Genomic DNA, 72,089 nt, shown 5'->3' with positions numbered 1-72,089 from the left:
ACAGAACAAACACTGTATCATTTACCTTCCGCAGTACATCATTGCCCTGGCGGTGACATGACTTTTAGTTGGGGTCTGGAAAAGGACAAAGTTGTCCCTATGAAAGATACCTTGAACCCCCCATGATATGTACTGTTCATGACCCACCAACCCTGTCCCCCTGGGTGAAATGTTAAACCTGCATGTTAAATCCCTGTGCCTCCCAGTCTTATTCTTGCTGCTAAGCCATTCGCGAAAAATGTTTAAAACCTGCATTGCCAATTGCCATGTCAAAGTGGTATGACTCTTGCTCACTCCAAGACATCTCCGTGCAAAGATGTGAAAAGTATGTGCACATGAATCTACCCTTTACTGACCCATGTTCATGCTGTTCAGTAAACAGGGACCCGCAAAAAGTTACAAAGCCATCTCCACCTCCTTCCGGAGAGCTGCACACCCAACTCCCCTCCTCCCCCCAAGACTCCACAGGGCTTGAATGTCCCTAGTTTTCTGTTGCTGAAAGCGTTACAGCTGCACCTCCCTGCATTCCTCCTGGGCACGCACCAAGTATTTACCTCACCCCCATATCCCCGACACCAGATGCCATCATAAAATCACGGTGTAACGCCATGACCAAGCCCAGAAGAATTATGAGCCAACCGGCCCTGAATCCCGCCACCTTTGAGGTGCCAGCTATGTGCCCCCACTGACCCAATAGTATTTCAGTTCACCTTAAGCCTAACGGGCCATGGAGACAGTTATTCATCCCTGTGCTAACATACCGTAAAACTATAACTCACTACATCTGACAGAATAGAATAATAAAGTCAGCCTAATCCGTGCCCCCTGATAAGACACTTGGACTCATGAGACGGCAAATTTTATGCTGATGTATTACGAAAGCCTCGTATTATATACTGTTTTCCTGTGTTCCCCCCTGGTATTAGATTGACATGTTGTAGGATTTGTATGGTAATCTGACATAGCAGTTTGTGATGAATACGTACGAATGGCCGCAAGGGCAAATTGTTATTATTGTAGAAATGTATCTGCATGGACAGCTCGGACCCTGAATCTCCACCCTGATGAGCCCAGCTGACCTAAGCACTCTGTGATGCCACCACATGGCTCTCCACCAATCACGCATGGAGCACCGCACCTACACCATGCATAGTAGCTAGTCATCGCCATCCAATCCCCACGACAATGTGCCCCCTATAGCTTATCTCGCGCATTACGTGTATTTATAATAAACATGACTGTCTTTGCTATTGTCAGACAGAGCGCTCTCGGAGTTTGCAGAGTCCTTTGCATGCCCTATATTCATTTAGATAAAAGACTTTTACTTTCAACCGCACTTGGTCTTGGTCTCATTCCCTCCAGGGGTGTGTCCATCATTGACTATCATTGCGGAGTGTTATATGCCTTTTTGGGGGACGCTCACTTTCAAGTGGGGACCCCTTGACGTGATTTGTCTTTTTGTCTCCTTTTGACACGAGACATCACTGGCCACAGTGGAGACGCATGGCGCGCCCCCTCAAGAGATCTCCCCGCCTCCAGCAACTGGTATGCTTAGACGTGTGCACACAGTAGGGTGAGAGGGTACAGGTTCCACTTCAAAAAACCCTTAGTACCGCTCGCCGGGGGCAGCCATTGAGTGTGAGGCAGCACCGCCTGGATGGACCGAGTCCGGAGAGTCTCGGATCAAGACGGGCACGTGAGTATTAAGTGCGAGTGACATTAAAAGGAGTTGGATATTGATAGAAGTGTACGAGGTTAAGCTAAGCCAAAGGGGGTTCTCTTAGGGGTAAATTAACTGTTGATTCCATGCTTTTCTCTTTCTGTTGCATATAGCCATTAGGATAAGTTAAAAAGATTACGAGGTAAAAAAGGAAGATGGGAATCTAGCTCTGCAAGGGGGTAAGTGAAACAAGGGACGATATAAGTAAGAGTCTCAGAGGAGGAAGACTTGGTGTAAAAATTAGAAAACACTTTTTCTTTCTAATTTTTTCTAAACCTATAAGGGGAAAAGGTCTGACTTTTCAAGAGGATGAGTGTGTAACGGGTCAGCGAGAAAGGGATCCTTAGAATAAGAAACGTTGAAGGAAGGAAAGGGGGTGTACGTTGTGTGTTGTAATTAAAACGTTTGTCAAAGTGACGTCATATGTTGAATATGTTATGCTCCCTTTTTACTACAAATTTGGTGACAAAGTGATAGATTGATTGTATCAGGATTTGGTGAAAAATGGTCATGATAAGTGTGACCTTTTGAAATTAAGTACCCAGTGTGTGACAGAGATATATAAGTATCTAAGAGCTGCTATCATTATAAGTATACGCACAAGGTACCCAAGTGGGTGGAAGACAGGGGAACAACATGGGGGCCGAAACACCCCTGGCCCATTTTTGTAAACCTTTACCAGGTTACGCAGAATGCATAACAATGTACCATGACGATGGGTCACGGAACTAAAGGGGGAAGGGCTACCCCAGGTATGGCCCCAAGGAGGGTCATTCCATAAAAGCATGCTGGACATGGTGGCCACATGCTTGTTTATAAAATACAAAGAAAAACAGTTCCATAACAGAAGAGAGATTGTTACGCTCACCTGGTTCCCACAGGGGCGTCGATCGGACCCGGACAGCTGCGGTCTCCACCAAGGTGATGCGTAGTGAAGAGATGACAGTCTGTACTGGCCCGCCTAATCTTGTCTGCTGGACTCGTAGAAGTATTCTCCTGCAAGTGGAGAAAAGGATTTAGCCACCCGTGGACTTTAGTGATGGCCCCCCAACAGTTCTCGTTCTCCCCACTAATCACCTCCGATATTCCCTTTTGGTAACCTCACCTTATGTTTTTAAATGATGAGCTCTCCATCCTGCATGGCATGCAGGGTCGCGTAGATACCCGTTACTTCACTGGGTTGAAGGTACTGGAGGAGTTCCGGAGGAATATTGACTCCAGTGTCTATAAAGTTCAAAGAGTTCAATATGTCCGATGTTCACTCTTGTTCCATTCCCTCGTTAGGTTGCAGCTGGGTCCAAAAGAATTTTGCCTGGAGGCAGCTGATGGCGTTCAGGTAAGAGTCTGTATTACCAAACACTGTCCGGTAAAAGTTGCATGAGTTTAACTTGCTGTTTTCTCTCCCTTTATAGGTGTGGCATAGGAAGATGCAGCAAATTAAAGAATAATACCTCTGGTGGTAAAGCAGGTAAGCCTATGGCGGCAAAGAGATTGTCCTTGTTGGTTTTCTCGGCTCACCTTGTTATTCTTTTTGTTTCCCCCCAGGTGCTTTGTTTCGATGAAGAAAATGATGGAGGCAGCGCCAAGTCGAAAGATGAGGTGGACTGATGAGTATAACGCGGCGCTGCTGCTGGTGAAGCGACGCGTGCTGAAATAATGTCCTTTACAGGCTCGGAGATGTGCTGGGTCCGGAATCAGGTAAGGAATCAAATAATGTCTGTGATCTAACCTCTTCTCCTTTCTTTGCCTTTTGTCTAGGAGCTCCGGATTTGAGGCGGGCGTGGCAGAAGACTGGATGCTGACTTGCAGACACAGTGAGCATCACGCTGCTGGATGCAGAATAACGCAAAGCCTCACGTTGGCTTGGACTCATTTGCAGCATGGTCTGCATAAGGTAAGTAAAGTCTATGAGCCTGGCGCCTATGGTGCCAGGACTGATTTCTATGATGAGCCTGGCGCCTAAGGCGCCAGGACTGAATCCAAAAAGCCCCCAGCCGAGGCCGTTGGGGTTTTAATGAGTATCTGGATGCCTGCTCCCGGGCCTGACGGACTCGATCCGGATGCCCGGGGGTAGGCATCATGACAGAGATATTAGATTTATGAAGGCTGTTTGAAGAAGTGCCCCAACTAAAAGAAAGGAATTGGCGTGGGAACAAACTACCTCTCCCCTGGCAATAGAAGAAAGTGAAAGGGAGGGCAAAGGGAAGGAAGGGTCAATAGAGGTAACACGGTTGTATCCCCTGCTAAATAAGCCAGTAGCGGCTAAGGAATATAGTGATCCCGTGTATGTGTCCGCAGTTGCCACACAATCGACTGCACCCCCGCCATATGAGTGTCCTAGAATGAGTGGACAGGTAAGTACTCCCACAGTAGATATTGAAAAGTTAACAGAAGACTTAGATTCCCGACTCTCAATGGCCTGAAGTGAACTGTCTAGGCTACGAGATATATGTGAGCAAAGTGGATCAACCACATCTAGGACAGGTCCATAGAGGAAGAGTGGAAGAAGGGGGGGATACTATATAATACAAGAAGAGCCAACCAGAATAATCGAGTTAGAACAACACACGCCCGGAGAGAACCCAGGGGAAGAATGGCCACAGGAGGGATGGAGGAGTTGTGGTGTGACATAGAGGAAGATGAGTTGGAAGGAAGAAGATTAGGACAGGCAACAGGAAGGATGCCAGTGAGGCTAGACAAAACACCATTGGGGAGGGCCATGGAAGAAGAATGGACTGGGAGATTGAGGAATAGAGTGGGAAGAATGGCACCATTGGGAAAGAAAGGGGCAATGGTGAGTATTGGGAAAGGAACAAAAAGTAGGTTACAGCTACCCCTGATGCATAGAGGAGATGGGAGGCCAAACTATATTCCCTGGGTTCAGGTGGATAAGGCCAACTTATTGAAATCATTGCCCCTGCTGTCGGGGGGATCAAGAAAATTGATATATGCATTCGAAAAGCACACAGCAGAGGTCCCATTAGCTGTTGGTGATGTTAAAAGCTTGTTAGTGTCAGCAGTAGGTGACCAAGCTGACAGGGTTTGGGCAAAGGCCGTATTCCCAGGGATAACATTAGATTGTGACCGCAATGACGATGCCTCTTTAAATACAGTATGCACCAGGATCTGGGACGCATTGAGGGACACCTTCCCAGACACACCATATTTGGAATCAGTCATGTACAATGAATGACGGGGAAGATGCTATGGATTTCATTTTACGGATGCAGGAGATGTGGAGAGCGGAAACGGGTACAGCCTGGGTACGGCCTGGCATCAATCAACATCTTTGTTTTACTTTATAATAAAGAGAGGGCTCCCAAAAGAAGTTCAGAAAGCGCTTGACAAAATAGTCAGGATTGACGCGAAAGGCTGGCCTTAAATACAAAGTATAATAGTACACCACTGCAAGAGGATCAAGGAGAGGGAGAAGGAGATAGCACAGAGAAGGTTGGCAGACAAGTCAAAATTAATACAAATGAAACTGGTGAAGGTCGCAGCAGCTGTAGCTGTACTCCCTCCACATAGAGACGCAGAGGAGGAGGAGGGATCAGTAGCAATACAAGGGCGAATGGCAGCAAATTGGGCAGGCAATGGGCAGCCACTGTCGAATGGACAAGAACAGTACGGAGGACAGCAGTGGCAAGTGCGGAGCGCCCAGGGAGGAAGAGATGGGTACAGAGGGAACAGAGGGGGTGGCCCCGGTTACGGAGGGAATGGTGGGGATATGGGGACCACAAGGGCCCGGGTGAGGACAATGAAATTGTTGGAATTGTGGGAGGTGGGGGCATTTCTCGCGTGAATGTAGAAGCAGGCCAATGAACAATTACCAAAACGAACATCAGTACGGCCACCCCCACCCGGGAAGCCAATACGGCCTACTGATGGGCGGTGGAGGGGACAAGAACGGCAAGATCAAAGGTACCCAGAAGAACGTAGGGAGCACAGACACAATGTCCAGCAACAACCTCAATGCCACAAGCACATGCCATACACCCAAGGCAACCCCTTTGCCACAACCGCAAATGGAGCACCTGCACCCTTTGGGGGTGGCCATGATATCAGGAAATGTTTTCAGCCAAGGGGGGACCACGAGACACCCGGCATAGGACAGCCCACAGAGAGTAATTGCGTGTCCAGTACTATCGACGACCCTCGATGTATCAGAGGAACCATTGACAGGAGCGGAGATAGGGAACAAACTATTCATTTTTATGGTAGATTCGAGAGCTGAAAAATCATGCCTACGTGAAGGCAGGTTTCCGCTATCTAACCGTAAATTGGAGACGCAGGGGTTCTCTGGGGCGGTGGTCGAAGTTCCTTATACAGAAGATTTGGATGTAACTGTGGGGGGAAAAACAGTACGAGCTCCCCTGTTGTATTATGAACAATCCCCGATCAACTTGCTGGGGAGGGCCCTCCTCAGCAAGCTCAACATGACTATTTCTTTTACCAAAAGGGGGATAGTTTGCTCGACCCCCGGGATCTGCCCATTACGAGTGATGTTGGTAGTACACACACGAGCAACAGCGCCAGAAGTATGCGGCATACCAGTAGACCCACACATGTCCATCCAGGGGTTGAAAACACTGGCACGAGTGGTCCCAGAATTGAAGCGCGAGGAATGTAGGGTGCCTGCAGAATTTGTTTTCCGTCCCATTGCACGGCCAGAGATAGTGCCAGGGAAAGTGATGTCATTAGATTTACATGCAGTACAGGTCTCAGCACAGAGAATAGCGGTCATTGGAATGGACATACATGGCTGCCAGGGTGTCCGGTCAAATGGTCGAAAATAAATGGTCGAATGACCATTTGATCAAATCAAAATGGTCGAAAAAAAAGGTCAAATGTTTGTATTTATTTATTTATATATTTTTTTAAGTTTTGGTTGCTTAAAAAATATTTTTAATAAAGAAAAAAGGGGGTAGAGGGGGAAACCCCCTAAAAGAAAAAAAAAAATTCGACCTTTTTTTTCCGACCATTTTACTTCGATCAAATGGTCATTCGACCATTTGCTTTTCCACCAAATGACTGGTAACCATAGGCTTCCAGTGGCGCACAGTGTTGTGCATCAATGCCAACATTGAGCTGCGAGATTTATCAGACAAAGACATTTTCACTGATTCAGACAGTGATGGGGAAATAATAATGGAGACATCATGATACAGACAAGACTGGTGCCAGTGCAGCAGATGGCAGTGGTATGAGTGCCACCTTTATTTTTTGACAGTGACATGCAATCAGTACCGGGGGACTTGTGGACTTGTGGAACACCGGCCCGCATGATGTGGGGCTGTTGCATGAGGTAACACCTGTTAAGATAAAACTAAAACAAGGAGACTTACTGCCCAGAGTAAAGCAATACCGCATGTCCCGGGAAGCAGAAGAAGGGATAAAAGAAACAATAACGGCCCTATTAGCGCAAGGAATAATTGTACGATCAAATTCACCTTGCAACACATGTATTTACCCCATTAAGAAATGAAATGGTGAGACTTGGAGGATGATCCAAGATTTATGCCCACTCAATGACGTCATACAAAAGGAGTTCCCATTGGTCCCCAATCCTGCATCAATTCTGAGCAGTATACCAAAAGATGCATCTTGTTTCACTGTGGTTGACTTGAAGAACACATTCTTCTCAGTACCACTAGCTGAGGAATCACAATACTTAACAGCATTCACGTTAGGAGGAAAGAGGTACGAACACTGTAGGTTGCCCCAGGGGTACTGTGAAAGCACAAGTATATTCAACAGGATTTTACACGAAGATATAGGAAATGTGGTCACAGACAGCCCAATTATCCAGTACGTGGATGATTTACTGATTTGTGGGAAAAATGAGGATGAGTGCAGGAAAGATTCTATCACACTCTTGACATTGTTGGCCCACAAGGGTTACAAAGTAGATAAAGGAAAACTACAATACTGTCAACAAGAAGTGTTGTATTTGGGACAACTGATTTCAAAGGATGGTAAAGGAATCATACCAGACAGGGTGGCTGCCATCAAAGCAGTGAGCAGGCCAAAAACAGTGAAGGAAATGCAGAAATTCCTCGGCATGTGTAACTACTGCCACGCTTGGATATTAGAGTATGCAGCACACACAAAGCCATTACTGCAGGGGCTCAAGGAAGCGCAAAGAGAAAACACAGAAATGCAATGGACAGCAGAGATTGATGAAGCTTTCCCAACACTTAAGGAACTGATTTCAATGGCAGCAGTACTCGCGAACCCAGACTACGAGCACAAGTTTTATTTATTTTCGCATTGCAGCGGGATACTCATGACAGCAGTACTGACACAAAAAACATCCTTGGGGCACAAACCATTGGCGTATTACAGCGGAACGTTGGACGTAGTAATGCAAGGGCACTTTGCATGCGAACAATCTCTCGCAGCCACAGCATTCGCGATTGAAAAAAGTGAAACAATGGTGATGGGATGTTCTGTGACACTGTTCGTGGGACATTCCCTATTTGCCATATTGGAGAGATCAAAAAGCACACTAACCACTCAGAGAGCCACAGCGTATGAAATTATTCTGTCCAGCGCTAAGATACACATAGTGAGATGCAAAACAGTCAATCCTGCAACATTCATCACAGAAGCATGCACAGTGGAAGACCTGCAAGCACATGATTGTGCAACATACAGAGGAGAGGAAGGGGACACGCCCACAGTAAGTGAAAATACATTAGCTGAAGGCAAAACATATTTTGTAGATGGGTCAGCGTCAATAAACTCAGAGACAGGAGATAAATACGTGGGACTAGCTGTTGTAAGACTAGAGGAAGAGGAATATGAGCTGCTAGTACAGCAGCGATTACCAATCCATTATTCTGCACAGGCTGCCGAACTGGTAGCACTTATTGTAGCCTTACATGCCGCCAAGGGGTGTGCTGTCACAATTTACACAGACTCAGCCTATATGACTACCACAGTACACGGGGGACTGGCCCGATGGGGCAGAAGGGGATTTCACTGTGCAGGTGGTTCGCCCATGCAACACGCAGAAAAAATACTCAAGGATCTGATAGAAGCCTTAAAAGACCCTACAATTGTAGCTATAATGAAATGCCAGGCCCATACAAGCAACACTGATTTTATCTCTTTGGGGAACGCGGCAACGGATGCTGCTGCCAAGGAGCCATCTTACATAACAAAAGAAAGGACAGGTGAGTACTTGATACAGAAAAACCTGGAAGAAGATCTCCCAGACGGGTACAATACAATGCCCGTATCACAAATATTAGAACTCCAAGAAGGGGCAACAAACGAGGAAAAATAGTTGTGGGAAAAAAGGGCGTGTAGCCAGTCACCCACAGACCTCATATGGTGCCAGAACAACACAGGTAAGGTAGTGATGCCCTGCAGGCTACTAGAAATAACGTTCCAACAAATTCACTTTCCAGCCCCCAATTCAAAACAGCACATTGCCGCTGAGATACAAGAGAATTGGTTTATCGCAGGGTTGCAAGAACCCATTTCCAAACTTGCAATGGAATGTACAACATGCCAAATATATAATTCAGGAATGACATTGATAACACGGCGGGGAACATTACCCAAACTGTCAGGCCCCTTCAGAGAACTGCATATTGACTATGCAGACATGGGAGAAAGGTGCAATGGGTCACGCTACATGATCGTAGTAGTGTGCCCATTTTCAAGATGGGTTGAGGCAGGACTGTGTGCCCACCCGGATGACAATTGTGCTGCGAAGTTCTTGGTGCAGGAGGTATTCCCGCGCTGGGGAATTTGTGACACGATTCGCTCAGACAACGGCACACACTTTGTAAATGATCTCTTCAAGGAAGTAACGGCTCTGATAGGTATAAAACATAAGCTACGTTCTATTTATCACCCACAAAGTAACGGCCTGGTTGAGAAGATCAACAACCTCCTTAAGGGGAGATTATCGAAACTATGTTTTACACTAAACAAAAATTGGGTGCACTGTTTCCTTTGGCCTTGTTTCAGCTGAGAAATCAGCCCTGCAAGGACCACCATCTGTCACCCCATGAAATTGTAACAGGAAGACGCATGCACACGGCAAATTCTCCACTCCATGGGCATTCAGACCCCCACAGAAGTGCTACAGTATTAGGTGAAGAATTCAATGACAATCTGACAAAGCTCACAAAAGCAGCCCATATGATAGCAAGAAAAGCTCGCACCCCCATTCACAAGTGAAGAAGAAAGTGAGACAACAACACTTAGCACAGAGAATCCAACAGGCCAACTACTGCCAGGGGAGACGGTCTATGTGAGAAGTTTTGTACATAGGTGGAATGCTTCAAGATTTCATGGCCCATATGAGGTAGTGTATTGCACACCGACAGCTATGAAAGTTAAAAGCCTGAGATACTGGGAACATTTAAAAGACGTTCGAAAAGCATATGAAAATGTCATACAGGGACAAGACGGGAGGGTGGATGAGGAGGAAATACAAACGCACTAATTAAAGAGAAAAATGTATCTGTTCTACTGGTAGCCAGTGATAAAAAATAAGAAGTACTAAATGAATTATTACTGGATTGTACATAATGTTGATAAGTGACTGCGGAAATGTCTCTCTCTCTCTCTCTCTCTCTCTCACCACTCCCCAACCCCTCTTCATAATGGCCCTACCACCTCTTTTCTTTAAAATGGACAAGTGAAAATGTTAAAGTAACTGTATTCAGATTCCTTTTTCTATGCTTAATACGCTTTTATGTTTTACTATATAGGAGAAACCATGACAACGGACGGGGCGCCCGCTACGAATAGTGTTAGGGCTGATAGAAATGAGAATGTACATTTTGACCTGCGTAGATATTCGTATGAGTGTGGCCTGTTTGTATGCGCTGTTATATTTTTTTACGCTCATGTTTGGCCTGGTTTTATACTGTGCTGTTACATTGATATCGATAGATATACATGAGGGGGGAGAGAGCAGAACAAACATGATCAATGGGACTAGCATGACCAAACAGGGGACCTATCCCATATGGGATGGTTTCCAGCTCATATGGGGGTATGACACCCACCATGATAGTGCACACAACTTGAATAATACGAACGATAAGTCAGTAACTCCACGCCCAATTGATGCCCACAATGCCTCCGAATTCAGTGTCTATGAGTTAAATGATCGAAACCCCTCTGTTTTATCATGGTTATATGATACCACATCTACTGCTGTCACGCCAACAGCCCACCCGCCTATAAAATATGAATCCCCGCCAAGTATAAAGGAAGACAATGCAGAAATGACTGAAAGGTTTATAGCCCATATGACGAGTGGGAAAGGGGGGGGTGGGTGAACAAAGTACAATGTAACAGACATCAAAGTATGAGAGAATATGCCTCAAAAGCAGTAGGAGAAAGAGGGAGGTTGAGAGGAGAAAATATGACAAATACTCCGGGCTGGAGCTAGACACAATAGAGGACCCCAGCACCCGCCCCAATCAAATAAATGGTACATAGACATGAGTTCCACTGCCAAACAGACAACCAACCAGAGCTGTTATGTATGTTCTCTGATACCCCATGCCTCAGGTACCCCTAAGTTGCTCCTGCCCCAAGAACTGCCTCTTGCAGACACCCAGTGTCTCCTTCATCTTACCTTATGTAGAATAAAGAACACCTTCCAGGCACACATAGTCTCTTTCGAAATGCTGCAGAACGAGAAAACGTGCTACTCAAGACCTAAAGGAGTGATATATTTGAAAGAACCTTTTTTGGTAATTAAAGGAACACTGTTTTCAGAAAACAAATGGAAGGAAGAACAAGTAACATGCAAAGCAGAAGCACTACAAGGACTGGCGGCAGAAAACCTGCTATGGATCGAATTCCATATGAACTATGCTTCCTCGCTGAAGGGAAAACTAACATGGGCACAAACAAGAACTGTAACAAAACACTCATCATCCCGGATATTAAGAAAGGGACAGCAGCCCTTATGGATACTTACTGGGTCTGAGGTAAACATGCATACTTGCACCTCCTACAATCCTGGAGGGGTACATGTTCTTTGGCAACGCTGCACTCCTCCCTGATGGTGGTTCTGGAGAGCCATATCAAAGAGGGAATGGGACTGCAAGCCATACAAGTTCCAGAGCACTGGCACCTAACGGAAGAAACGCCAACGTATGCCCCATCCGTGGACAACATCCAAAGCCTGATGTCGAGAAAACAAAGGTCATCGAACTACATATCCAAAGCCTCCACAGAACTTTTGGCACAAATCCCTGACAGATTCCGGCTATTCAACTCCGCTGAAACATTCTTTGCCTCCCTTGTCCCCAGTATCCAAGCGCGGGCCAACGCAAAATGGCTGCAAATAACGCGCTGGGAGCTGATCCAACTGGCCAGCGACACTGAAGAAGGATTCAACGTAATCAAGGTGGAGCTAAGGGCTCTACGGCTAATGACAATGCAGAACAGGTATGTCGTAGACCTGTTAACGGCGATGGATGGTGGTGTTTGGCGAAAAATCGGGTGCACATGCTGCACATTCGTGCCTTCTGCGGATGCGGACAACGGAACACTGTCAAATGTTATCACGGTAGTGCACAACTTGGGAGAGCGGATGAAGAAGGAAGGTGGAGTGGACCTGAGCACTTGGTTGGACAACATTTTTTCATGGGTACCTTCCTGGTTCGGAATGACGGTCAAAATGCTGATACCCATCATCGTATTTTTGTTCTTGATTTTTTGTGTGTGCCAGCTAGGTCTTCGGTGCTGCGCAAATGCAGTCGCTAAATGTACAATGATGATGGTGACAATGGGCAGCACTAGAGGAACAGCGCAAACTATGCAGGAGGCACAAGTACAAACAGATGAGGATCCTGAACCTAAATATAGAATGGTGGCTTTGTACTATGATGGGGGCATAGTGGATACACTGTATCACACGGCAATAAAGGAGCCCTTGGAACAACGAGAGTGGTACAAGGAAGTATGGGTAGACCTAGAGGGGGATGGGGGATGCATATACATGACCTGCACCCCTGACGAGTACGCACGGGCAGGTGAGAGTCTCCGTGGGGTGTGTAGAGCCTGGATGCCAATTAAGGGGACACCAGCATGGGACGAGGCAGTAGCTAATGAAAAGGAACACCAGAGGTTGGGTGAGTTACAATATTTGTTACTTAAGTAACGAAAGGGGGGAAATGTATGGGAGGACAGGTCTTTAGGACCCCCCTTCCCCACATTGCCCTCCTATGTAAGACTCATTACTCATCGGCAGCCACCCTATGCACCTGGGCTCAAGATGCAGGATGGCTGTGGATCGACACTTGAGGCTGCATGGCTCACCTTGTAACGTAACATAGACTCATTTTGTGATGCATTTAGACTCCATTTTGAGTATACTAAACCCAGGCCTCTGTGGAACAGGCCACCTACACAAGCTGCAGCTCACCCCCACTTGATCATGCTCAGCGAGCCTGCACTTCCCCCCAGCCTCATCACCATGGCAGCTCTGTTGAAGGCCCGTTCTCACGCGCAACTAGATGCGAACAAGTAACAGAACAAACACTATCATTTACCTTCCGCAGTAAATGACCTGACTTTTAGTTGGGGTCTGGAAAAGAACAAAGTTGTCCCTATAAAAGATACATTAACCCCCCACAGACCACCACTTTCATGCTATGTAGTGTTCATGACCCCCCAACCTTTTCCCCCTGGGTGAAATGTTAAACCTGCATGTTAAATCCCTGTGCCTCCCAGTCTTATTCGTGCTGCTAAGCCATTTTCGAAAAAGGTTTAAAACCTGCATTGCCATTTGCCATGTTAAAGTGGTATGACTCTTGCTCACCCCAAGACATCTCGTGCAAAGATGTGAAATGTATATGCACACGAATCTATCCTTTACTGACCCATGAGTGCCTCTATCGTAAAATGGTTAAAAAAGTAATGCATAAAAAGCCTGTGTATGATATGATTGTAAGTGACATATGTGAACCTATTGAAGCAGTGAACCACATATGATGTTGATTGGAATGTTAGTTGAACTTGTTATTCGATCAGAAGTATGATGCTGTAATTTGTCACTGGGATCGATGCAGCCACCAACCTGGTTCTACCTCACGTTTTATGTTCATTTTCTTCATGGGCTCCAAGCAACAGAATGAAAAACGTTGTAAATGATAATTCTCCCTCTCTATTGAACCAGAAAACATGAGCACACGCGAGTTATAGAGATATGCAATTAACACAATGCCCCCCAAGTCTAAGCAACCCGTCTCTATAATAATGTTCATGCTGTTCAGTAAACAGGGACCCACAAAAAGTTACAAGGCCATCTGCCCCTCCTTCCAGAGAGCTGCACACCCAACTCCCCCCAAGGCTCGGCAGGGCTTGAAGGTCCCTAGTTTTCTGTTGTTGGAAGCGTTACTGCTGCACTTCCCCGGATTCCTCTTGGGCCCGCACCAAGTATTTACCTTGCCCCCTGATAAGACACCTGGACTCATGAGACTGGGTCCTTTGCTAAGGCAACTTTTATGGTGATGTATTACGAAAGCCTTGTATTATATACTGTTTTCCTCTGTTCCATCCCTTGTATTAGATTGACATGTTGTAGGATTTATATGGTAACCTGACATAGCAGTTTGTGATGAATACGTATGAATGGCCACAAGGGCAAATTGTTAGTATTGTAGAAATGTATCCGCATGGGCAGCTTGCAACCTGACCCTGACGAGACCAGCTGACCCAAGCACTCCATGATGCTACCACATGGATCTCTGGCAATCACAGAGCACTACACCTACACCATGCATAGTAGCTAGTCATCGCCATCCAATCCCCACGACCATGTGCCCCCTATAGCTTATCTTGCGCATGACGTGTATTTGTAATAAATATGACTGTCTTTGCTATTGTCAGACAGAGCACTCTCGGAGTTTGCAGAGTCCATTGCATGCCCTATATTGATTTAGATAAAAGACTTTTACATTCAACCGCACTTGGTCTTGGTCTCATTCCCTCCAAGGGTGTGTCCATCATTGACTCTCATTGGGGAGTGTTATATGCCTTTTTGGGGGATGCTTACTTTCAGTGCAAGGGCTTGATTTGATTAACATGGACAAACTATTCCATTCTTAAGTCTCCATCCTTTTTAGCAATTCTTTAGACCACAGGTGAAACCTCATCTACAATTCTATGTGGTCCTTGCCATGCTGCAAGAAATGTAGAGTTTTTATGTGTCCCATTCCCAAAATTAAACTTGTAAATTTGGGCCCCTACTTCATATTCTCGCACAGATGCCTTCCTATAATAATTTGTCTTTGCATCTTCAGCAGCCTCTTCCAAATGCAAACGCATATTGCAAGTGCTTTCTCAATTCCTCCACATATTCATGAATTGTGGACACATTTACAAACACCTGTCCTCTAAAGTAGGTGTTGTGGCAGAACCATTTTCTTGCCTGTCAATATTTCACGATATGATATTTGTCGATTTCGAGGGCATCAAACTGATTGCCATTAGTACCAATGGAAGCCCCAAATCCCAACTAGATCCTGCTTCAGCTACAAACTTTGTGAACATATCAACTATCGATCTGTTACACTGTTCTACTCCCCCTGAAGAGGAGGGCCAGTAAGAAATGTGTAGCTTTCTATTCACACCCAGGATTTTCCATATTTTTGTCATCAATGCACTAGTGAAATGACTTCCACGCTCTGACTCTATTCTTTGAGGTAAACCAAATCTTGAAAAAATATGATTTACAAGTAAAATGGCCGGAGTTTGCCCACTGCAGTCTGGAGCTGGAATGCACTCCACCCATTTGGATATTAGACACATCACTGTCAGCATGTACATGTTTCCCATTGCTGATTTTCTTACAGGCCCGACGTAATCGACTTGTAAATCAGACCATGGGAGTACTAAACCCCTTTGCATCAACAGTGCTCTATAAGCCAGTGACACGGGTTGAAACTGTGCACACACTAAACACCCACTGGTGTAGAGCTCAATATCTTGGGACATGTGTGGCCAATAGGAGTAATCTTTTAAAATCTCCAATGTTTTTTGTGAACCTGTGTCTCCTGCAGTTATGGCATCATGGACATGATGTAACATCAATCCCCGAAGTGATACAGGTACTCCCCATTGGATTTGGACTATCACAGATTCTCTAATCATCAGTCTGTTTTGTAACCTAATTCTCTATTTTCTTTTTAATAGCACTCACAATTCCTCTTTCCCTTTACAGACTGCTTCATTTAGAGGATGTTGTTCTGCGCTTAGCAAATGGCTATAAAATAGGTCTAGAATTAGGTCTTCCTTTTGCACTTTGATGAATTCTTGATCAGGAGTATCAAAACTCCTTTGTGCCACAGGCTGTTCAACTGCTTTTGGAGTTTGGGGGCGTATTATCGCATCTACCTGTATTTCACCAAGCAGGTGTTCAATAGGACACAACTTGATTACAGCTCCAATTTTGGCTAATTGATCTGCCTTATCATTTCCCTCCTTAGCCACACCTGATGTTTTCAAATTTCCAAATAATTTCCTCCAATCGATTATCATATCATTTCCTGACACAAGCTTTTTTTACAGCCTGAATCATCTTGCTATGTTTTAGTGGTTCCTTGTTATAGGTAAGCATGCCTTTCTCTTTCCAGCCAGGTAAATACTTTACTTTACAAAATCATTTTGTGCATGGTCAGAATCAGTTTCTAGAACTATTTCTTTGAGTTTTTTTTTTACTGCTGTAGATTGTGTCTTATAAATAGCAGCCAATTCTGCCACTTGACTACTTTTGGGACCTATCCTCGTGCTTACTCTTGGAATGTTGTCACATTTAAACCATATGTGTCCTATTCCTGCTACAATCTCTTTTTATGCATTATTTTCTACATGGTATGCACATCCATCTACATATACAGTCGATAAATCCTTACATGTTTCTTTGTTGAATGTGTTGTATTGGAATTGCTCAAATTCATTCCAACTTGCCTCTATCTCTGTGTCATCAGGTGCAACTCTGCTAGTCCTTGAGAAACTGGACTTTTTTTTTTATTGTGTCCACACTTCACTTCTACAGGAAATCCCTGAAGTGCTAATGTCCAGGAAGTAATTCTTGACTGGGTCAAATTTGCTGATCTGTTTCTCTTACTTTGCAAAAATTGCAGATACTGGTGATTTGTTTCAATAATGTTGTAATGTCAAGACAGTGGTCAAAAGAGCTTTTTCGCATTCACTAAATTTATTCTCTACTTGTGAACCAGAACTGCCACCTACCTTCTCGGTTATTCAGTCCATGAAACGTGTTTCAGTGGATGCCTTTGCCTGTATTTTCTCTGCTTCTCCTACTCCTGTGGCTGACTCACACCCTGTACCCAATACAATTGGTCCGGGTGTTTCTGGACGTGCAAACAAGTAAAGAAATGAATATGTGTATACAGTTCTTTGATCACATTCAATTGTATGATTTGTATATACATTTTACACTAATAACCTTCACCATCTTCGTGTCGTGAGTCTCACACCTTCCCATAAAAACATACACATATGGTACAGGTTATAACATAGAAAACAAAATATCTTGACATTATACAGACGGACCTTGTACTGTCAAGGTTTATCAATGAGGTAATATACAATGCAACAAATATCTATCTATTTTTGGCACATTTAAACAAAAAAAACAAGTTGACACTGCTGTGTTTTTCGGCCTATGTAAACCTATTAGCTCCAATTATGCTGGCCTTCATCAGGACGGGATACTTGAAAGTGTTGCCTCACTGCCTGTGGTGTAGATCGCATCTTGTGATCAGACAGTGGGTCTGGTTTCTCCAGAGTCTGCACTTTGTGCATTGAAAACAGAGTCCAAGGGAACTTTAGATTCTGTAGACCAACGCAGAAAAAATGCCTTGTGTATCTCCAGATGAATTAAATTGACTGTATTATAGATGCCCAGTCCTCAATTTGCCCAAAGTAGTGACTGTTGGGGGCGAGGTTGCACATGTATTGGCTTTGTCACATCATAAGGATGAAATCCTCTTTTTTAAATGTGCAAGTTAATTGAATGTCATAGTCATCTGCTCATCAATAAGTTATTACAAATTATAATAAATTCAGAAAAAAAGACTAAGCAAACATTCCTGAAAGGATTTATAGGAAGCCTATTGTTGTTCAGTTTAAAATAATTTATGTGTGTTTGCATAACTTACTACAAAAGCAGAAACAGTGCTTGTCACCTAGTGCATGTTGGAACCTATAATTAATGCAGCAGTGACTGAATAGCACGCCTATATAAGTCTTAGACATTGTCAGAACATTACAAAATTATCTGTATTTTTTAGGAACAAGCTTAAATGATATTACTTAGATGTGAGCAAGGAAAGAGGTGTGAAAGCATGTAAACATATATGGAAAAGCCTCCCTGCCTCCCTGAAACTTGAGGAGAACCATATCGGGTTCCGGAAGCACCTCAAGACCTTCCTCTGTGCTTCTGCTTTCTCTCCTCTTCTCCCCTGCTTAACTCCAGACTGAAACTGCACTGGTCACCTGGCTACCCTCTGATCTCGGGCCCAGGCACCCTGCCCTGCCAGCTGCTCACCTGCACTGCCTCCCGGGCATCTCCTGCACTTGGGGGTTGTTTCTGTATCCCTACAGTCCCCACCAACTCTTGACACGGTTTGTCCGCACTTACCCCTGCACTTCTATTTATTTATTACTGTTGTTCCTATTTACTGCACTGCCCCCTCCTTCTTCCCCCGCACTTTCTCTCTCCCCTGTCCCCTTCACTTACACAATCTCAATGTCACCTGGCCTAGTAAGATCATTGACTCTTTCTTCCCTCTGTTCCCCCCTCCCTTGCCTCGTCGTGCCTTGAAACACTTGTGCATAGGCGTGTTATAAATGCCATATCATATCATATCACATCATATGCGGGATGTATGAAGTAAGAAAAGGTATGTGGTGGAAACTCAATTGGGAGTGAGAAAAAACAACACAGGTGCAAGTCCAGTTTTACAAGGTATTTGCACTAGGGCAAAGTGTGCTCTATATTTAAAAACACTGGGACATATTAGAAAACCTTTGCACCATGAGAAGTGCAGTTTGGCATGGCACAAGCACGAGGGCAAACATTGCCCTGCTGCAAAATAGATACTTTTTGAATGCATTGAAAATGATCTTTTATTTGCGGAAGTGACATTTTTTCCCTTTTGCTTATAACATACAAAATTGTGCTTGTCACAGTGCAATGGCTCTCTAATATTTCCCAGTGTTTTTAAAAATAGGGCAAACTTTGCCCTAGTGCTAATACCTTGCAATTTTTCACTTGCACCAGTGCAACATTTCTGTAATCTGGCCACAGGTGTAGAAGCAATGTATACCCAGTGTAAAGTGTGGAAAAGAGGATTTTTATGTAAGGGCCATGTTGATTCTTTGCTGGAAACAACTAGACAAATGCTCTATCATATTGCAACAATTTCTACACATTTTTAAAGCTAAGCGAATCTCGCCGGAGCTGCAGAACCTTACAATGTCATATAGCTAATAGTTGATACAGTCCAACACAATTACTGTTTACAATTATTCCCTACTTGTCTTGTAATATGGTAATACATGGTGTCTGGTAGTTATCTTCACATCGGTGTGATGTGCTATGAAAGATCCAAATATTGACTAAGGCAGGAGCTTGAGTCTCTTCTGATTGTGTGCTTCCGTCCGCGGGTGAAAGGTATTGAATCCGCTTTTCATACCATAATTGATTATATGAATTTCAAGACTTGTATTTACAAATATTGTCTATGAGTTCCTTTTGGTATTGACAGGCCAGGGCTTTCTCTTGCCAAGTCTCCATGGCAACTCGTGCACAGCTTGTTCATTAAAAAAGATCTCTGTTTAATTGATCTGCTAATGTATTGCTTAATAGTAACTGTTAAGAAGTCTTTTGTTTCCAGGTCATGTTTGGGGTCCGCAAATTTGCATAAAAGCATTTCATTAGCCGAAACCAACCATTATTAGCAATTTGCCGACTACAGTTTAAAATAACTAAGCCATCATTGAGGTTTCAGAATTGCAAATATTTATATATGTAACATGGATTCTTTCCACATAGCCTGAAAGCCTTTTGTTTTTACCATCATCAAGAAAATTACTGACTTTGGAAATTGAAATAGGCACGACAAAAGAGGTGTGCTTTGTTTCTGCTATTAAATATGAAAAGCCACCAAAGATACACATAAGCCACCTGCAATTTTTTCTTTTTTAATGAAAATCACAGAGAGCATCTGCCATTTGAATTCAAAGAAATATTCAACTTCAGAATCATTAATCTGCACAGGACTCTTGAGAGTCTTGCCATGGAATGCTTCAGTGAAGCCACGCAGAGAATGCCCACTTGGGTCAGATAGGCATTCATCTACTCCTTCAACATCCATGACAAAGTGTTGCTCTGACTTTTCATAGGGTTTTCTGAATTATTTGCTTTTTGGGACAAGCAAACATTTATTTTTACAAACTGTTATTTTTTTACAATGAAAGACTGAACAGTGGTCAATTGGAGCTGGATTCCTACGAGATGTATGCCAGGTCACTTCACTTGTTAAAGTGTTTGATGTTTGTTTCACATGCAGCTTCTGCGGTCTGCAGAATTGGCAGATGCATGGGTGTACTGAGGGTCAATAATGTTGATTAGTTATTTTGCCCTGCCGGAGGAGTACCTTTACTGACAATGAGAATGCAATGTCAGAATACAAATGTTAAGTAAGAGAACACAAACTGGAGTAGTATGTGTTTTACGGTCCATTGAGATGTCAACAACACAAACACATGGGATGCGCTTTCTCACACCCGGCACATAGACATGTAATTCTAGTGCAGTCTGAGCCTCCTTTGCAACACAAGTAGCCTCTGTGAATAAATGGACCTATGTTCAGACACTGCAGGTTGCAAGATATGGCAAGTACATTTTTGTTGCATCTTGCAAACAGAAGGTACTCTGAATAGAGAATAGCATGCCAGGCCACTGATTGACTGCTTCAGCATGCTTGTTGACTAGTTGATTATCTGATAAGTAACGCCCTATTGGCCTTTTTCGCTGAGAAGACCTCACCAGCTTGTACTCTTCTGCAAAGTCAAGGCTTTTATCCCAGCTCCAAGCATCACAATAGTTGTGCAGGGCCCGGTCATCCCCCATCTTGATTGTGGCAACTGGCAACGCCTTACTTGTAGGAGTCTCACATGGCACACAGGCCCATCTGAAAGTGGTACAGCATGTTGTAACATGGCTCATGACAGGACTAAGAACATTAAAAGAAATCACCCCATTCTCAAGGAACTGCACAGGCTACCCAACCAAGCATGCATCATGTTTATGATACAATGCATCACCTACAAAGCAGACAAAACCAAACACCACTCTACCTGGCACTGGAGGCCAGTGCACTACCAGAAGCCACAACATCACCAAACTGGAAACAAAGAATTGTAAGAAAATACAATATTTCAGACATATGTCTATGTCCTAAAATATCACAATGCATGTCTGACATTAGTACAAGATGTCAATTGTTTCGCAACTAGTGGCCAAATTACAGAAACGTTGTGATACTTCATGACTTCATACTGTTATAAGCCTGTGTTCTGAGCAGCCTGAGTGCTGCTCTGCCTGTGCCCCCTTCCTCAGTCCTCATTACATTATAAGCAACTTTGCCCCAACATGAAAGCCTCACCATTGCAATACCTTACACTCTGGCCTGTGGTGGACTCTAACTATTAACCTGTCATATGTGCAAACTTCTCTTCTTTCAGAAGTCTCGTTTCCTTCTCTCCCCCATCTCTACTCTTCCCCGTTGCACCCTAATTAAGGAGCACTCAGCTTTTCCTCATGGCCCTTTGTCCATTGTCATGGTTTTCAGCTCCACTGTCGGGCTCATGTTTCCTTTTTTCACTTGTTCCGTGGGTTGTCTGCATCTCAGTGTGGTACCATTTGTTCTTCGAAGGAAAGGCGCAGTGGAGATTAAAGTGAACACCACTATTTGATTGAATATAGGATTGATTGAAAATAAATGTTAGATTGAAAATTGTTGGAGCAAACCCTTCGACCTTGGACCAAGGTAACTTTTTTTTTTTAATGATGTTTGGTTTACGTTCAAAACTCTCATCTTTTTATCTTCTCTTCTGTTTAATGCTCAAGTTACTTAAAATAAGCTATCAAGGCTTTGGTAGTAGTGTTCCTCATGTTAGTTGATTTTTACTTCAAATTCTTTTTTTCTTTCGTCTTAGAGTTGCATTATCCTGTGTGTCTATTTTTCGGAATGTTGTTCCAGAATGATGTTAGTGCAAACACCAATTTCTTTTCATTTCCAGCAATCATCGTCGCCCAACGATCATCAGGTGTTAGAGTTATTTGGGTTTTCATGAACCATTCTCTGTGTAGATGTCTTTTTTCATTCAGTGCTGGACATATCATGATTATGTGATGTAGACTCTCTGTCATCGTTAAAACCTTACAAAATCGGCAGTATTTTTTACTTTCCGGGATTTGTTTCCTAGCTGCCATTATTTCTCGAGTTGGGAGGATGTTTAGCCGTAGTCTCATGAATGTGTCTCTTATTTTAGAGGACAGGAAAATGTGCAAGTACGATGGTAGTTGGTTAATTCTTCTATTGTCGAGTGCACAGTGTATGCCATTCCGGTATTTAGCTTTGGCTTGGTTGGTGTTCAGCCAGACATTCTCTCTTAGTTTGATCTTCGCTTTTTGTGGTCTTTGTAGTAACATTTCCATTGTTATGTCTTGTTTTTCTCTTTTTGCTTCTGTCGATCTTTTCCAGATTTCTAAGGCATGTTCTGTGTTGACTATTTTCTCGTTTCTGAGTATTTCAAGCTGGGGGCATTGGATTTGCTCATGATTTTCCGATATAAATCGAGCTGTTTCCACAGGACGATGGAGTCGAGCGATTGGAGCTCGGATGCGTGTAGTGGGCAGTGACATAGGCAGGTTTAGCACTTTCTTCCAGAAACTCCCTTCCAATTTATCCCAGATGGTGCTGTTGATGTTTATCATGGATTCTGCTCCGTATGCTAGAACAGCCGTTACTTTTTGCTTATAGGAAGTAACTACTGGGATTAGGGAGAATTTTCCGTACTTTCGGTGTATTACTTTCGCCTGGCATGCTAAGGACAGTGTTTTTTCTTTGAGATGTAGGGCCCATTCCTCTTCTGTTGGAGATTGAGAGATCCATATTCCCAGATATTTTATTGTCTTTACTTGTTCCATTCTGTCTTTTCCTATATGAAAGCAGGGGAGCAATCGGTTTTTCTTAGTGTCTTTCTTTACTGACATGACTTTAGTTTTCTGCATGTTTATTTCCAGCTGATTCTTTCTCATGTATTCTTCTAGTTTTTCTTTTGCAATCTGTAGTCCTCTGGGTGTTTTTGCCAGTAGCACTATATGGTCAGCATACAAAATACAGGGTATTGCTGTGTTGTTTATTTTTGGAGGGTTTATTTGAGGTGTGTATATGTTTGTTTCAAGGTCTGCCATATAAAGATGGAATAAAGTAGCTGCAAGTGGGCATCCTTGTTTCAGGCCATTCCATGTTCTAATTTGTCCCGTGAGTGTGCCGTCTCTTGATAGTCTGACTCTTACTGGTGTCGTCGTACAAGAGTTTGATCGGTTCAATGATGTCTGTTGGGCACTTGCATGCATTCAGTTTTTCCCATAGGTGGACTCTGCTCATGGAATCGAAGGCCAGCCGTAGATCTACGAAGGCAGCACAGATCAGCGTTTTTGATCTTATGGCTTCTTGTTTCAGTATGTTTAGTAGTAAGAGATTAATATTGGTGCCTATTGTTTTGACGAATCCTGTTTGTCTTGTTGCGTATCTCTTTTCTTTAGTTGCCCATCTGTCCAGTTTCCCTAGTCAGAGTTTTGCAAAAATCTTTCCAAAGGGGTCGAGTAAAGCTAGGGGTCGGTAGTTTTGTGGTTCTTTTGTGGATCCATACTTGAATATGGGTTTTATTGTAGCCTGCTTCCATGTGTTTGGGATTGTTTTTGTATTCTTGAATACGCTCTCGCATATTGCTCCCCAGACTTCTGGATTCTGTTTGATTACTATATTTGATAGACCATCTGGTCCTGGGGCTCTGGAACTATTTAGAGTACTTATTGCCTTTTGTAGGTCTTCTGGGTCCTATTCCCATTGCCATACTATGTTTTTTGTTGTATGGATTTTTTCTTTTGAGGACTTGTTGTTTCCATATATCTCTGTAAAATATTCTGTCCATCTTGCCTCTGGTACATCAGTATTTGTGTTTGATCATGTAGTAGCGTCCATAATTGTCTCGTGTTTCCGTTTTTTAGGTTCTGGAGCATCTTCTCCGTGTCATCTTGCATTATTAAGGCTCTGTTGTTCTCTGTCCAATTTCTGTATTCTTGCTTTGTCGCTTTGATTTTCTTATATTTCTCGGCTAGGTTTTGTTTCATTATCAATTTCATTTTTAATCTCAATTCCTTTTTTTTTTTATTATTTCTCATTGTATGCATGAGTATGTTTCTTTGTTAATTGCTTTTCATTTGTTGTATTCTGGCACCTATATGGTAGAAGTAACCATCCATAGTTGATTTTTTTGATTTCGTCTAGTGATGAGTTATTCATTATGTTTGGCAGTTCTTTCATTGTTTTTTGTCCGATTCTTATTCTGTTTCTTCCATTATTTATATCGATTTTTGCTGGTTCCATTTTTTTATTAATCATTTTCTCAGTGTTCCATGATCTTTTCATTATGTAGTGGTCGCTCGTTTCTGTTTTGATGTTTAGGGATTCACTCAGTTCTTCATATATATCTTTAGTCATGTATATATAATCGATTATGGCAGTGGAGATGTCTCTTGCCCAAGTTTCCATTTGTCTTCCAGTTGATGGGTTGAGGCTGTCCGATCTTCTCAGGTTCCTGCATCTTAATTCTTTGGTCCAGCATTTGGCTCGGGCATGAGATGGCTTTCCTCTAGTTCTTCGCCTTTTTTGTCGAATATGTGAATATTTAAATCACTGCATATTATACATTCAATCGCATTGTATTTTCCTTTTGTGGTGTCTATTGCCAATAGCACCATGTCTATACATTTCTTATCTGTTATGCTTACTGGATTCCAGTACAGGTTCATTAGTGCCCATATTTGGTCCTTCCTGTAATTCCTGGTTGGAGATTCTTTCTCTTTGTTTTCTGTTTTGCATTTGAGTATTGTGATTTGTATCCGTGGGTTTAGGTTTTCGGATTCTATTATGTCAAATTTTCACCCATTTTTGATTATCGTTAAGAGTCCAGATGACGGTCGGCCTTTCTTCTTCTGGATTGCTGGGTTCATTATTATTGTATAACCATCATATATGTGTTGTTCTGTTATCCATGATTCCTGAATGTAGATTATGTCAGCCATTATGAGAGTTGCGTTTGTTGTGTTGAATAGATGGCTATTACCCCGGGTATTCCATGAGCATAGTGTGGTGTTGTGCATATTCTCTTATTTTGATTGTTATCTTCTTCGGTTGTGAATTTCTTCTGTTTCCGTTATTGGTTCATCTTGATGTCTCCATATTCCATATTTTCGATATAGCTCATGCCGGTTTTGATATTCTTTATTGTCTTTTGCTTTTGTCTTGTGCATGTACTCTTCATTCTCATATTGAATTGGTTTGCTCTCGTAATCATCAGCCTTTTATGTGTACTTTCATTGAGCATTGGTTGTCTCCAGCTTGGCTTTGCCGTTTGTTTTCTCCTTCCTGTGTTTGGCATTTCTTCGATCAGCTCAAAGCCTAGCTGCTTGAAGATTAGTTTATTATCTATCATTCTGCTCAGTGTTTTTTCAGACTTGAAGTTGATCTTCACTTGGTCCATTGTTGTGTCGTCACAGAATTCTACTGTTCGTATATCTTTCGTTGTGATTTTGTTCATGTTTGGGATTGCTTGTATCAATCTTAGCATGTTTGTGTGATTCATTATCAGGTTGTCGCTTTTTGTTGCAGCTCTATTTAGTTTTTTTTTGTCTGCTTTTTTCTATTTGTTTGTTTTGTGGGTGGACAAAGGTTGGCAGTTTTATTGCTTTTTCTGTTTGCCCAAGGATTGCTTTGTTCTGATCATTCGTTCTTATCATTGTTGTTTTCATGTCTCCTTGTCGGTTTTAGTTCATTATTCATATCTGGTGTTGGTTCATCATCATCTTCCCAGTCGACTTTAGATATCTCGTCAAGGGTCATTTCATATCTGGAGCTTTCTTGAGTTTGATCTTCTTCTGGTTTCTCTTCTTCGTATTCGTACAGCGTGATCATGGAAGCCACTTCAATTTCGATTTGCCCTTCTTCTGATTGATCGATCACATCTTCCATATACGTTGATAGATTGATGAGTTCTTTTATTTCTGAATCTTCACTTTTATGGTCTGAGATTTGAGTTTTCTCTTTAGCTTTGGTGTTTTCCTGTTTGTTGTGTTGCAGTGGTTTTTTGTTCATCTGTATTTTGTTATTCTTTTTCATCTGGGGTTCCTTTACGAGGTTTGTTAAGTTTCTTAGAAAGGCGCGGAGTCTCTTTGTGTTCTTTTTTTGGGGGTTATTCCTTTTTTGGCAGGCTCTCTCTTTGCTGTTATCTTGTTTCCTTTTGCGAAAATCTCTTACGTTTCTGGTTCATTCAATTTAGATTTGGCTGTTTTTTGTCTGTTGTCCTGTTCTTATTTTCTTTCTCTCTGTCTATAAGGTTGTTTGTCTTCATCTCTTTAAGAGGTTCTTCACTCAGGTCAATTGGTTTGCTTCTTCTGATGTGGTATTGCTTTTTGCTTATTGCCTTCCAGCTGTCTTTGTTAATTCATTGTTCTCAGCCTTTTCCTGCTCTTGTGTCACTTTGGTTGTACTATTTTGATTTGGTAGAAGCATCTGTATTGATTTTTCTTTATTTGTTGTTGTCATCATTGTAATTAATGCATGAGTCAAATCTGTTTTTTCCGCTCTGTTGCTGCATGCAATATCAAATAGCCTTGTTTGCCATAAGTGGCTATTTTGTGCTTCAATTTCAAGCAATCCTTTCAGGACATCAATTGTGTTCTTAGAACATTTAACTTGCTAGCGAACATTACGGACAGGTATAGTGTTCTTTAGGACACCTCCATTTTCGTTTAATTACGAACATTTCAGGACACCAATTGGGTTCTTAGAACAGTTTGAACTTGCCAGCGAACAGTACGGACAGGTATAGTGCTCTTTAAGACACCTCCATTTTCGTTTAATTACGAACATTTCAGGACACCGCTTGTGTTCTTAGAACAGTTTCAACTTGCTAGCGAACAGTACAGACAGGTATAGTGTTCTTTAGGACACCTCCATTTTCGTTTATTTACGAACATTTCAGGACACCGCTTGTGTTCTTAGAACAGTTTCAACTTGGTAGCGAACAGTACGGACAGGTATAGTGTTCTTTATTAGGACACCTCAATTTTCATTTAATTACGAACGTTTCAGGACACCAATTGGGTTCTTAGAACAGTTTCAACTTGCTAGCAAAAAATAGGGACAGGAATAGTGTTCTTCAGGACACCTCCATTTTCGTTTATTTACGAACATTTCAGAACACCTGCGCTGTCCGTGGACATCTACATTGTTTTTAAAAAAATAATAAAAAATGGGAAGTAATTACAACACAATATAAAAATGTAACCTTATTTCACATATATTAATAATTTATGACAGAGAAGGTGAGGCAGAAACAGAAACAAAAACAGGAGAATTAGGGGTTTCAACATGATTGATATTAGGTGAAGAAGGGATAGAAGTCTCATCAAAACGTTTTGGATTATGGAGAGGGTTTGGGGATAATTGACTGGGATATGGTGAGGTGGGACAAGTACATGTGGTACAATGGTATGATGTTTTTGATTTAAAATGATCCTCAACAAAAGTTTTCAAATTATTAAAATTGCTCAATAATAAATCCATGTTTTCTTTTAAGCTGTCAAGCATGTTTTCCATAACAGTTTCTTCAGACATATTTTCTATTTTGGTATGCTCTGTACAAAAAGAAATATGTATGTTAAATACATATAAAATAATAACACTTAAATGGTTTATATTGTAAAGTGTGTACCATTAGCTTCACTATTTTCTGACATTTCGTCATGTGCGAAGTGCTCCTCTAGCCATTCCAGAGTACTAGACATTTCTGTGAGAAAAAAAATAAATATATAATATTTTTTTAAATCTAATACAGAAAGTTTATAAAGATATGAGTAAACACTTACTATTTCAGGTAAGATATGTTCTGAGTAGTCTGTAGGTCTGGTCTTGGTCTTAGTAGTGGAGTGTCTGGCAGGTAATTATGTTGGAAGTCTATTTATCTTCTCTTGATATCTTCCATTTTAGAATATATTGTATTTAAATGAATGGTTAGTGTGGTACATATATGGGTTACATTTCTTATGTATTACTACATATAATATGTATGTGTACTACTTTGTGAATTTTTTAAATGTTATCATATTGTAATATAACAATGAAACATGCCCCCCCCCCAATCTTTTTAGGTAGTGGTACTGTTGTCCGAATATGTCCGCGGACATCAAAAATGTTTGCGGACATTACATTCAGTAGAAGTGGTTCAGTATGTTCCATATTACATGTACATAAAGTCAAAGTTACTATTGTTCAGCTTTGTTAAGCTTTGCTACTAAAAACCTATGAAATTCAGTTAAAAATCTTTGTTAAAGGGACATTATGGTTAAGTTGTGCTACTAAAACCTATGAAATTCAGTTAAAACACTTTGTTAAAGGGACATTATGGTTAAGTTGTGCTACTAAAAACCTATGAAATTCAGTGAAAAAAACGTTGTTAAAGGGATGGTATGGTTAAGTTGCGCTACTAAAAACCTATGAAATCCAGTGAAAAAACTTTGTTAAAGGGACGTTATGGTTAAGTTGTGCTACTAAAAACCTATGAAATTCAGTGAAAAAAACATTGTTAAAGGGACGTTATGGTTAAGTTGCCGTACTAAAAACCTATGAAATTCAGTGAAAAAACTTTGTTAAAGGGACGTTATGGTTAATTTGTGCTACTAACAACCTATGAAATTCAGTGAAAAAACTTTGTTAAAGGGATGTTATGGTTCCATGTAAAACCGAAAAAACCCTTGAAATTCGCCAGTTATGGTAAGCTAAGCAAACCATAACTCGCGCCACCGCCGTGCACTGCTAAGACTAACACCCAGGACATCAAAGATGACATCACAAATGTCATTGATGACATCACTGATGACATCACATGTGCATTTATCGTTCATTAAAAGTCTGTACAAGGGTTTCTTATTGTAATGTTAATAAAAAAAAGTGTTTCCATTACTTGGAACCATAATGTCCCTTTAACAAAGTTTTTGCACTGAATTTCATAGGTTTTTAACAGCGCAACTTAACCATAACGTCCCTTTAACAAAGTTGTTTCACTGAATTTCATAGGTTTTTAGTAGTGCAACTTAACAATAATGACTTTGACTTCATATACATATCATATGGAACGGACTGAATCGCTTCTACTGTACTTGATGTCCGCGAACTCATTTAATGTTTGGGGACATGTTCGAAGAACAGTACCACTACCTAAAAACTCTGGGGGGGTATTTTTGATTGTTATATCATAACATAGGAACATTTAACACATTCAAAAAGAAGCACACAAACACATTATATGTACTAATACATAAGAAATGTAACCCATATATACAACACACTAACCATTCATTTAAATGCACTATGTTCTAAAATGGAATATACCACAAGAAAATAAATTGGCTTCCAACATAATTACCTCACAAACATGACAGAACTGAGAACAAGAGCAGACCCACTGAGTACATAGGACATATCTTACCTGAAATAGTAAGTGTACTTAATTTTATTTATATATTTATGAACTTTCTGTATTAGATAAAACACATATATTATCTTTTTGTCTTTTCTCTCACAGAAATGTCTAGTACTCTGGAATGGCTAGAGGAGCATTTCCCACATGAAGAAATGTCACAGGATAGTGAAACTAATGGTAAACACTTTATAATATAAACCATTTAATTATTATTATTTTGTATACATTTAACATATATATATATATTTTTGTACAGAGCATACCAAAATAGAAAATACTTCAGAAAAACCTGTTATGGATAACACTTTTCACAGTATAGAAGAAAACATGGATTTATTGTTGACTCATTTTCATAATTTGAAAACTTTTGTGGAACCAAAAACCTTGTACCATTGCCCCACATGTTCTTCTCCCTCCTAACCATATCCCAGTCAATTATCCCCAAACCCTCTCCATAACCCAAAACGTTTTGATGAGACTTCCATCCCTTCTTCACCTAATAACAATCATGTTGAAACCCCTAATTCTCCTGTTTTTGTTTCTGTTTCTGCCTCAAATTCTCTGTCATAAATTATTAATATATGTTAAATAAAGTTTAATTTTTATATTGTGTTGTAAATATTTTCGTTTTTTTTTAAAAAAAAACAATGTAGGTGTCCGCGGACAGTGCAGGTGTTCTGAAATGTTCGTAAATAAACGAAAATGGAGGTGTCCTGAAGAACACTATACCTGTTTGTACTGTTCGCTAGCAAGATGAAACTATTCTAAGAACACACGCGGTGTCCTGAAACGTTCGTAAAAAAAAAATTAAAGTGTCCTAAAGAACACTATATCTGTCCATAGTGTTCGCTATCAAGTTTAAACTGTTCTAAGAACACAATTGGTGTCCTGAAATTCTCATACGTAAACGAAAATGGAGGTGTCCTGAAGAACACTATACCTGTTCGTAGTGTTCGCTAGCAAGTTCAAACTGTTCTAAGAACACACGCAGTGTCCTGAATTGTTCATAATTAAAGAAAAATTGAGGTGTCTTAAAGAACACTATACCTGTCCGTACTGTTCGCTAGCAAGTTGAAAATGTTCTAAGAACACAATTGGTGTCCTGAAATGTTCGTACATAAACGAAATTGGACGTGTCCTGAAGAACACTATATCTGTCCTTACTGTTCGCTAGCAAGTTTAAACTGTTCTAAGAACACACGCAGTGTCCTGAAATGTTCGTTTCACGTGTGACGCAATTTTAATTAGTTCAGGACCCGAAACAGTGTCCGTAGAACATCAACGCGCATGCGCTAGCCAATCTCCGTGCATTTGGTGTCCTGCGGACATGCGCTTCCTTTGCGGACTTGTTCGCGAACGGATCATATGACCGTGCCCACTCTGATCGCGTGTTCTGAATGCGGACACTGTTCGTGTCCCCGAACAAATTAAAAGCACATTTTCAATTAATCCATAATATTTTTCAATAAAATCTCACCATGGCACAAGTCCCACATAGTAATCCTGAGTTTCTACATACCTTTTGAAACTTTACGAACTTTTTTTTGTGTGCGATCTGTCCGCGGACAGTGCGCATGTCCACAGACCACGCACAAGCACCCCTATAAAAGTCCACGCTCTAGAGCTTATTCTCATTGTGTTTCTGGCTATTCTTCAAAACACAGCGATTTTTGCTGCCACCTGCAGATTACACCATCATCGAGATGGCATCCCTGGCTGCTGAACTGCCACCTGGTGCTGCACCTGCTTCAGCACCACCCCCACCCCCTCCACCACCACCACTTCCCCAAGGGCCTGAAGAGGGGAACAGGAGTGAGGATGCAGAGGAGGAAGAAGAGGATGATGAGAATGAGGTAGAGGAAAACCCTACTACCCGCACTAGGCATGAGTCTTGGGTGTGGCGGTTATTTACCATTCATGGTCGCAGGAAGCACGGTAAGTACAGCTTTGGGACCACTACTATGAAGCGACACCTGAGGTCATTTCACTCTGGGGCTATTCACAGGGTTGTACCTTGCGAAGAACATAGCAGGTTGATTTCCTCTACTTCATCCTCTGTTTCAGATCTTGTCACCACAAGGACCACCTCTGTGGGACAGCGTCTTCCTCAAGCTGTCTCACAGGCCATACAGAATGCTGATGACCCTTACCTTTCGAGGGTCACAGTTGTATGTATGTACTGTGACACAGTACTCTGCAGGGGGGAGCGACTTCGTAGTGCTTTTGAGACTATTGTCTCAGAGCACGAGAAGATCTGCTCACTACCCAAATAAAACCCACTCTACATCTTCCTCTCAGCTCGCCCTTTTTTATCCCTGTGGTTGGTGTCCCCCCTTTACCTTCCATTCCCCTCCTCTCCTAGTGTGTTGTGTATAAAAAAACAAAAAAATACAAAATATCAAAAATCAAAAAAGAAATAAGGCTCTTTTCAGAGCCGCCTTTCACAGTTAAAAAATAGAAGTGAAAATAAATGAAGCAGAGCCCTTTGTATTTTTTAGAAGTCCACGGACGGTTCGCGAACATTTCAAAAATTGGGTTGCTACCCTATCACAAACATTGCAATTTTCTCTGGGAGGAAGTGGTGGCTCTGAAAAGAGCCTTTAGGAGGTATTTGTAAGTCAAACATTCTAAATGTTTAACACCTACTTCAAAATGGATGTTTTATTCCAAAAAAGGTTGCAATGCATTTTGTACATTTCTCAGAAAAATCTGATTGCCACCATAAGTAAGATGGACTCCATCTTTGCAAAAAATGTTTGTGCTACGAAACTGAATATTTTCATTGTGAAAAGAAGACATGCCAAAATCTTTTAGAAAGGCACAAACAGCTTTATTAACATTGCGCCTTGCTTTTTCCATTTGTGGACCAAATGAAGAAGAACGAAGCCCCATTTCTCTCTGCGCAATCCGTGAAAATATCACTTGAGAATTAGGAAACATGCCCATAACCTTCCCAAGTCCTTCTTTCATAGCAAATTGCAAAAAAATTCCAGTCACATGTCCTAAACTGTTCCCTCCACAATGAATTACAATTATGTCTGGATGTTGCTCTGTCTCCAAAGTAGCACAGAGAGGTAGTAAGTCCAACCACTTCATTCCACGTGCTCCATGCCAGTGTACTTCCACATGTGGGAATCCAAGATCTACAGCTACTCCACAGCTTTCTGCATGCACCTTCAACCAATATATCCATGCATCTCCCAAAATCCATACAATCTTTCTCCTAAAATACACAGACATAGCTATCTTTTGTTCTCTCCGCAAAAACAGTATATGAGAAACTCTCTTCTGGCACAACACACCCACTAAACTTTCCTGACCAATCCCTTTTAGTACTCATTCTCATTTGCATGACTTCTGAACCCAAAAATCCCCGGATGTAACTCCCGATGTCCGCGAACTACCGCCAGGTCCGCAGACATATCGTAACATGAACAGACCTTCTACCATTTCCACTTCACTCTCTCTGCCATTCCCTCATTGGATGGAGCTAAGAAATCACATGACCATGCACCAATCACATTCAAGACCTCTACATCTAACTGCATCATCATAGATCAGCACTGCAAATGTATTGTGAATCTCTCTGAGTACAAGTGTCATATCATTGGCAAGCACCATCTACCAGAAATACTGTACAAGTCTCCAAGATTTCTACTTGCAGCTCCATGCATATCCATATGCATGAACACAAACTTCAGGTATGCATATTTTCTGTTCAGTAGATGGACACATTTTCAAACAGACTTTTAGCTTGTGTAATCTGTAAAATGAATTTACTGTATTTTTTTCAATTTCCTAAAATCAACTATCACTTATAAACCTTTATACTATTTACTTTCTTTATACACACACACTCAAATCATGTTAAACTAACATTTTTTAAATTAAACATATAGACTACATATATTCAAACAAAATTGCATGCAAGCACAATCTATGTTTAAATCTTTAAAAAAATACTTATGCAATTTCATATTTTTTTATTTTATTTATTTATTTACTTAATTACTTTTATTTAGACATGACATTGAGGCGCTATTACCAAGAACAGCTTAGTTACAGAAATAGTGGTATTCACTGGCATATTATAAATTTCACAAGACATAGTAAAGATATTTTTTTGCTACAGTTAGTCATTCAATACAATTTGTTCATTAAGAACATATCATATGTACTGAAATGAAGAAATGTGTCCTATGTAAATAAATTAGTTTAATGGTTTTAAAGAAGGCACTGAGGATTTCAATTAAAAAAATCAATATCTAAATTAAAACAGCGCTATATACAAACAAAGTTACTAATTTGAAGCTTTTACAATTGCAGTGAAGACCAGTCTCCTGAAAAGAAGCAGCCGAATTTGAAGAACAAAGAAGAACTAAGAAGTTACCTGTTAAATTTTTTAAAAAAGTAAGTAGAATATCACCATAATATTTGTATTATTACTCAACCATACTATAACGTAAATACAAGATATTTCTGTACCTAAAAATAGAGATTGTGTACCATTTTGTCCAAAAATCTCCATGTCTTAAACAGCGATTTACAGCCAGAATGGCCCACAAATTCCCATTTTTGGACACACAAATTACCCAACTGAACCGCTTCAATTTTCATATTATAGAACAAACAACTGTTTTAATTGTATACATTACATTTACTATTTGTACTTTTCCACACCACTAGCTTACTTTTTTTTGTCATCTGAACCCCAGTTTAGTAACACATAAATTCAAGAATACCTATCCCTACTAGTTGTAGTTCACAATGCACAATCACACACCATTACATACATCTTTATCATCTTTCTCAAACACTCATTCACACAGCACACATACATTCCAGAACACCCCAACCCATATCTTCTTTATTTTTTTCAACAGACCCTAAAGAATGCCTACCAAAAGTCAAGTCTGTAGAAAGCAACGCAAAAGTAGAGCAAATGAAAATAAAAGTGTCCAACATAAGCATCCATCTCTAGCAGAATTTGTAAAAAACAATGAAACAAAACAGCTAATACAGTCATTTAGTGAAACACAAGAAGTTTCAAGTACAAAAACGTTGCCTCCTCTATCAAAATGTAAACAAACCAAAAAATAATTAACAGAAAATCAGCTATCACTACAGATAAAACTACTTCTTCAAATTTTTAACATAGTGCAAAGTAAGCATACCAAGAAAAAGTATTTTAGCCAAAAAGGTACTGTCACAAAGTCCTTGAAAATCTTGTAAAAACAGGAGAGAAATCAAGTTCAATGCTTAAAAACTATCGTAGGAAATTATTCTTAGAAGCGTTCATGGACAGTGCAATTCTTCTCAAAAGAAAGGTATTTATTTTACTGTTAAACAAAATGAAACCGCTAACAAAACTAATAACTAAATTACAAAAAAGACTTCTCAATAAGCGAAATGTCAACAGAAATAACTTCTTAAGTATCTGCGGAGGTGAATGGAATCACACTACGAGCACAGAACAATATTTTAATGAAGAAGCGTGCAAACAAAAGCAAACAAATACAATTGCCATACATAGCAGTGGTCGAGGTTATGAAAAAGTGAATAATACCGTAATGGAACAAGAAGTACTCCTTACAAAAATATGCCCTGAAAACTTAGAATTACCCCTCCATTCAACTGAATAAGAATGTCTAGTGTACAAATGGCCATGCACGTCAATGTGTAACATTCCCAAACAATGTTTCAAATCTTTACGCCAATTCCTCAATAAATATGTAAAAAGCAAAGACAAAATCAAAATTAAATTACTGCAAAATATGGATACCTGTCCAGTGCGCAAGTACACAGGACTACAAGGACATTCATTGGCCTGCATTACACAACCTACTTGTAAAACCACTTTCCATGATATCAAAAGGATATCAACACATCATTCAACTATAAGAAATCTAGTCTATAAACTGTGCTATGCTAAAAGTCCTGCTTTAGCACTAGCAAAGTTAAATAACATCCTTCTACATTGTACAGCAAAAGACCTACTTGAAGAAATTCACTATATCCAGAAAAAATATTTTGGAAGTGAAAGCCATTTACAGAATGAAATAACTTTAAACCAATTAAGCAACAATTCTACACATGGCAAACTTTTGCTAAACACATACAAAAAAGAAATACTAAAATGTAAAAGTACATCAGCTGAAGTACCAAACCATGTATGTGTATGTTACCGTAGAACTTTTTTTATAAAAGTAACACAAAAACTGTAGACCTATCATACAAAATAGAAGACAATGACTATTCTAAATGGTTTGAATTAGCTCTCTACCTTGTAGCAGAAAACAAATAAGAAATAACTGAGCCCTTAATACTTTGCAGTTACTGCACTACAAAACTTGACAACAACCAAAATCCTTCACGTGCTATCACAAATAATTTGGAATTATATCCAGTACCAAAACCCCTACAACAACTTAATTTATATGAGAGCATCATAATTCAAACAGTACACCCATTTCAAGCAATAATACGCATACAACCAAAAACAACAAAATTACCTCCCTCTGAATTGGTAAAAGGCATTCGTGGAAAAGTAGTTTATTTACCATTAGATCTAAAAGAAAATGTGCATACTCTAGGAGTGCAATGTCCAATAAAGCAATATTTAATTATCTTAGTAAATGGAGTACCTACAAAAGACAAAAAAATATGGCAACAGTTGGTAGATTTATAGAAAGTTAGACAAGCCTTCCAATATCTTAAAGAGAATAATGAATATTACAAATAAATTAATATTGAAGAAAACTAGAAAGATACAACTGAAAAAATTCAAGAAACATAAGAAGCTGGTCAATTTGAGCTACTAGATCCTGCTACAATATCAAATACTTTAGACCATTATACAATTCATCCTTTGCACTCTAATGACACCGTAGAAGATGTACTGGAAACGTACCAAATGCGTCAAACAAAAGGATCGCCAATCAGCATATGGGAAAAAAGTATAGAAGCACGTGCTTTTCCTCTACTCTTTCCTACTGGCAAAGGAGGTAGGTATGATGATAGACCTATTCAAATATCAGCTTTAGAATACCCCCCATTACGGATGTATTCTGAAGATCCCAGATTTAGACAAAATGTGGAATACTTATTCCACCTATTCTTTGAAAGTGAACTAGCAGCTTCATGTTACGGAGTTGCACACATATTAAAATCAGGATCACACTTTCAAAATATGACAGCTACACAATTATTATAGAAAGTACAACAAAAGGATGAGGTTTTACAATCAAATATTACAAATCTATTAGCAAATATGCGTGGTACTAAAGAGTACTGGTTTCAACGTCATGGAGATGTAAGTTGTATGATCATAAACCTTAGCCCACCCACTTGGTTTGTTACATTAAGTTGTGCAGAATATGCATGGGAAGATTTACTTGATTTCCTACGCATATCAAATAAAAACAAAACAAACATAGATATACTAACACCTGGAGAACTTTGTTCTTTGGATCCTGTTAATGTTTCAAGGTATTTTCACCATCGCTTCATTTATTTGTAATAAAACTGTTCCTCCCCTTGGATAAGTGCAACACTTCTTTTGGAGAAAAGAATACCAAGCTAGAGGAGCACCACGTATCCACATGTTTTTATGGATTAAAGATTCTCCTAAATTTGGTCAAGACAGTGATGCCACTGTTTTACAGTTTATTGAAAAATATGTCACTTGTGAAATTCCATCAGAAGGCACAAATAGTGATCTTCATGCACAAACTTTACAATTTCAAAGACACAAATGTGGAAAATATTTTTGTTCGCCAATACAAAAACAAAGGGAAATACTACACCAAATGCTGATTTGGTTACCCTAGACCAGTTACAAATACAGGTCAAGTGAACAACCTCATGTCTTCAGTTAGACATAGTGTTAAAGGTAAGTCAACTAAAAATGCTTATTACATAAAAAGAAAAGAAGAAGAAAAATATATCAATGATTATAATGCAATCATTGCCCACTTATGGAATGCAAACAAAGATGTGCAGTACATTGCAGACAATTCTACTGCAGTTGCACGATATGTCACAGCATACTTAACTAAAGCAGAAAAGACAGAGCTCCAAGACCTCTGGAATGACCTGTCATCAGATAAAACAGTATCTCAGAAATTATACAGCTTGGGCATAGAAATGCTCACCCATGGAGAATGTGGATCATATGAAGCAGCTGATCGTTTAACTGGTACTGCATTGTGTGGTAAATCTGAAAATATAGTATGGCTAAGTCTTGGTCCAGCTAAATCTAGAAAAAGAGTTCTAAAATCATATGAAGATATAGAAACAATAGCCAAACATGATCCCAACAGCCAAGACATTTTAAAAAACAATTTATTTGACATATACTACCCACACAGAAGTAATACTTTGGAAAACATGTGTCTATACCACATAGCCAAAACTACACATACAAAAATAATATGAAACCTGATGAAAAAAAAGGTAAATATAGAGTGACAAACTGTGAAGGCAGCTTAGTTAAACTCACTAAACCAAATTTAATTAATCATATCAAATTGTCATTAAAGACTCCTCAACATAAAAAAAGTATATTACATGTCCCTGCTACAACTCTTCAAACCATGGAGAAAAGAAGAACAATTACTAGATAACTATGACTCATATGAGGATGCTTTCAAAGCAAATGAAAGCACTATAACTGATATAAACTTTACACAGTACAAAGCAATGTAGCACAATGAACAGCAACACAAAGAAGAACTCCAAGCCAAACTAGATAAGGACACTCCTGACAGTAGTCAACCTTCTGTAACAAGAAGCCAAGAACCACTGGGATAACCACTACTAATAAATGAGGCAGAATTAGCTATGATAGAAGTAGAAAACACCATGTGTCAGTATGAAGATGAAGAAGACTTAACTATACTACAATCAAAACTAAACAATGAGCAAAGTAGCATTTTTCAAGAAGTAACAAAACAAATTGCACATGGTGTAAAACATGAAAATAAAGAATGTTCTTGCCATAATTATAAACTTGTACTACTGTACGTCAGTGGTGAAGCTGGTTCTGGCAAAACATTCCTAATCTAAATCATTAGTAAGTTCCTTCAACAATTGACAAACAACAAACTGTCAGCTGTTGTCACTGCCCCACAGGTTTAGCTGCCTACAACATAGTGTTACATTACACCGATTACTACTATTACCAGTAGAACACCAGAACAAATTAGACTATTACAAACTTTCTGCAGAAGCTGCAATCGAATTACGCAGAGTATTGAAACAAATGAAAATGCTACTAATAGATGAAGTGAGCATGGTCTCCAACCTGATGTTAGCTTTGATTCACCTCAGATTACGAGAAGTACTCAAAACAGACTATGAAGAGCTCTTTGCAGGAAAACACGTTATTGTTTTTGGAGATCTGCTTCAATTAACACCAGTAAATGGTGAGCCTATTTTTAAAACATTAGGACACAAACTCTGCCATACAACTGTTGGCAGCATTGGAAATGTCAACCTTTGGCAACATTTCCAATACAGAGAATTAACAGAAAACATGCGGCAATCTGCAGATCTCACTTATGCCAACATTTTAAAAAGTATCAGAGTTGGTATACTTACTAAAGAAGCAGAAGCAATATTGAAAACCCGGCACAATAATGCACTTTATGGCGATAATGCATGTGCTACAGATGTTATGGAACAATTAGCCCCCAAAAATGTCAATTGTATGGCCTTAATGCCAACTCTTGTAAGCTGTTTCGAATTCAATGAAATCATGCTAAGTAAAGAAATGCAACCAATCATAGAAATTAGCGGCACAGACAAACTAGATGTACATGGTATGACACTACCCATGTGTGACCAAGCCACAACAAGACTATATAGTTTAGAAAAATCAATCTCAAACACAGCAGGCTTAGAAAAGATATTAAAATTATCCTTAAATTGCAGAGTAATGCTTAAATGTAACCTTGACGTGGACCAAGGACTAGTTAATGGAGCACTGGGAACAGTTGTTGGCTTTCAAACATACCCACGCGACAACAAAATTCAGTTTGTCAATATACTCTTTGACAAACTTTCAGAAGTAAAAAGGATAGGACACTCAACAGCTAGATTCCTTCTCTTCAAAGATATGTATGTACGCAGAGAACAATTTTCTCTAACTCTTGCATACGCAGTCACGATTCATAAATCACAAGGTCTTACGCTAGACAAAGCAATGATAGATATTGGTAACACAGTCTTTAAAGAAGGCATGAGCTACGTAGCACTATCATGCTTATGTACACTTGACGGTCTATTTCTAATCAACTTTGATGCAAGTAAAATAAACGCTGATATTCCTTGTATTTTAGAATACAATAGACTTCGCTCACTATACACCCCCCACCTAAACACATATTCTGTTCCACAAAAAGTAAAACGTTATAAAAGAAAAATAAATCAAACAGAGATGCAACAGGATGTCACTGCAAATCCTCCAAAGAGAGTAAAGGAAACTAATACTTCATCAAGTACCACAAGCAAAAGAAAATCAATTAGGGAAAGTAAACCAGGTACTTCTTTAAAGAAGGAAGACAAACTCCAAAAAAAGCAGTTAGATACAGAACTACCTGGACCATTTAAATTCTCAAATATAGTTGGTGTAAGTTGCTACGCAAATGTAGCAATGAATATTCTATTTCAATTACCACCAATTGTTGACAACATTTACTTACACAGTACAGACCCATTGTGTTTGCAAATGTTAGTACTTCACAGAAATGCAGCAAACAATCCTGACAACAAGTATAGTGTTTATGGAATAAGACAACAATTGGACTACTGTGCTGGAATGGTGAAATTCACTATAAACTCACAGGAAGATCCACAAGAATTTCTAATGTACTTACTACAAGTACTGGAAAACGAAATCATACCTATAAATGAAATCTTTCAGATTTCATACATGTGGAAACATACATGCACTCTCTGCAACAATGTAACACAAGAAGAAATCCCCAATGAACGCTTCATATATATATAAATACCAAATTGTGAATCCATTCCATTTCAGCGACTTGTACAAAATGCAATCCATGGTAGATTATGCTCTACCTGCAATTCAAATAATCGCTCCACGTTAGTAATACAAACACATAGTAAATACATATAATGCTTCTACGTTACAATGCAGATGGTACCAAAAACAACTGCAAGCTGACTGGATTCACACATGGTCAAATATCACTTGGTAAGAAAACCTTCACAACAATAGGTATAATCTACCACGCAGGAGCCACAACCAATTCAGGGCACTACACTGCATATATAAAAAAGAAATGTGGATGGTTTGAATGTAATGATAGTACCATTACTCTAAAGCAGAGATTACCAGGAAATCTTACAATCGCTTATTTGATGTTCTTAAAACCAAAATTTGATAACTAAACTGTATTTAAACAATAAATAAACTTGTGTTAAAAAAATATAAACTGTTGGAATACTCCAAAAGCTATCTAACTGCTCAAAGATTCTACAACATCGAATCAGATAAATGAATACCACTAAATTAGACCAAAAAATACACAGTTAGAATACGCCAATTGGTATCTAACTGTCCCAAAATTTAACAACATCCAAATAGGTAAATCAATACGACTAAAATATATAAAAATAAATAGACAGTTAGAATACACCAATTGGTATCTAACTGCTCCAAAATGTTATAATATCCAAACAAATAAATAATATGTTACTGCTCCAAGAAAATGCAACAAGCAAAAGTATAAAGCATTAGCCATAAACAACAAGTGAACACTGAAAACAAACAAACAAATAAACTGTAGCATAACAGAAAAAGGTTTTTTTTAATCCAACATGGATTTTTTTTCTCCCACAGACCCAATGATTTTAGCAACAAATAGAGAAACTGAGCAAATTGCACAGTACTCTGATTTGTAATCTACGAAATATGAGGGTCCAAAAAAAAAAATATGTTGATTATACAATGTAATAAGTCATTACAAAATACTAATACAAACATGCTATTTTCTTTTATCACAGAAATTAACAGGAAATACATGTACTCCGGTTACTAGACCAAACAGTAAGTATACAATAATAAGGAGAACCACAGCAGCATTTCACATCCATAGTATCTAATACCTTTGTTCCTTATACATTTGTTTTCACCCAAAGTTATAAGCAAATATGAATGTGATATGCTGCAGTGGTTGTTGCCAGGGCATAGAGTCTTGGGTGCATGGCCAAATGGCCATGCCCCCAAGACTCTATGCCCTGGCAACAACCACCGCAGCATATCACATCCATAGAGTCAAACATTTCAACTATGGTCTATGGAAACTTTTAATGTCCGTGGACATTATGAGTGTTCTTAGAACACTTTCAACTTGCGAGCGAACAATACGGACAGCGTTTTCAGGACACCCCCTAAGAACATTTTAGAACAACACGATAGTTCTTAGAACACTTTCAACTTGACAATGAACAATACGGACAGTGTCCTCAGAACACCCCCATTTCGTTTATGTGCGAACATTTCAGCACACCATGTGTGTTCTAAGAACACATTCAACTTGCCATCGAACAATACGACAACATCTTCAGGACACCCCCTACGAACATTTCAGAACAACGCAAGAGTTCTTAGAACACATTCAACTTGACAAAGAGCAATACGGACAGCGTCCTCAGGACAGCCCCATTTTGTTTATTTGCGAACATTTCAGGACGCCGCAAGTGTTCTTAGAACACATTCAACTTGCCGGCAAACAATACGGACTACGCCTTCAGGACACCCCCTACGAACATTCCAGGACACCGCAAGTGTTCTTAGAAATGTCTTCAGAATACCCCCATTTTGTTTATTTGCGAACATTTCAGGACACCGCAAGTGTTCTTAGAACACATTCAACTTGACAGAGAACAATCTGGACAGTGTCCTCAGGAAGCCCCCATTTTGTTTATTTGCAAATATTTCAGGACACCGCGAGTGTTCTTAGAGGCGTCTTCTGAACACCACCATCTTGTTTATTTGTGAACATTTTAGGACACCGCAAGTGTTCTTAGAACACATTCAACTTGACAGAGAACAATACGGACAGCGTCCTCAGGACACCCCCATTTTGTTTATTTGCGAACATTTTAGGACACCGCGAGAGTTCTTAGAACACATTCAACTTGCCAGCCACAACCCCCATTCATATTTGCGAACACTTCAGGACACAGCGAGTGGTCGACAAATTCTTCAGAACACCCCTATTTTGTGTATTTGCGAACATTTCAGGACACTGTGAGTGTTCTTAGAACACATTTAACTTGACAGAGAACAATACGGACAGCGTCCTCAGGAAACCCCCTACGAACATTCCCCGGACATCGCAAGTGTTCTTAGAAATATCTTCAGAACACCCCCATTTTGTTTATTTGCGAACATTTCTGGACACCGCAAGTGTTCTTAGAACACATTAAACTTGCCAGCCACAACCCCCATTCATATTTGCGAACATTTCAGGACACAGCGAGTGTTCGACAACGTCTTCAGAACACCCCCATTTTGTGTATTTGCGAACATTTCAGGACACGGCGAGTGTTCTTAGAACACATTCACTTGACAGAGAACAATACGGACATCGTCCTCAGGACACCCCCTACGAACATTCCCCGGACACCGCGAGTGTTCTTAGAAGTGTCTTCAGAACACCACCATCTTGTTTATTTGCGAACATTTCAGGATACCGCGAGTGTTCTTAGAACACATTCAACTTGACGGACAACAATACGGACAGCGTCCTCAGGACACCCCCATTTTGTTTATTTGCGAACATTTCAGGACACCACGAGTATTCTTAGAACACATTCAACTTGCCAGCCACAACCCCCCATTCATATTTGCGAACATTTCAGGACACAGCGAGTGTTCGACAACGTCTTCAGAACACCCCCACTTTGTGTATTTGCAAACATTTCAGTACACCTCGAGTGTTCTTAGAACACATTCAACTTGACAAGGAACAATACGGACAGCATCCTCAGGAAACACCCATTTTGTTTATTTGCAAACATTTCAGGACACCGCAAGTGTTCTTAGAACAGTTTCAGTTTGCTTGCGAACAAAACGGACACATATTGAGTCCTCAGAACACCCCCATTCAGTTTATTTAGAACACCTGTGATGTCTGCAGACAAATCGAACACAAAAAGAACGTCTAACACATAAAAAAACACAATTTTCATCCTATCTCATACACTCCCACCCTCCCTAAAGACTCCTACACACCAACACACTCTACTAAATACAAATTTTGAACGTCTGCGAATCCAAGATGGCGGGCGCTACCGAAAATCTGACGCGCTTCACGCTCCACGCCGTCCAATCAGCGAAAACGTTGCATGTCCGCGGACATCACACAAGCCGATTGGCCAATCAGGACACTGTCCGCGGAGCGAACAGGGAAGTGTGTCCGCGGACCGAACACAGATATAACTAATTTTTTTTACCTACTTTTTGGTCATTTTAAAAAAAACTACTGGACGGATTTTCACCAAATTTGCAAAAGCACGCTTTCGGGACCAAGCCGCTGCTCCTGGTCCAAATTTGGTGAAAATCCATCCAGCGGTTTGTGCTGTAGACGTGAGCAAACATTTTTTCCCATTCAGTCTATGGGAAAGAAAAAGTTTTGGGGCGCCCTACTATAACTTTGCCCCCCCTGGACGAATGCTCACCAAACTTTGCAAATTCATAGTGACCCAAATATTTTTTTTGCAAAGTTTGGTGAGGATTCGTCCAGGGAGAGCGAAGTTATAAGCCGCCCAAAAAGTGCTCTTCCTATGGAAACAGCGACTTAACCATAACTACATGGCCACGAACGTGGCCATGTAATATCACATGATGTGCCTGGTCTTTAAGGAAAGTAGTGTGAATAGATATAAAAATAGGAACATATACAGGGAAAGTACAGTAATAAAAACAACAGAACTATCAGAAAGTGCTGACAACTCTACGGATTATTTTAATACACAGAAAGGATTGCTGTCTTTCAAGCTTATGTCTTCCCCTATGTATATGTTTCATATGATATGACTGGACCCTAAGGGAATTAGTGTAAGAACATACTTGAAGGATAAGTCTACAAATATACTACCTTTTCCAATTTTAATTACTGACTGTTACTGAAAAAAAAACATGTGGCCTAGATATGTCAGTAAAGGAAAAAAGGGGGAGCCAGACATGTGATGTCATCAGTGATGTCATCAATGACATTTGTGATGTCATCTTTGATGTCCTGGGTGTTAGTCTTAGCAGTGCACGGTGGTGGCGCGAGTTAGGGTTTTTCGGTTTTACTTGGAACCATAACATCCCTTTTTTTTCACTGAATTTCAAAGGTTTTTAGTAGTACAACTTAACCATAGCGTCCCTTTAACAAAGTTTTTTCACTGAATTTCATAGGTTTTTAGTAGCGCAACTTAACCATAACATACCTTTAACAAAGTTTTTCTTTCACTTAATATATATATGTATATATATTAACAAAGTTAATATATATATAAATATATAAACAAGTTTTTTTTCACTGAATATATATATATATGTATATATATATATAACGAACATTACGGACAGGTATAGTGTTCTTTCGGACACCTCCATTTTCGTTTAATTACGAACATTTCAGGACACCAATTGGGTTCTTAGAACAGTTTGAACTTGCTAGCGAACAGTACGGACAGGTATACTGGCCGATTCATGGAATTAATGTGCGCCGAAAATTCCCGCGCAGAGGTCGCAAAACGTGCGATTTGCAGTAAAAGTGTGAAAATCGCAGTGCAACTGCGAAAATCGCAGGGAAACCAGCGCACATCGATTCATGGAAGTCCGTGCGAGAGAAAAACATTGGATGTGCGTCAAAAAAGTGCGCGGAGCACGCCGGCGCACAGGTCATCCAACGGCGTGCGCCACGGCCGCTGCAAATTGCACATAGCGCGGTGCACATCACAAAAGCAGGCGTAACACGGGGGTAACACTGTGAATGGGGAACAACGCGCGAAATTATGGGCACCAAGGGGGAAGTAGAGGAGGCAAGTGCGCAGAACGCCCACACACTCGCCTACAACTCGTATTCATGGAATCCAATAGGGCAAACCAGCGCACGGTCAAAGACACGCACAGGGCCAAACAAGTATGCCACAAGAAAGCAGGCGGTAGCGTCCCTGCGCCTGAAATAAATGTGCGTCAAAATGTGCGCTAACAAAAAGCACCCATATACAGCTATGATGAATGATCCATACAGTGGCCCTCTAGGACAAATGAGGTGGAAAGGGGTACCGACAAACACGGACACCCGCTGTGTGAAAAATAGTGTGTGCGTGTATTACGGGGTTCGCGGGAAGATCCACACGCGATTGGCCTGGGTACATGTATTTCAGGGGTGCGCGTGAAGTCTCACATGCGATTGGCCTGGGTACGTGTATTTCAGGGGTGCGCGTGAAGTCTCACACGCGATTGGCCTGGGTACGTGTATTTCAAGGGTGCACGTGAAGTTCCACACGCGATTGGCCTGGGTACTTGTATTTCAGGGGTGCGTGTGAAGCTTCACACGCAAATTTGCAGGGTACATGTATTTCGGTGTGTGCGCGTGAAGTTCCACACGCAATTTCAGCAGGGTACGTGTACTCCGGGTGCGCGGCAAATTCCACACGCAAATCCAGCAGCCTATGTGTATTTCGGGGGTGCCGGGGAGTCCCACACATAAAGTGGGCGTGTGGGTCCTCCCAGCTTTCCCTCTACACCCTCCACACCCCCTGCAGGCGGCCCACACCACAGGGGACTACCCTAGACCCCTGGACATGTCCCACAGGCAGCCCATCCACCATGGCCATGCCCCCCAGCCAACCCACATGTCACCTTGCACTACTGCCCACCAACGCATTTCTCCCAGCACCCCCACCCCCCTGCATCCAGGTGCACCCTCCACCAGGCCCCCACACCTGTCCCCCTGCACTCCCATCCCCCTGCATCCAGGGGCACCCCCCACCAGGCCCCCACTCATTTCTCCCAGCACCCCACCCCCCTGCATCCAGGGGCACCCTCCACCAGGCCCCCACTCATGTCTCCCTGCACCCCCACCCCCCACCAGTCAGGGGCACCGTCCACCAGGAATCCAAACTCATGTCTCCCAGCACCCCCACCCCTCAGCACTGTGGTGCACCCTCCACCAGGCCCCCACTCATGTCTCCCAGCACCCCCACCCCCCAGCACTGTGGTGCACCCGCCACCAGGCCCCCACTCATGTCCCCCTGCACCCCCACCCCTCTGCATCCAGGGGCACCCTCCACCAGGCCCCCACTCATGTCTCCCAGCACCCCCTCCCCCCTGCATCCAGGGGCACCCTCCACCAGGCCCCCACTCATGTCTCCCAGCACCTCCACCCCCCTGCATCCAGGGGCACCCTCCACCAGGCCTTCACTCATGTCTCCCTGCACCCCCACCCCCCAGCACGGTGGTGCACTCTCCACCAGGCCCCCACTCATGTCTCCCAGCACCCCCACCCCCCAGCACTGTGGTGCACCCTCCACCAGGCCCCCGCTCATGTCTCCCAGCACCCCCACCCACCACCAGTCAGGGGCACCCTCCACCAGGCCCCCACTCGTGTCTCCCAGCACCCCCACCCCCCTGCATCCAGGGGCACCCTCCACCAGTACCCCACTCATGTCTCCCACGACCCCCACCCCCACCAGTCAGGGGCACCCTCCACCAGGCCCCCACTCATGTCTCCCAGCACCCCCACCCCCCTGCACTGTGGTGCACCATCCACCAGGCCCCCACTCATGTCTCCCAGCACCCCCACCCCCTGCATCCAGGGGCGCCCTCCACCAGGCCCCCACTCATGTCTCCCAGCACCCCCATCCCCCTGCATCCAGGAGCACCCTCCACCAGGCCCCCACTCATGTCTCCCAGCACCCCCACCCCCCACCAGTCAGGGGCACCCTCCACCAGGCCCCCACTCATGTCCAACTCATGTCTCCCAGCAGCCCCACTCCCCACCAGTCAGGGGGACCCTCCAGCAGGCCCCCACTCATGTCTCCCTGCACCCCCACCCCCCAGCACTACGGTGTACCCTCCACCAGGCCCCGACTCATGTCTCCCAGCACCCCCAGCACTGTGGTGCACCCTCCACCAGGCCCCCACTCATGTCTCCCAGCACCCCCACCCCCCTGCATCCAGGGGTGCCCTCCACCAGGCCCCAACTCATGTCCCCCTGCACCCCCACCCCCCAGCACTGTGGTGCACCCTCCACCAGGCCCCCACGCATGTCTCCCAGCACCCCCAACCCCCCGCATCCAGGGGCACCCTCCACCAGGCCCCCACTCATGTCTCCCAGCACCCCCTCCCCCCAGCACTGTGGTGCACCCTCCACCAGGCCCCCACTCATGTCTCCCAGCACCCCCACCCCCCTGCATCCAGGGGCGCCCTCGACCAGGCCCCCACTCATGTCCCCCTGCACCCCCAACCACCTGCATCCAGGGGCACCCTCCACCAGGCCCCCACTCATGTCCAACTCATGTCTCCCTGCACCCCCACCCTCCAGCACTGTGGTGCACCCTCCACCAGGCCCCCACTTATGTCCCCCTGCACCCCCACCCCCTGCATCAAGGGGCACCCTCCACCAGTCCCCCACTCATGTATCCCAGGACCCCCACCCCCCTGCATCCAGGGGCACCCTCCACCAGGCCCCCACTCATGTCCAACTCATGTCTCCCAGCACCCCCACCCCCCACCAGTCAGGGGCACCCTCCACCAGGCCCCCACTCATGTCTCCCTGCACCCCCACACCCCAGCACTGTGGTGCACCCTTCACCAGGCCCCCACTCATGTCTCCCAGCACCCCCACCCCCCAGCACTGTGGTGCACCCTCCACCAGACCCCCACTCATGTCTTCCACCACCCCCAGCCCCCACCAGTCAGGGGCATCCTCCACCAGGACCCCACTCATGTCTCCCAGCACCCCCACCCCCTGCATCCAGGGGCACCCTCCACCAGGCCCCTACTCATGTCTCCCAGCTCCCCCACCCCCACCAGTCAGGGGCACCCTCCACCAGGCCCCCACTCATGTCTCCCAGCACCCCCACCCCCCTGCATCCAGGGGTACCCTCCACCAGGCCCCTCCTCATGTCCCCCTGTACCCCCACCCCCTGCATCCAGGGGCACCCTCCACCAGGCCCCCACTTATGTCCAACTCATGTCTCCCTGCACCCCCACCCCCCAGCACTGTGGTGCACCCTCCACCAGGCCCCCACACATGTCCCCCTGCACACCCACCACCCTGCATCCAGGGGCACCCTCCACCAAGCCCCCACTCATGTCCAACTCATGTCTCCCAGTACCCCCACCCCCAACCAATCAGGAGCACCCTTCACCAGGCCCCCACTCATGTCTCCCTGCACCCCCACCCCACAGAACTGTGGTGCACCCTCCACCAGGCCCCCACTCATGTCTCCCAGCACCCCCACCCCCCAGCACTGTGGTGCACCCTCCACCAGGCCCCCATTCATGTCTCCCAGCACCCCCACCCCCCACCAGTCAGGGGCACTCTCCACCAGGCCCCCACTCATGTCTCCCAGCACCCCACCCCCCAGCACTGTGGTGCACCCTCCACCAGGCCCCCACTCATGTCTCCCAGCACCCCCCACCAGTCAGGGGCACCCTCCACCAGGCCCCCACTCATGTCTCCCAGGACCCCCACCCCCCTGCATCCAGGGGCACCCTCCACCAGGCGACCACTCATGTCTCCCATCACCCCCACCCCCAACCCCCTGCATCCAGGGGCACCCTCCACCAGGCCCCCACTCATGTCTCCCAGCACCCCCTCCCCCCTGCATCCAGGGGCACCCTCCACCAGGCCCCCACTCATGTCTCCCAGCACCTCCACCCCCCTGCATCCAGGGGCACCCTCCACCAGGCCTTCACTCATGTCTCCCTGCACCCCCACCCCCCAGCACGGTGGTGCACTCTCCACCAGGCCCCCACTCATGTCTCCCAGCACCCCCACCCCCCAGCACTGTGGTGCACCCTCTACCAGGCCCCCGCTCATGTCTCCCAGCACCCCCACCCACCACCAGTCAGGGGCACCCTCCACCCGGCCCCCACTCATGTCTCCCAGCACCCCCACCCCCCTGCATCCAGGGGCACCCTCCACCAGTACCCCACTCATGTCTCCCACGACCCCCACCCCCACCAGTCAGGGGCACCCTCCTCCAGGCCCCCACTCATGTCTCCCAGCACCCCCACCCCCCTGCACTGTGGTGCACCATCCACCAGGCCCCCACTCATGTCTCCCAGCACCCCCACCCCCTGCATCCAGGGGCGCCCTCCACCAGGCCCCCACTCATGTCTCCCAGCACCCCCATCCCCCTGCATCCAGGAGCACCCTCCACCAGGCTCCCACTCATGTCTCCCAGCACCCCCACCCCCCACCAGTCAGGGGCACCCTCCACCAGGCCCCCACTCATGTCCAACTCATGTCTCCCAGCAGCCCCACTCCCCACCAGTCAGGGGGACCCTCCACCAGGCCCCCACTCATGTCTCCCTGCACCCCCACCCCCCAGCACTACGGTGTACCCTCCACCAGGCCCCGACTCATGTCTCCCAGCACCCCCAGCACTGTGGTGCACCCTCCGCCAGGCCCCCACTCATGTCTCCCAGCACCCCCACCCCCCTGCATCCAGGGGTGCCCTCCACCAGGCCCCCACTCATGTCCCCCTGCACCCCCACCCCCCAGCACTGTGGTGCACCCTCCACCAGGCCCCCACGCATGTCTCCCAGCACCCCCAACCCCCCGCATCCAGGGGCACCCTCCACCAGGCCCCCACTCATGTCTCCCAGCACCCCCTCCCCCCAGCACTGTGGTGCACCCTCCACCAGGCCCCCACTCATGTCTCACAGCACCCCCACCCCCCTGCATCCAGGGGCGCCCTCGACCAGGCCCCCACTCATGTCCCCCTGCACCCCCAACCACCTGCATCCAGGGGCACCCTCCACCAGGCCCCCACTCATGTCCAACTCATGTCTCCCTGCACCCCCACCCTCCAGCACTGTGGTGCACCCTCCACCAGGCCCCCACTCATGTCCCCCTGCACCCCCACCCCCTGCATCAAGGGGCACCCTCCACCAGTCCCCCACTCATGTCTCCCAGGACCCCCACCCCCCTGCATCCAGGGGCACCCTCCACCAGGCCCCCACTCATGTCCAACTCATGTCTCCCAGCACCCCCACCCCCCACCAGTCAGGGGCACCCTCCACCAGGCCCCCACTCATGTCTCCCTGCACCCCCACACCCCAGCACTGTGGTGCACCCTTCACCAGGCCCCCACTCATGTCTCCCAGCACCCCCACCCCCCAGCACTGTGGTGCACCCTCCACCAGACCCCCACTCATGTCTTCCACCACCCCCAGCCCCCACCAGTCAGGGGCATCCTCCACCAGGACCCCACTCATGTCTCCCAGCACCCCCACCCCCTGCATCCAGGGGCACCCTCCACCAGGCCCCTACTCATGTCTCCCAGCTCCCCCACCCCCACCAGTCAGGGGCACCCTCCACCAGGCCCCCACTCATGTCTCCCAGCACCCCCACCCCCCTGCATCCAGGGGTACCCTCCACCAGGCCCCTCCTCATGTCCCCCTGTACCCCCACCCCCTGCATCCAGGGGCACCCTCCACCAGGCCCCCACTTATGTCCAACTCATGTCTCCCTGCACCCCCACCCCCCAGCACTGTGGTGCACCCTCCGCCAGGCCCCCACACATGTCCCCCTGCACACCCACCACCCTGCATCCAGGGGCACCCTCCACCAAGCCCCCACTCATGTCCAACTCATGTCTCCCAGTACCCCCACCCCCAACCAATCAGGAGCACCCTTCACCAGGCCCCCACTCATGTCTCCGTGCACCCCCACCCCGCAGAACTGTGGTGCACCCTCCACCAGGCCCCCACTCATGTCTCCCAGCACCCCCACCCCCAGCACTGTGGTGCACCCTCCACCAGGCCCCCATTCATGTCTCCCAGCACCCCCACCCCCCCACCAGTCAGGGGCACTCTCCACCAGGCCCCCACTCATGTCTCCCAGCACCCCACCCCCCAGCACTGTGGTGCACCCTCCACCAGGCCCCCACTCATGTCTCCCAGCACCCCCCACCAGTCAGGGGCACCCTCCACCAGGCCCCCACTCATGTCTCCCAGGACCCCCACCCCCCTGCATCCAGGGGCACCCTCCACCAGGCCCCCACTCATGTCTCCCATCACCCCCACCCCCAACCCCCTGCATCCAGGGGCACCCTCCACCAGGCCCCCACTCATGTCTCCCAGCACCCCCACCCCCCACCAGTCAAAGGCACCCTCCACCAGGCCCCCACTCATGTCCAACTCATGTCTTCCAGCACCCCCACCCCCCACCAGTCAGGGGCACCTTCCACCAGGCCCCCACTCATGTCTCCCTGCACCCCCACCCCCCAGCACTGTGGTGCACCCTCCACCAGGCCCCCATTCATGTTTCCCAGCACCCCCACCCCCCAGCACTGTGGTGCACCCTCCACCAGGTCCCCATTCATGTTTCCCAGCACCCCCACCCCCCAGCACTGTGGTGCACCCTCCACCAGGCCCCCACTCATGTCCCCCTGCACCCCCACCCCCCAGCACTGTGGTGCACCCTCCACCAGGCCCCCACTCATGTCTCCCAGCTTGCCCACCCAACTGCATCCAGGGGCAGCCTCCACCAGGCCCCCACTCATGTCTCCCAGCACCCCCACCCCCCAGCACTGTGGTGCACCCTCCACCAGGCCCCTACTCATGTCTCCCAGCACCCCCCTGCATCCAGGGGCACCCTCCACCAGGCCCCCACTCATGTCCCCCTGCACCCCCACCGCCGTGCATCCAGGGGCACCCTCCACCAGGCCGTCACTCATGTCCAACTCATGTCTCCCTGCAACCCCACCCCCCAGCACTGTGATGTACCCTCCACCAGGCCCCCACTCATGTCCAACTCATGTCTCCCAGCACCCCCACCCCCCCACCAGTCAGGGGCACCCTCCACCAGGCCCCCACTCATGTCTCCCTGCACCCCCACCCCCACCAGTCAGGGGCACCCTCCAACAGGCCCCCTCTCATGTCTCCCAGCACCCCCACCCCCGTGCATCCAGGGGCACCCTCCACCAGGCCCCCACTCATGTCTCCCAACACCCCACCACCCAGCACTGTGGTGCACCCTCCACCAGGCCCCCACTCATGTCTCCCAGCACCCCCACCCCCTGCATCCAGGGACACCCTCCACCACCACTCATGTCCCCCTGCACCCCCACCCCCCTGCATCCAGGGGCACCCTCCACCAGGCCCCCACTCATGTCCAACTCATGTCTCCCTGCACTCCCACCCCCAGCACTGTGGTGCACCCTCCACCAGGCCCCCACTCATGTCCCCCTGCACCCACACCCCCTGAATCCAGGGGCACCCTCCACCAGGCCCCCACTCATGTCCCCCTGCACCCCCACCCCCCTGCATCCAGGGGCACCCTCCACCAGGCCCTCACTCATGTCCAACTCATGTCTCCCAGCACCCCCACCCCCCACCAGTCAGGGGCACCCTCCACCAGGCCCCCACTCATGTCTGCCTGCACCCCCACCCCCAAGCACTGTGGTGCACCCTCCACCAGGCCCCCACTCATGTCTCCCAGCACCCACACCCCCCAGCACTGTGGTGCACCCTCCACCAGGCCCGCACTCATGTCTCCCAGCACCCCCACCCCTCACCAGTCAGGGGCACCCTCCACCAGGCCTCCACTCATGTCTCCCAGCACCCCCACCACCCCTGCATCCAGGGGCACCCTCCACCAGGCCCCCACTCATGTCCAACTCATGTCTCCCAGCACCCCCACCCCCCACCAGTCAGGGGCACCCTCCACCAGGCCCCCACTCATTTCTCCCTGCACCCCCACCCCCCAGCACTGTGGTGCATCCTCCACCAGGCCCCCACTCATGTCTCCCAGCACCCCCACCCCCCAGCACTGTGGTGCACCCTCCACCAGGCCCCCACTCATGTCTCCCAGCACCCCCACCCCCCACCAGTCAGGGGCACCCTCCACCAGGCCCCCACTCATGTCCCCCTGAACCCCACCCCCCAGCACTGTGGTGCTCCCTCCACCAGGCCCCCACTTATGTCTCCCAGCACCCCCAACCACCAGCCGTGCGATTTGCCTGGGTATGTGTATTCCAGGGGTGCGCGGGTAGTCTCACACGCAATTCCATTGGGGTACGTGTATTTTGGGGTGCGCGGGAAGTTTCACACGCAAATTTGCAGGGTACGTGTATTTCGGTGTGTGCGCGTGAAGTTCCACACGCGACTGGGTCTGTGAGAGTGGGGTATGTGTATTCCAGGGGTGGGCGGGAATATTTACTCGCGACTGGGCCTGGGAGAGCGTGTTACGTGTATTCCTGGGGTGGGCGGGAAGATTTACACGGTCGCCTACAACGCGCCAAAAAATAAAAGGACCAATCCTGAAACACGTAAGCCAGCATGAAGCAGGCGCACGTCCCGCGCAGCATAAAAGAGTGCGCAAACAACAAACAAGCTCAGACGCCAGGATGAATATACCGTTCCTAGCAGCAGTGGCCGTGGGACACCGCAGGAGGAGGAGAAGAATAGTCAGGGCCAGAATCTTCACACCCAGAACCAGCCTATTTGGTATGCCTGATGACCAGGTGTATGGGAGGTACAGGTTTCCACCACATATAATACTCGACCTGGTCAGTGAGTGGGAGGATGACCTCACATCACCCACCCTGTGCTCCCAAGCACTCAGCCCCCTGGAGAAGGTCCTCAATGTACTGCACTTCTTGGCTACCGGATCATTTCAGCGGACAAGTGCCATAGTGGGGGGGGGTGTCACAGGCCACGCAGTCACGGTGCCTACACCAGGTTTTGGCCATCATCACTGCACGCCCATCAGTCCGCAGGCACATATACCTGCCCAGAACACCTGCAGAAAGGCAGGCTGTCACCCAGGATTTCTACAGGGTGGCACAATTCCCCAAAGTGCTAGGTGCCATTGATTGCACCCATGTGGCTCTACGTCTCCCCAGGGCATCTGAGCACATCTATAGAAACCGCAAGCACTGGCATTCCATCAACGTGCAGGTAGTATGTGATGCCAAGGGAATCATCACCTCAGTATATGCCAACTATCCAGGGTCCACCCACGACAGCTTCATTTACAGGATGTCAACCCTAAACCGGTGCATGGAAGCTGGGCGGCATGGCGATGCATGGCTGCTTGGTGAGTACAAATGCCACATCACACGCATGCATGACAGATACAGAGTAATGCCAATACCCCACTAATGATCCCCATCACCACCTCCCCAGGGGACAGTGCCTACCCTCTGAGCACACACATGATGACGCCAATTCGGAACCCCATCATGCCTCCCGAGGTAAGATACAACACAGCCCATATTGCAACCAGGGACATAGTGGAGCGCACATTCGGAGTGCTCAAGTCACACTTTCGCTCCCTTGACCGTTCTGGCGGGCATCTGTTATAGGGTCCCCCAGTAGTGTGCAGGATCATAGTGGCAGCATGTGTCCTGCACAATGTTGCAACACGCCGGGGCCTGGCTGTGGACATGGTGGTGCCCCCACATCCCCAACCACATGCACGCCCGCTGCGCATGGGAGGGGTAAGGGCACGGGGTGAGGCAGCCCGTACGCAGCTGGTGGCTAATTACTTCACATAGAAAGCACACCCCTGTGGAGTGCACACAGCCCTGGCACATACCATCTGACAATCAATGATGACTCAATCTGACAGTTATGATGAACAAAGGGACAGTCAACTGTCAGAACCATAGCAGCCTGAGATTGTTCATCTGGAAGTGTCACAATGTGTGCATCCCTACCTACCCAAACACCACCAATGCAGTGTCATCAAAAGACACACTTCCATGCAGCAAAAATGAATACCCACTTGCAAAATACAACATTAGAACAGTGGCATGTCACCCAACCCCTCCCCGGCACGGCCACACAACACACCATGGCATGTCATGCAATGTGAGAGCAAACAAATTAATCCCCACAACATGCCCCAAGTGTCACCAACTACAGTGTCCCTAATGGAAACTGGCCACACATGAAATGCTCACAGTAATGCAGGACCAACAACACACGTTTCCAAATACTTACCAAGAATACCAATCACCTACACAACCTCCAACCTACCATAAACATGACAGTAAGGACTTAAAAAATTGGTAGCCTCACTACCTGATAATGGCAGCACTTCGAACACTTCCAAGTATACAGTGTTAGCGCCACGCAAGATTGTAGGTGCACTGCTTACAACATGGACTCCTGTTCCAAAGTAGAACGCTTTGTGAAGACATGAGAAATGGACCTGCAAATTAGGAGGATGAGATGGATGCAGAGGCACATATCAATACACCATGCAGTGTACAATACAACAACAATATGCACTAGGAATGTATACACAGTATTGACTACAGACTGCCCACACATCAAATGGGAGTCCAAAGTCACCTTGTAAGTCAATGTCACTTGGGCACACCCGTTGCAAGCCCATGGAAACGGGAAGCAGGAGGGGTGTGTGTAACACAAACCCAAGCATCTGACCCAAATTCAGGACAAGCCTGCATGTGCCCAGCCACAATACAGCGTATGCCCACGGGAACCACACAAGGCAACACACTGTCAAAAAAATCAAAAATCAAAAATTAAAAAAATCAAGTAAAAAAATGGCCATTAATGGGCCCAGGGGGGCTGGGAGAGGCCACCCAGGTGGTCCGAGGACAGGGTGCACACCAAAACCCACCTGTGTGGATCTTGCAGAAAAAAAACACCTCCATGGGCTCATGGCCTGCACGGCTACCCTATTGTGGGAGAATCGCTGCTGTCGCTCTCCTCATCCTCTGCAGCTGCATCAGGAGGTGGTGGCACTATCGGAGGCAGCCCACGCAAAGCCCTAGTCTGGTCCTCCATGGCAGCAAGCATGTGGGTGTGGAAGGTCTGGTTCTGGAGGATAATTGTGCGTAGGTCCCCATGCAACAACTCATGAGATGCCCGGACCTCCGCCCTAGTTGCCTGCATCTCAGCTGAGAGCGTACGTGTGAGCCCCTCCAGCTGCTGTTCTGTCCTCGCATTAGCTGAAGCCTCAAGCTCAATCAGTGTTGCCCTGAGCTGACGGACTTCCACCCTCAGGGCTTCCCTGTGGCCCTGGGACTCAATGGAAATGGCTTCCCGCAGAGTCTCCAGTGCCGCCCGCCTGTCCCTGTTGGACACCAACATGTCCTCCCTGTGTGACTGGCTAATGGAGTCTGTTGCCTGCTGTAGTTGTTCAATTAGCCTTTCTTGGGGGACAATGGAAATGGCCACCCTATCCATGGCCTGAGCCATCATCTCAGTTGATGCTGCCTGTTGGTTTGCCATACCATATATGGATTGCTCCCATGCGGTATTGCCAGGTGGCGTACGGCCACCACGTCGGCGGGCACCACACCTTTCTGGGGCCACCGCGTCAGCGGGCACCACACCTTTCTGGGGCAAGGAGAACTGTGCCTTGCTGTGCCGGAACTGCCTGAGGCTGCAGAACTGCATTCCCCCTCTGATCTGCTGGCCCAGGAACAGGATCAGATGTAGCAGAGTGTGACCCTGCATCCGTAACCACCAAAGGCGGACCTACCAACACTGACATCCCCATTGAAGGTTCTACCCCTGGTGCAGGTGGGTTGGACAGTACCGAATCCCTCCCAGAAACACTTACCCGTGACGCAACATAGGTCTCATCATCTGAATCGACACCTGAATAGAGCTCGGGGGAGGTGCACCCAGAGACACCCCTTGAGATGACGGCCTGCAGCAAGTGTGGGTTCTCACCCACCACCACACCACGTCCCTCACTAGTGCCCGGTCGGGCCTGAGACCCCTCCTGGGTCTGCACCATCTCCACAACCCCAGCAGTATCAAGTGCGTCATCCCCTGCAAAGACATGAAAGAAAAGAAATGGGAACATGCATTAGCAACATGGAACACAATTAGGGCTGAGAAGCAACAGAAACAGTACTTCATTGACACATGTACCACATGACTATAACCCTCCCATGCATGCACTGTCACTGCGTATGAAGGGGAGGCAAATGGCACACATTGATGACACCAAGATGGAAGACCAACACATTTGCTGCATGCTGCCTAGCAGTGCCATCACACATTGGCCTGTGATTGGCATGTCCAATACACATACATGACACATGCCATCACACAGATGGCATGTACCTTATCCATGTCACACATGTGACAATAGGACTGAGAAACGCCTAGTGAAAGTGGTGGAATGCAGACAATCAGCCTGAATGAACACAGAATAACATGCAACTATGTTGTGGCAAGATGACAATTCAAGGGCAACTTGCGTGAGGTTGGGCTGAATGTCTACTGTTGCCAGAAGGGATACTGCAACACCCAAATCCTGGTGAGCAGAATGTATTGGATGAAGCACATGGGTGACCCAAACCACTCAGGCACACACCCCCTCACCTGGCACTCAATCAGAAGCACTCACACACACACCATGCACATGGATGACACACACATGCATGTACACTCACCGGACAATGCCTCGTAATCTGGCAGGTCTCCCACGCCTTGGATCTGTTCCTCCGTGACGTAGGTCCCAGCAACATACTCATGTGGAGTGAGTTCTATGTCCTCTGCCGGAGACCCACCTCCAGTCACTAGAGTTGCGGCATGACTTGAGGCCAGCTTTTTCTTTGCCCTGCGCTTCAGGTCATTCCAGCACTTGTAGCAATCATTAGCTGTGTGCCTCATGAATCCAAGGGCACTTATGAGTTTGCAATGGTCTGCCAGTGTGCCTGACGTTGTGCAGGTGTGGTCTTGCATCCTGCAGTAATCACCATTTTGCTGTCATGTGCGGACACATACTCCATAAGTGCATCAAGTTCGACCTGATTGAAGCTGGGCTTCCTTGGTGGGCCGGACTGTGTAGCCGTGTCTGGGGCATCAGCCTGTACTGGACGAGCACTCTTCCTCTTCCGTTTGGAAGGTGGTGGTGATACTGAGTGTCCTACGTCGCTCTGGACACTAGGGGCAGGAGCCCCGGTGGACTGTGGACTAGGAGGGTGGGAATGAACACTCACCATGCGACTTGGTGCAGGCATTAGCTGAAGCGTGATGTAGTCAGGGGGAACGTCAGAAGGATGAACTAGGACTGACACTGTCCTGTCTGGGACACTCAGAGCTGGGGTGGATGGAGCCGCAGCTGCCCCTGCAGCCTCCCCACCCTGCCTACTCGGGGCAGCAGATGACATAGCTGCCCCTGATCCACGTGGGCTGGTGACACCAACGTGCACCGCCACACGTGGCCTAGACCTGCTGACCTGGAAGTCAACCATGGAGTCACCCAGTGCCAGGTCTGGTGCCACAATGGGCTGGTCTAACAAGGGCTGAGCAGAGATGGTGTCAGCCACGTTACCCTCAACCAGGGGGAAGGGCATGGGTGTCCCTGACTGGTCACCCACACATGGGGGTCTAGGGGCACCCTGCAAGTCCTGGCCACATCCCCTACCGTATCCACCACGACCACCTCTTGTGGCTCGCCCACCTTTGCCACCCTTACCGCGTGCTCGCCTCCCAACCATGACACTGATGTAGTTGTGCGTATGGGAGTGGCAGTAAACTATTGTCCTGGGCAATTGGGGGTCAAAAGGGTAGGGTACTAGATGGAATTCATACCCTAGTGCTCTAGCAAGGCTGTATGTGACCCCGGGGGGAAGATGACGGGTCACGCAACGCACAGGCACCCCGGAAAAGGGAGATAATGTGCACGCAACCCCTCCTAGACCACGTGCATGGAAAAAAAAACCTGCACTATGCTGTGGCACCCAGAAACACAAAAATGAATGTATGCGTGTCACACGCAGCCTAGACTGACCTCTGAAGGGGCAAGCACGATGTCGAATACGTGCACGACTCACCGTCTGCCAGGAAAAATCGCGTGTAAAATACGCGCGTGTGTGCATTGGCAACACCCCCGCCAAAAGAAGAATTGTACGCTGTCTGAGGAGACAGGACAACAGGAGAAGTGAACGCTGTTTGAGGAAACAGGCCCAGGAAAAAGACAAGAAGAGAAAAAGCTGTCAGAGGTAACAGGGAGTACGAACTTGGAACGCTGTGAAGTAAATCGCGTGTGAACCGACAAGAAGTACAGATTTCACCCACTCGCTCTCCACGAAAAGCACGTACAAGGAAATGGCGTTCTACAGTACCTTTTAAACATGTCCCCACGTCCAGCATCACTTCCGTGTGTACGCACTAAGGCCCCATCCTCGAATTACATGCGCTGACACTCTGACATGCAGTCATTCGACGTGTAACATGCACCCGTGTACAGGGAAACGCCCGCGCACGCACGCCACAGACACGCATACGCGCTGTTGGCCTTTGGGCCAATTAATTTGCTTACGTGTGCTGACGCGCTTATGCGAGAAGGCACATTCGTCGAATTACACGCAGACGTGCAGGATTTTCACGTGTCAAATCACTCCGTATCAAGCTGGCCACACATAAGCACCCGGAACACCACGCTCCTGCCCAGAAGGCCGAATTACTGCCCCCCAGAACCCCGAGCACGTTCCCACCTGCCATCTGCTGCTGCCTGATTGCCTGCTGCCCACGTGCCCTGCCATTTGCTGCCTGCACATTTGCTGCCTGCACATCAGCCAGGGGTGCTGTTGCTATGACCACCCCTGCTGGAGCCGAAGACTCCCGACTGCGATTCCATCGCTCCAAAGCCCAGCCCCAGGACCCAGTTGCCCACCCACTCCTGCCTCTGGGGTTGTCATGTCGGGCATTGCAACATCTGGCACCACTGACAACCCCCGGCCAGAGAGGCAGAGGGGCACCAGCTTCACTGCCACTGAAGTTGGTGTCCTGGGGGAGCAAGTCCTGGGGCAGTATGTTGCCCTCTTCGGAAGTTTGCGCGCCGACAAGGAAGGACGGACTCAGATCTGGACGGACATCGTGACTGCCATCAATGCGGAGGGGGTGGCAGTCTGCGACTTCCAACATGTCAAGAAGCGCTGGGAGGACTTCAGGTCCAGGACCCTCAACAAGGCCAGGCGCCTCTTGAAGGCAGCGGATGCTAAGGTGCGAAGGGGCGATCAGATGAGGGTCCTGGAACGCATATCCAGAGCGCTCCACGTCCAGGTCCTTGAGAGGCAGACCCGTCTGGAGTCGAGCGGTAAGTGTACATGTATCATGATTGAAAGCTGTGCGTGTGGCGATGTGCCAGTAGTGTGCAGGTTGCACATGTGTTTGTATGGGGCCGAGTATGGGTGGGGCTTTACAGGGCCGTGAGGTTAACAGATGCGAGGGCTGTCATGTGTGAGACATGGATGGTGCTTGTGTGTGTAGGCTTGCATGCCAAATGCAGTTGTGTGGGCACACATGTTTGGATGAATGTGTTTGTAAGTAGGCATGTTCGTGATGTCACACATGGATGTTGTTTTCAGCTGCATGTATCAGCACTGTGTACATGTGCATGTGTGTGTATTTGACAAGGGTGCAACAGTGATGCAACATGGATGCATGTGACAGCGGGATGTGGAAGCCTGATTGGCAGATGTGACATGGATGCAAGTGTGGTGGTGTGTGTGCATGTGTAGTGCACTCCCTGTGTTGCATGTGATGTCTGGCTCACCTTTGCCTGCTCATGCTGTTGTATGTGTATGGATGGTGCTGGCAGTTGCGATATGGCTGTGGTATGACTCATGTGTGCAAGTTGAAATGACATGTGTGTTGGCGATTGTGATGCCATGTCTGAGGTCTGCCAATGCCACTCATGTACAACTGTCATGTGTGTATGTGTCCATTGTACAGTGCCCTGATGCCTGTGTATTATTTCTCCCTGTCTGCAGCGTCAACTGATGAAGAGGGCGGAGAAGGAGCTGTGGAGCACAGCAGCGGGGATCGCACCGCCAGCCGGAGACGCAAGGCCCGGCACACCTCCCAGGTTGTGTCCTCGTCGGGGAGTGAGGAGTCCGGTGCCGCATCCCAGGCCGCAGCTGCTGGGTGGAGGTCCAAGAGGCGGAGGTCGGAATTGGACTCCTCGGCAGCAGAAGGGGCAGCTGGGACCCCACAGGGCCCAACGGGGGAAGATGGCACAGAGTCATCTAGTTTGGTGGGGGGTTTGGTGGAGGAGGAGGCCGTGCAAGCAACAGAGATAGGGTCTGGAGGTGGGGATTCCACTGGTGCTAGAGGTGCAGTGCAGGACCAGAGACAGGAGGCAGCACAGGCCACCGTGGAGGTGCCTGTGTGTAATCCTGTCCCTGATCCTGTCACTGCATCATCTTGCACCAGCAGGGATGCCCACGTCCAGACCTGTTTTCAGGCAGGGAATGAGCGAACGACAACTGGCCTTCCTCTGCCTGCGGACGTGGCTATCCGGGTCCGGGTTGAGCCTGTCTTGACTGGTGTGGCGTTGCGTCAACGGGCCATGCGAGGTGACCTGCAGTCTTTTCATGAGGAGACTGCACGTCATCTCGAATGGCTCGTTGACCACGTCAGCCTACTGGGACAGGTCACCCAGGACGGATTCCTCCGTTTGATGGGGCTTGCTATGACCCCCTCTTCAACTGAACCCCCTACGCGGCAGTCGTCCTCTGTGCCATCTTCCCACCCATCAGTCACCTGGGTGCCCTTTGGAGCTGCCTCTGACGGTGCGGCCTGGCTGGTGGAGGAGGCATCCCTGCCACAGTCGGGAGTCGGACGTCCAGCAGGGGTGGCCACATCAATGACTGCACCCCAGCCGGCGGAGGATGTGCAGGCAGCATGAGGCAGTGCATGGGCAGAGGCACAGCAGCAGCAGCAATGTGGTGGGAGCCATGAAGGCTCGGGGCCTTCAACATCGGAGGGGCAGGCATCGGCCGGAGGGCAGGAGGACCCAGGACAGAGAGTGTCTTCTGTGTGGCAGCGGTTGGGCCACGCCATAGATGCGGAGCGGAGCGGCAGCGGGCGGAAGAGGCATGGCTCACGATGGTCAGGGCGGAGAACTCCATGCGGAAGGCCCTGAGGCGGGCCGAGTTCCTCGAGGCAATCCGCAGGGAGTTGGAGGTGAACATGTCGACAGCCCTGCAGACCCTCAGGGCCATGGAGGAGGACCGCCTCCGGGACATTGAGCAGGAGTTTGATGATGCCCTGGCCCGGAACATCCCGAAGTGAGCCGTCGGACTAGCCCGCTGCCCTTGTAAATAGTTCTGTAGTTAATGTTAGGTTTCCTTTGGTTTTGCATTTTTTTTGGACCTTTTGGACAATGGGCCACATTTTTGTATATAGTTTTTTTTTTATTAGGTAGTGTTATTAGATAGGTTTCATTTCTTCTGTTGGGATCATGGACCCTGGATTGTTTATCTGTATATAGTTGACTGTTGGATTTTCATTTTTTTTTCATGATTTACCCATGGAGCAATGGTTTTCGATTTTAATTTTGCATTGGAATTACTTTTGTGAACTGTGACTTTAGACACCTTTCCTTTGGATTATGATTTGTGGTTTTACATAATTTCACGGACATGCTGCTTTTTTTTTGGAATTCCCATTTTTGTTTGTTGATTTTTGATTCAATTTATGTTGCTTTTAATACATATTTTTTCTTCAAACTTCAATGTGTAGTATCATCTCATTGGTTTCATGCATACCATGATGTGGGTTTTGACATTCACTGACACCCATTGTGTGTATGTGAGGGACATGTGTTCATTTACAAACTTGCCATTAGGGTTCTATCATGTAATTGCCATTTCTAAGTGGGTGGATGTAATACTCGGGTGGGTGTTTGGCATTTGGAGGCTGACCATAAGGGCCAGGGATCTAGATTGTGATGACATGTTGGCTGGGGGACATGTGTGGGGGCCTGGTGGAGGGTGCCCCTGACTGGTGGGGGGTGGGGGTGCTGGGAGACATGAGTGGGGGCCTGGTGGAGGTGCCCCTGACTGGTGGGGGTGCTGGGAGACATGAGTGGGGGCCTGGTGGAGGGTGCCCCTGACTGGTGGGGGGTGGGGGTGCTGGGAGACATGAGTTGGACATGAGTGGGGGCCTGGTGGAGGGTGCCCCTGACTGGTGGGGGGTGGGGGTGCTGGGAGACATGAGTGGGGGCCTGGTGGAGGGTGCCCTTGACTGGTGGGGGGGTGGGGGTGCTGGGAGACATAAGTGGGGGCCTGGTGGAGGGTGCCCCTGGATGCTGGGGGGTGGGGGTGCATGGAGACATGAGCGGGGGCCTGGGGGAGGGTGCCCCTGACTGGTGGGGGGTGGGGGAGCTGGTAGACATGAGTGGGGGCCTGGTGGAGGGTGCCCCTGGATGCAGGGGGGTGGGGGTGCTGGGAGACATGAGTGGGGGCCTGGTGGAGGGTGCCCCTGGATGCAGGGGGTGGGGGTGCAGGGAGACATGAGTTGGACATGAGTGGGGGCCTGGTGGTGGGTGCACCACAGTGCTGGGGGGTGGGGGTGTAGGGGGACATGCGTTGGTGGGCAGTAGTTCAAGGTGACATGTGGGTTGGCTGGGGGGCATGGGCATGGTGGATGGCTGCCTGCGGGACATGTGCAGGGTAGCCCCTGTGGTGTTGGCCGCCTGCAGGGGCCATGGAGGGTGTCGAGTGAACAGCTGGGAGGACCCACACGGCCAATTCACGTGTAGGACTGCCCGGCACCCCTGGAATCCACGTAGGCTGCTGGATTTGCGTGTGGAATTGCACTTGCACCTTGGAATACACGTACCCTGCTGACATCGCGTGTGGAACTTCCCACACACCTTGGAATACACGTACCCTGCTGAAATTGCATGTGGAACTTCACGCGCACCCCGAAATACACGTACCCAGGGCAATCGCGTGTGGAACTTCCCGCGCACCCCGTAATACACGTGCCCTGCTGATATCGCATGTCAGACTACACGTGCAACCCTGATATACACGTACCTTATGGAATCGCGTGTGATACTTCCCGCGCACCCCTGAAATACACGTACCCTGCTGATTTTGCGTGTGATACTTCCCACGCACCCCTGGAATACACGTGCCCTGATAGAATCGCATGTGTTCCTTCACGCGCACCTTTGATGTACACGTACCCAGGGCAATCGCGTGTGGAACTTCCCGCGCACCCCTGAAATACACGTACCCTGCTGATTTTGCATGTGATACTTCCTGCGAACCCCTGAAATACACGTGCCGTGATGGAATCGCGTGTGTTACTTCACGCGCACCCCTGATGTACACGTACCCAGGACAATCGCGTGTGAAACTTCCAGCGAATCACTGAAATACACGTTCCCCGCTTGGCGTTTGCTGTTTGGCAGCCCTGTGAACTGGTCCAGGGTTAGCGCAGCCCTTTGCGATGAATTGGGAATTTTGAAGGCTTTTCCTTGCGGGAGGGCGTTCTTGGGGGCGTTACTGGCGCGGCTGCAGGGTCGCTGCGCCACTCTGCGCCACGGCTGGTTTTGGAGGCTGGAATCCATGAATACGCTGTGCAATGAAATGGATTTTATCACACGCGGCTGGCGCTGTGTATCGCACGGGGACACTGTGCGCTTGCCGCGGGCGCCACTTTTGTGCAAAATTCAATGAATTACCCTGATAGTGTTCTTTAGGACACCTCCATTTTCATTTAATTACGAACATTTCAGGACACCCCTTGTGTTCTTAGAACAGTTTCAACTTGCTAGCGAACAGTAAGGACAGGTATAGTGTTCTTTAGGACACCTCCATTTTTGTTTAATTATGAACATTTCAGTACACCGCTTGTGTTCTTTGAACAGTTTCAACTTGCTAGCGAACAGAACGGTCAGGTATAGTGTTCTTTAGGACACCTCCATTTTCGTTTATTTACGAACATTTCAGGACACCGCTTGTGTTCTTTGAACAGTTTCAACTTGCTAGCGAACAGAACGGTCAGGTATAGTGTTCTTTAGGACACCTCCATTTTCGTTTATTTACGAACATTTCAGGACACTGCTTGTGTTCTTAGAACAGTTTCAACTTGGTAGCGAACAGTACAGACAGGTATAGTGTTCTTTATTAGGACACCTCCATTTTCGTTTAATTACGAACATTTCAGGACACCAATTGGGTTCTTAGAACAGTTCCAACTTGCTAGCGAACAATACGGACAGGTATAGTGTTCTTCAGGACACCTCCATTTTCGTTTATTTATGAACATTTCAGAACACCCGCGCTATCCGCGGACATCTACATTTTAAAAAAAAAATAATAAAAAATGGGAAGTAATTACAACACAATATAAAAATGTAACTTTATTTCACATATATTAATATTTTATGACAGAGAAGGTGAGGCAGAAACAAAAACAAAAACAGGAGAATTAGGGGTTTCAACATGATTGATATCTGGTGTAGAAGGGATGGAAGTCTCATCAAAACGTTTTGGATTATGGAGAGGGTTTGGGGATAATTGACTGGGATATGGTGAGGGTGGACAAGTACATGTGGGACAATGGTATGAGGTTTTTGATTTAAAATGATCCTCAACTAAAGTTTTCAAATTATTAAAATTGCTCAATAATAAATCCATGTTTTCTTTTAAGCTGTCAAGCGTGTTTTCCATAACAGTTTCTTCAGACATATTTTCTATTTTGGTATGCTCTGTACAAAAAGAAATATGTATGTTAAAAATATATAAAATAATAACACTTAAATGGTTTATATTGTAAAGTGTGTACCATTAGCTTCACTATTTTCTGACATTTCGTCATGTGGGAAATGCTCCTTTAGCCATTCCAGAGTACTAGACATTTCTGTGAGAAAAAAAAATATATAATGTTTTTTTTTTTTAATCTAATACAGAAAGTTTATAAAGATATGAGTAAAATGATGTACACTTACTATTTCAGGTAAGATATGTTCTGAGTAGTCTGTAGGTCTGATCTTGGTCTTAGTTGTGGAGTGTCTGGCAGGTAATTATGTTGGAAGTCTATTTATCTTCTCTTGGTATATTCCATTTTAGAATATATTGTATTTAAATGAATGGTTAGTGTGGTACATATATGGGTTACATTTCTTATGTATTACTACATATAATATGTATGTGTACTACTTTGTGAATTTTTTAAATGTTATCATGTTGTAATATAACAATGAAACATGCCCCCCCCCCAATCTTTTTAGGTAGTGGTACTGTTGTCCGAATATGTCCGCGGACATCAAAAATGTTTGCGGACATTACATTCAGTAGAAGTGGTTCAGTATGTTCCATATTACATGTACATAAAGTCAAAGTTACTATTGTTAAGTTGTGCTACTAAAACCTATGAAATTCAGTGAAAAAACTTTGTTAAAGGGACGTTATGGTTAAGTTGTGCTACTAAAACCTATGAAATTCAGTGAAAAAACTTTGTTAAAGGGGCGTTATGGTTCCAAGTAAAACCGAAAAACCCTTGACATTCGCCAGTTATGGTAAGATAAGCAACCATAGCTCGCGCCACCGCCGTGCACTGCTAAGACTAACACCCAGGACATCAAAGATGACATCGCAAATGTCATTGATGACATCACTGATGACATCACATGTCTGGCTCTCCTTTTTTCCTTTACTGACATATCTAGGCCACATGTTTTTTTTCAGTAACAGTCAATAATTAAAATTGGAAAAGGTGGTATATTTGTAGACTTATCCTTCAAGTATGTTCTTACAATAATTCCCTTAGGGTCCAGTCATATCATATGAAACATATACATAGGGGAAGACATAAGCTTGAAAGACAGCAATCCTTTCTGACTGATTTCTTATATGTTTCATGCAGATTGCACTGCATCTGATGTCATGTTGACTCTTCAGGAAAGAAAAGTTTCTTGTGGTGCATTGATATGTACTGTAAGGAATGCATGATAGATACAGTAAGACAGACACAAGTGATTACAGTTCTAGGATGTTTATTGAACTACAATTGGGTTTGAAAAACACCTATTTAATCCTAAATCTAAAGATGGGAGCAAGCTACAACCATCAAATAATAATAATGCAGGCCTAGTTGAGTCCCTCAAAATAAAAAGGCCTATCCTAATTGTTAGGCGGAAACCTGTTCAGTTCCCTCTGGGACCACTGCAAAAGATTTAGGACTACAGGTGTTTGGCAGTAAACCCACTCGGTAGCAGTCTGTACCACACAGATTCACTTGGTAGCTGTGGTTGACTGTGGCTGAGCAGTCAGACTTCCCTCAAGAAGAGTTAGGCAGTATGTGGAGTATACAAAATAGGGCAATTTACACAGTAGAACAAGCAAACACGGAACAGAGCTTCGGTGTAAAGATATATAGTTATTTATTTATAAAAACACATCTATGGAAAACACACTGGCACTAATACGGCAGACAACTTCAATCACAATTACTATAAGTAAATCAATCCCCCTAACAATAGTTCAACAAGCCTAGGTTCAACGGCACCACTTATTTGCAGACAGAGGTGAATGCTTTAACCTAGATGGCACTCTAGTATTCGTTAGGACGGGAGAGAAAAGGCATGGTATGAAATCAACTCGGTACCAACACTTTTACGAACAAATGCAAGGCAAGTCAGGCAGGGTCTACTGTAGATCGCAAAGTTCAGAGGCCAGGCCCACTCGGAGAGAGGCAAGGCGATATGTCCCAAAAAGTATCACAGTGGAAATGCACTTCGAGTCTTTGTCGCAAATTGTTATAGAAAGTTTGGACCAGTTCAGAACAGAAAGTTAAGAAGGCTTGGAGGCGACCCAATGGATAGGCGAGGATTAAGACACCTCACGCTAAACGACACAAGGGAAGCCATGCGAACATCGTACCTTGTATGTGGAGAGACAGCTCCGGCGGGGGCAGTTGTTCCTGGTGGTGGATGCAAGTCAGGGCTTTGCCAAGAGAAGAGATGCTCTCGTCGTCGAAGGAAAGTTGAAGATCGTTGCACCACCAGGGAAGAGACCAGCCGCGGAGTGTTCCGGCACAAGGCACCACCTTTTGGTCGCGGTACGGGTTAGTGGCTATCCAGTTGCCGGGGTGCTCAGCACGGGCAATTCGACCACTATGCCCTGGAAGAGAAGAAAAAGCAAAGGTGACTGGTTGTTCCCACCAGTCAGGGGAAGAAAACTCTCCAGCCGGGAGATCTCCTCTGTCGTTGGGAAGTGGTGAGTCGGTTCAGCAGGGCCCACCGGAGGTGTCGTCATTGCAGGTCGGCTCAGCTTTGCCCTCGTAGGATTCTTAGGTCCTGTGGCGACTTCTGAAGATCCAGTCCCAAAAGCCCTGCTTTTATGCAGAAAACCCCCATTCATTCAGCCTAGGTGTCAATCAAAACACGCTAAGTGGGGAGCGGGGTGGCTCACCACTTGGGCCAATCACACCAGAGTGCGACTTGAGTTGGTAAGGCAACTCAGTCCAGGGTGCCTAAACCCCCTCCGACACCTCCTGTGGTACCCAGACAGAATGGCACCATTTTGGAGGGCCTCTGTGCAGAAGCCCGCCAAAAGTGGAACAAAGGGCTCAACCTTTGGTTTAGGAGTCACAGAGACGAACACAGACGCCATTTTAAAAACCGAGTTCTGGCAGAAAATACCAACCGATAGATTTATTTAAGATAAATAAACCAGTGGTATGTTAGAGATTAACGAGAAAGAGTATTAACCTCCAACAATGGGAAGAATCCCATAGAGTTATATTCGGGGTCGAATATAACGAGTAGTTTCCACTGCCACCAGCCAAAACTCGACGAGGAGGGACGGGACAGTGCCTCCTCGAATAACAGACCCAGGAGTGATCGAATTACCCCTACTAGTATGTCCACAATAGGAAGGTTTGTACTAGTTCTGTTAGTAAATTTAGGTCTAGTAAAGCCAATGGTGACTTTACATGCTCTGGGAGACAGTAGTCAGTCCCAGGGTATGGAGTCTATGGTGGGGATCCTCTAGGACGCCCCAGTGTTACGGCACAGAGGGTGCGGTATAACACGCATAGAAAAACATATGAGACCCTATGGAGTAAAAGACCCCATAGCCCATAGAACACATTGACATTCAAAGGAATTTACCACATTCATGTCCAAGAGTGGGAGAAAAAGAGTCTCACTCTTGGCAGGATGGAAAAAACAAACTCCAGAAATCCAGCAAAGCTGCTGGGGACTCACTAGGTTAGGAAATTCAGCCTAAATAGAGAATTCTCCCTAACACTAATATACCTATTTCCAATCCTTACTTCTCAATAGAAACAGTATGGGAAACAATGTTTTACAAAAGAAAAGTGTTCAAGAAATGATATGTCAAGATATTTATTGAAGCCATTGGCTTCCCTTCCCCACGTTTTCAGCATGGGACAGGGCAGGACACACACGCCTCGCACACTTTCTGGCTTCTCTAGCATGGGCATGCATTTCAAAACCTCAACATCACGTCCTTCTGTGCCAAAGTATCTTATTTCGGAGGGACTGATGCAACACAACAAACATTAAAGTTCCTGTCTTCTCTGGATTTCACATATACAACTTCTCAGAGCATTTACTGTTGTTATGCTTGAGCTAAAACATGGCGCTGGTGAGCAGTGTATTCTGGGGGCACTCCGAGCCATAATGGATATTTACTCCATGCCTCAGTGAAAAGCTGTACTTACTTTGCTGAGAGCTGAATTTACTTGGCTGAAGAAAACATTCTTTCCAAACCTGATATGCAGTCAAGGACATTCTGCTGGGAAAGCTGGTTTTGTTAAATGATATTTTGCGATTGGAAAAAGAGTTGGCTGCAGAAAAGCAGATTGCGCTAATGCAGCAGATTCAAATTAAACTTTTCAAAGATAAAGCTGACACATATCAGGCCGTGGCCCGGTATAAGTATAGGAAAAGACGGGGAGGGGTCGACCAAAGAAAGGTGGCAGCTGTAATCGCTACCGCCAGTGTGGACTGGGATCCGGATAATTTGGATGGTGACATTTTTGACACAACCAGTCCAGATAGCAGCTTGGCAAATGAGTCAGATCCCAAAACGGAATTTAATCAGAAGACAGTGGTGGCTAAGCCAGTTAGAAGACAGCAAGCCGGGGCCCACCTGCAGAATCCTGCGGGCGGGGTTGTGGATTTAACCATGCTGGAGGATTACACCCAGCAGGAGGTTGGGGAAATTATTACTTGTTTGAAGCAAAAATTAGGGAACCTTTATTAACAGCGATGGTGAGGTTGCTAGATGAGGGCACGGTGGGGTTGTTGGTAGATTCCACAGACTCACCGCATTTTCTACCCTTATCAACTGACACCAATGTACAGGAGGTCTTAAGGGCAGGGCTGCCCCCTGATGAGAATGGCCAAGATTCACAGTTGTCTTTGTTGCACCTAGTATCCCAAGCATGTAACCGTAAATACCCCATTACCACAGATTGGCCTAGTGAGGAAACAAAGTGGTATACTTTGAAAGAGGCAATTCAAAAGGTCAGAGAGCATTCTATGAAAGAGGCAATTCACGTAGATGCTCCAGGACACATGGGGGCGTGCCGCTCTCAGTTTCAACTAGAAATATGGTGATCAGAACTGCACCGCCCGCATACAAAAGTGTCATTATGACTTTGCTCGTAGGCATGACGGGCAAACCCACTGATGAGGTAGTGGATGCCATTCGGCAACTGGCAGATTTAGGGGAGTGGAACAAGAGTGATGACAAGCCACAGGAGAGAGAGGGTCGTAGTGAGAGAAGAACTGAAGGCAGGAGGCAAGATAGTAGAGACTCCCGAGTATCCAGGAAAGACATGTTTTTGGCTTTGTTAAAAGATGGCCACGAGAAGAAATTGATGGCATTGAAACTAGGGTAATGTATGAATTATACAAAAAGAGAGGGCTTGCAGCCACAGAGTGCTATAAACAGGTTAAGAAACAGGTTGTAACCAAGCCACAGGGGGACACCTCACCTTCCGCTCCTCCTGAGGAAGAACAAGAAGATGGGTCTATGGGGACACCTTCTCGTACAAGCCAAAATACGCTGATTTGAGGAAGGTGGTGAGTGCAATGCTAGAGGCAGAGTCAGGTCACACTCATTCAAAATTTGACTAGGGTTACGGCCAAGCTCCGGCAGCATCTGCTCGCATAAAAGTTGATAGGTGGCCCCATGTTAATGTTAAGATTTTTTGGGGGCCAGGAAATACGCAAGGGGTGCGATCATTTATGGACACCGGGTCAGAGGGTTCTCTGATTCATGGCAATGCAGCACGATTCAAAGGCAGACAATTTACTATTAGAGGTCTCGAGGGAAAGGAGACCCCCGCAGTACAAACTGAAGTGGAGATGAAAATAGGCAATTTGACCAGGCAGAAGTGTTGATTGTCCCGATACCTGAGTATCTAATTGGCTTTGACATTCTGGAGGGGTTGACTTTGGGACTTGGAGGTAAAACGTACCAGTTTGGGGTGAGTGCATTGACCTGCACACCCATTACCGTAGGCAAACTGAAG

The sequence above is a fragment of the Ambystoma mexicanum genome, chromosome 6p (genome assembly GCF_040938575.1).
Source record: "Ambystoma mexicanum isolate Mex_15411 chromosome 6p, UKY_AmexF1_1, whole genome shotgun sequence".
In the NCBI taxonomy this organism is placed as follows: Eukaryota; Metazoa; Chordata; class Amphibia; order Caudata; family Ambystomatidae; genus Ambystoma; species Ambystoma mexicanum.
The sequence above is the reverse complement of the archived record's forward strand: the minus strand, read 5'-3'. Positions refer to the sequence as shown.